At 40.8% G+C, this 55,669-nt stretch overlaps 9 protein-coding genes and 3 non-coding genes across 12 annotated transcripts; 6 read left to right on the plus strand and 6 right to left on the minus strand.

Annotated features, from left to right (window-relative positions):
- Positions 1–1,025: 1,025 nt before the first annotated feature.
- Positions 1,026–1,786, minus strand: ColSpa_11912 (cysteine dioxygenase; the record flags this gene model as incomplete). The annotated part of the gene is made up of 3 exons (XM_049278124.1): positions 1,026–1,147; positions 1,200–1,449; positions 1,514–1,786. 3 exons carry the CDS (start codon positions 1,784–1,786, stop codon positions 1,026–1,028), a joined length of 645 nt encoding a protein of 214 aa, XP_049134081.1.
- A 1,455-nt stretch (positions 1,787–3,241) lies between these two features.
- Positions 3,242–4,503, plus strand: ColSpa_11913 (sulfite oxidase; the record flags this gene model as incomplete). The annotated part of the gene is made up of 4 exons (XM_049278125.1): positions 3,242–3,467; positions 3,521–3,650; positions 3,704–4,298; positions 4,417–4,503. 4 exons carry the CDS (start codon positions 3,242–3,244, stop codon positions 4,501–4,503), a joined length of 1,038 nt encoding a protein of 345 aa, XP_049134082.1.
- Positions 4,504–10,505: 6,002 nt separating this feature from the next.
- On the plus strand, positions 10,506–10,620 carry ColSpa_rRNA_053. The gene has a single exon (XR_007414284.1). It is a non-coding gene; the product is annotated as a 5S ribosomal RNA (ribosomal RNA).
- A 4,408-nt stretch (positions 10,621–15,028) lies between these two features.
- On the minus strand, positions 15,029–15,144 carry ColSpa_rRNA_054. Its single transcript, XR_007414285.1, has one exon. It is a non-coding gene; the product is annotated as a 5S ribosomal RNA (ribosomal RNA).
- A 1,861-nt stretch (positions 15,145–17,005) lies between these two features.
- ColSpa_11914 (uncharacterized protein) lies at positions 17,006–17,626 on the minus strand (the record flags this gene model as incomplete). Its single annotated transcript, XM_049278126.1, has 1 exon — positions 17,006–17,626. One exon carries the CDS (start codon positions 17,624–17,626, stop codon positions 17,006–17,008), a length of 621 nt encoding a protein of 206 aa, XP_049134083.1.
- Positions 17,627–18,668: 1,042 nt separating this feature from the next.
- On the minus strand, positions 18,669–18,998 carry ColSpa_11915 (uncharacterized protein; the record flags this gene model as incomplete). The annotated part of the gene is made up of 1 exon (XM_049278127.1): positions 18,669–18,998. One exon carries the CDS (start codon positions 18,996–18,998, stop codon positions 18,669–18,671), a length of 330 nt encoding a protein of 109 aa, XP_049134084.1.
- A 2,475-nt stretch (positions 18,999–21,473) lies between these two features.
- On the plus strand, positions 21,474–21,665 carry ColSpa_11916 (uncharacterized protein; the record flags this gene model as incomplete). The annotated part of the gene is made up of 1 exon (XM_049278128.1): positions 21,474–21,665. The coding sequence occupies one exon, from the start codon at positions 21,474–21,476 to the stop codon at positions 21,663–21,665; it is 192 nt and encodes a 63-aa protein (XP_049134085.1).
- Positions 21,666–22,186: 521 nt separating this feature from the next.
- Positions 22,187–23,076, minus strand: ColSpa_11917 (uncharacterized protein; the record flags this gene model as incomplete). Its single annotated transcript, XM_049278129.1, has 2 exons — positions 22,187–22,798; positions 22,882–23,076. The coding sequence occupies 2 exons, from the start codon at positions 23,074–23,076 to the stop codon at positions 22,187–22,189; spliced, it is 807 nt and encodes a 268-aa protein (XP_049134086.1).
- Positions 23,077–23,891: 815 nt separating this feature from the next.
- ColSpa_rRNA_055 lies at positions 23,892–24,007 on the plus strand. Its single transcript, XR_007414286.1, has one exon. It is a non-coding gene; the product is annotated as a 5S ribosomal RNA (ribosomal RNA).
- A 2,869-nt stretch (positions 24,008–26,876) lies between these two features.
- ColSpa_11918 (endo-1,4-beta-xylanase 1) lies at positions 26,877–27,601 on the plus strand (the record flags this gene model as incomplete). Its single annotated transcript, XM_049278130.1, has 3 exons — positions 26,877–27,048; positions 27,078–27,129; positions 27,190–27,601. 3 exons carry the CDS (start codon positions 26,877–26,879, stop codon positions 27,599–27,601), a joined length of 636 nt encoding a protein of 211 aa, XP_049134087.1.
- A 4,192-nt stretch (positions 27,602–31,793) lies between these two features.
- On the plus strand, positions 31,794–32,548 carry ColSpa_11919 (uncharacterized protein; the record flags this gene model as incomplete). Its single annotated transcript, XM_049278131.1, has 3 exons — positions 31,794–32,075; positions 32,134–32,454; positions 32,516–32,548. The coding sequence occupies 3 exons, from the start codon at positions 31,794–31,796 to the stop codon at positions 32,546–32,548; spliced, it is 636 nt and encodes a 211-aa protein (XP_049134088.1).
- Positions 32,549–33,083: 535 nt separating this feature from the next.
- On the minus strand, positions 33,084–34,553 carry ColSpa_11920 (uncharacterized protein; the record flags this gene model as incomplete). Its single annotated transcript, XM_049278132.1, has 1 exon — positions 33,084–34,553. One exon carries the CDS (start codon positions 34,551–34,553, stop codon positions 33,084–33,086), a length of 1,470 nt encoding a protein of 489 aa, XP_049134089.1.
- Positions 34,554–55,669: the final 21,116 nt, after the last annotated feature.

The raw sequence follows: 55,669 nt of genomic DNA on the forward strand, positions 1-55,669 counted from the left end.
AGGCGTTAAGGTAATCACTTAGGGTAATCGGTCACTCCAGGTGCACTCGTGACGATACTAGGACCTTGGTGTTTGGTGTGGTTTGTGTGTCAACTGCCCACTTGCTAGCTTCCTTTATCCCACGCAGTTTCAGTAGGACCTAAGAGATTAATAAAAAAAACAGCTAAAATAAGCTTAGTAAAACTAGATCCTAAAAGTACTTATATAATAAGGCCTATTACTAACTAATAACTATATATAGTTAACTAGAGATAATAATAAAAAGTAAAAGTATTTAAAAGAAAATATACTTTAATAAAAATAAATAGATAATAATTCTAAATACCTTATAAAAGAATAAGTATAGCCTTTTAAAGTAAAAACTAATAAATAAAAGGTAAGTTATAAATAAGAATACTATTATAAATAGGCCTATTATAAATAACCTTCTTAGTTGTATTATATATTAAGGTATAGCTTTATTTAGCGTTACTGAACCGTGGAGGCTGTGCATAGCAGGGACTACGGGGGGGATCGGCGCTAGCGAGGGCCGTTAGGTGGGGGCCGGCGGGACCGGGCTGCCGAACCGTGGAGGCTGCGCACAGCAGGGACTGCAGGGGGATTCGGCCTGGTTAGCCTGTACAGCCCAGACGTTCATTTGGATCTGGTGCTGCCAGATATATCTCTTTTGTATGTAAATTGCTTCACTTAAGTAGCCTTCATCTAGACGTATATACGTCTATATAAAGGCTAGGGGGGTGTGTCGCACTAGGGTATCCCTGTGCGTGTAGGACTAGGTGCTCTAGACGGGTATATATAGGCCCATTAGTTGCCCTATTCCCCTTTTCTATTAGATGGACCGTTTTGACCCTGTATATCTGACCCCTATACGCGACAATTTTAATACACAAAAAACCTCTCTGTTACTCCTTTAGTTCCCTCTTAGCTTAGTCTCAATTATCGGCTAAGATGTTTGCAGGCTTGGACTATTGCTCAAGTTAACATGTATACACCTATAACCAAGCCGGACGTCTTGGCACAACTGTCTACTCCTTTGGCAATTGGCGGCCATACACTGAGTAGTAACAGTCATCTACATGGCTGCTCTTGCCAGTCTTCTTGTCAAAAATGTTACACCCCCTCTTGGCTACGTTGGGAGGAGTGTAGACTATGTCATAGGTTAGCTGAGTTGTTGCAGAGCAGGTTAATGGAAAACCTACGGTGAAGGGAGACAGCGAAGTCCCTGCCTCTGTTGCACATTCGATGGACACCAAGTTCGTCTGCCATATACGCTACTGCATTCTCTTTATATATTTTTTCAGATGTTGCTTTCATCAGTTGCTCTTTGTCACCCTCTGGGAAGGCGTATTGGATCTCAGTCAGGTTGCCCTTGAGTATCTTCATTAGGCAATGGGCGTTGCCGTGGTCGTGGATTGGACTGCCTTTGCCTGGCGTCCAGACAAGTACAAGCTGTGCGTGCTGTGTTAGCCTCAATATCCCCCGCAAAGTCGTGAATAGTGTCAAATCTGCTAACCAGGTTGCTTTTGCCGTTACCCTCGTCAACAAGATTGCGGGTGTATTCCATGCATTCGTCTGCAAACGCGAACTTCACCCATTCGATCTCCTGTGTGTTATACTCCTCCATCAGCTTCATTAGCTCCATGACGTTGACATCTGCTGAGTCTAGCCCTGATGATGGGCCAAGGACCTTCTTTAATCCTAACACAAGTTGGTCGAACCGGTTGCCGTTGTCCCCAAGGCTGCGCTTGAAGGGCGGGATGATCTTGGTCGGGAACAAGATGGCCATTGCTATGGATGCGATTATCCTGTGCTACTGCTCTAAAGGGCTGGTTTCTTGTTTTAGTTATGTAGGAACTCGATTATCTTGCCTCGGTAATAAACTTAACTTCGCCCGATCATCAGGCCTGGCTAGCATCACCTGATAAAAACTAGCGGACCTCCGGAACGTTTGATTACTACCGGTTCCGAATTATGTCAGTGTGTTATAGTGTCCGACATATCTTTGGTTCAAGGGACAGGGACCATCTGCCCATGTTACTAGAGCTGTGGGTGCCTAGCTCGGGGACTATATTGATGGTAGGCGCATGGGTCTTGAAACAAACGGTTCGCGTTGGTCGTCATAGTCACTGGATAGTTCGAATGGCCCCGACAACACCGCTGATAGGCAGCGTATAGCCCCGATCATTATCAAGCGCGACAAAAAGTGTGTGACGAGACGGGTGTCATTGAAGTTTGAAGGTTTAACATCCGTTTTAGCTGACATCGTTGTTCCGCCTTTTTGAGGCAATACTGCGCGAATATTGTACTAATCGAAAAAAACCAACGCGGTTGCCGTTTTTTCCGTTTCCTCGGTTGGACCCGATCTTGCCACTCAGTTAGTGCTTACCGGTAGCTGCGCATGTCTGCATTCAATTAAGCTCATACGAGTAGGGCACATCGCTGTCGAAGCCAAAATAACCGTGCATGAGGACAAAAGTTGGGACGTTTCAGGACCAAAGTTAGGATGAGGTATGACGGGCGTGTCAGCGACGTCAATCTGTCAGAGGAGAAGTATCAGGGTAGACCTCGGATCGGGGAGTTTTATTGAGGACTTCAACTACAAAAAGAGATGCGAATAAGAGAGCAGCTCCTATGAAGTCCGATGCCTCCTCGCAGGTATTAAGAAGAGGCTACAGCCAGAACTAAAACGTGGTTTTGAGCATCATTCTATTGTGCAGCCTGCCTTGTAGTTTTACCACTTATGTTATTCGTTCTGTCCTATATCATTCTGGAACCTACCTTAACGATATTTGCTTGACTCCTACGTCAGACTCTGCCCAAAACCATCGATTTTAGAGAAACCGTTATCGTCGCACAACAAATCTGACATCATTCAATATATTCTTGCTCTTAGACGCCCAGTTCCTCCCATACCAAATTTGTCACTTGCTGGGGCTTACAGTCTGTATCACAAACATTGAGATCCAAACTCTTAGAGACGGTACTCTTGGCAGCGACTGTTCTACACTCTTCAGATGGCTATCGTCAGTGACATAGCGACTCGTCATTCACTACCACAACATTTTGGAACAAGTCAAGCCCTCTCTGAGGATTCGACACTAGATGGAGAAGCACGCGATGCGCCTCGCAAAGAAGACATCGGTTGGAGGAAAATTGTCAGGAACTTTACGCCATCGTGAGTCGTACACCCTAATCTGTCCATTTCACCACTCAACATTCCTGTAGGTGGTTCGCAGTGATTATGGGCACGGGCATAGTCTCAGTCCTTCTCCACAGCCTTCCTTACAATACAACATGGATCTCACATGGATTCGCTATTGCCTTTTTTATCCTCAACGTTAGCCTATTTACCGTTTTTACTGCGATCACGGCTTTACGCTATGCAATGTACCCTGAGATGTGGAAGGCCATGATTGTACATCCTGCTGAGTCTATGTTTCTTGGCTGTTTTCCAATGGGATTTGCAAGTCAGTATTAATTGCTATAATTACTCAAAGCTGTTTGCTAAGAAGAGAAATAGCAATCATTAATATGATGATTTTTGTCTGTGCACCTGCCTGGGGTCAGTGGGTGGTTTACTGGGCTTGGGGTTTCTGGTGGTTAGATGCTGCTCTGTCCTTGACTTCATGCATGATAGTGCCAATGGTCATGTAAGTCATTCCTATCACTAAAGCACTAAGTGTTCTTCTAACATGTGGTAAAGGATTTTTCAACACCGTCAAGAGCTGCAGGCAATTACAGCTGGATACCTCCTCCCAATTGTCCCAGTAGTAGTTGCATCTTCGACCGGCGGCATCGTTGCAGAGGCTCTTGTAAACCCGGACCACGCCTTTGTCACGTTAATCGCGTCCTATATTCTCTGGGGTATCGGTATTTGCCTATCAGGTACTGTCCTTGCGCTGTACTTCCACCGCCTCATCATCCACGGCCTCCCAGCAAAGGCGAGCATCATCTCTGTTTTTATTCCTATTGGGCCCCTGGGACAAGGCGGTTTTGGTATACAGCAGCTGGGCAGAGCATCTCTCACAATACTCCCCCATACATCGTTTAATGTGAGGACTCCGGGCGCCACACACGGTGAGGAATTCCTCTACTTCACTGGACTTTTTCTAGCGCTCGTCATGTGGGGCTTTGGTCTGGTATGGCTGACCTTTGCGCTCATCAGTGTTGCCATGACGAAGAAGTTTCCCTTCAACATGACATGGTGGGGGCTCACATTCCCGCTTGGCGTGTTGGCGACTTGCACAGGCTTGCTGGCCCAGGACTTAGACAGTGTGTTCTTCAGAGTCATGACCATGGTTCGTGTCTCTCCTTGTTCGCTGCTTGTAAGGATTGCCTTGCTAACCAGCCTGCCAGATCTTTTCACTTTCAGTATGCTCTCTTTGGGTACTGGTTGCTGCCAAAACGGTACACCAGGCTATTTCTGGAAAAGTCTTTGTCTCCCCGTCCGTGAAGGACCTGGACAAAGAGAAAGAGCTGATGGAGCTACATGGGAGGGTTTAGGGTCCAAGATACCTAAAATCCGATATACGTCACCTCAACATGTTACCAGACCTGGAAATTGGATATCCAAATCTTGCATAAAGATCTTTCCGTCGCTGTTCTTTCTGTAATTTAAGGCCATGGCGCCGAGGGTTCCAGCCCTGCAACACTCCCAAGGGGTATGTAGTTTAGAGAGCCGTAAGCTGGAACTATATACTCTACAGCACATTGCTCTTCCTCACGTCCTCCAAATCTTGCCTGATGGCTACTATGCGTTATATCTGTCTCTGGTTCCCACTGGTCCCCAGTGTCATTGCTTTCTATGTAGTCTCTCGGGAGGGTACCATGACTGTCTAGAATTGCTGTCGTTACTCGACTCCGAGCAGAGTGGGCAGCTCTACCGGAAGAAGTGTTTCACGCCTAGGAAAGCCTCGAAGCTTCTTGAGTCGGTGGTTAGTCCCTTGAAGTACCACTCATGACATACCGTGGGTTCTATGGGGTCGAGCGCACCAAAAGTAAATACCGTAGGCCACTACCGCCTCTTTGCTAAGGTCGCTTGGCAATAGACTAGATGATCTAGTTCCTTTACCTCCTCATAGGAGCAAGCAAGCAGGACTTCGGTGTGGTCGAAGCGTTGATGATAATGTTAAGGATTACAGTGCTCCCATGGTTAAGCATTAGTTAGATAAGAGCGGTTTGGCAGCAGAAACCAGAAAGTCAAGGCTAACAGCGAGATTCCGAGCTTCCGCTACGAATTCGTCGCCTCCCGCGACAATTTTTGCTCCTGGCAAAAGTCTCTGGGCTCCCATTGAACACCAAACATGGAAGCTTTGCGAGGCATGGAAAAATAGTTGTGTGGCCAAGGCTCACAGTAAGACATCATCGAGCAGTTCCTCGCACAGGCTTTGCTGGTGGGCATAGGCGCCGCAGGTCTCACCAGTGAGATGTGGGTGATGAGGCGTGTGGGCAGAGTCGATGACTAGATGGAGAAGGAGCTTTTCTTCGAAATTAATGGTGAAGGTGAGGGTTAGATTGAGAATGAGAGTATGAGTGAGTGAGAAAATGTGCATTCAGATGAACGGTGTGGCTGGTGAGTGTCTGGACTCACTCACTCTCCACAATTCCAAGTCTCCTTCTTTTCCCCACCACAAGACCGTTCTGTATATTGTACATCTATGGGTCGTTCGTCCTCCCGCGACGGGTCCACGTTATGCTCTGAGTTTCCCATTTTGTCACAATCACTGCGCTCGCTCTTTTTCTCTCTCCTTTTCTTCATTCTTCGTCTTTCCTTACGCCCGATATCGCGGGTAAAGCTCATGTCGGCTGCGTTTCTGAATTGATGCCCCAGCCCTGTATGAGCCCAAGTGTGGACGCGGTTTACAAGTACGTTATCATCATCCAGTATCACCATCCATCAGTAAGTGAGGGTGTGTGAGAGAAAGCCAGGTAGAAAGATAGTGAGTAATATGGTGGCTGCTATTGCCTTACAGTCAAATCTAATACCCAAAAACAGGATCTCCACGTCTTCGGACCGAAAAATTTCTTGCAAGCCCTTTACTCAAACTCGCTGTGCCTCCGTCGAGTCGAATCCTTTGGATCTCCAAAATCACCAATCGTCGACCCTTTAGGCTAGCCAAACCAGCACATCCGAAGGATATGATTTCTATCACCGCTGTTTCCCAGAACCGGTACATCGCCCGGCGGTGCGTATTACAAGGCATCAACCTGTCACATGACCCCTGTCATGAGCGCTGCCGACTCGGAACTCGGGACTAAGCCTATTCTTGGCTGCCCCTCCTTCAGTTCTGTAACGTACCATCATCGCCGTATATGAAACCTTTGAACCCGAAGGTTTAAGGTAGCAGCGAAGGGTTGTGCGCATGGTTTCGTTTGATTAATGGACATGGTATCGACAAGCCCTTATGATCGATCAAGGTTGCCCACCTCTCTGGAATAGGTGCACCTGGTCTCCAATCTACATGTAGCGAAGGCTCTCCACAGCCATGACCGGCAAACGATGCATCTAGTAGCGCCACATCTGTGTCAGCTCCCATGAGTACGCAAAACAGCTCCAGCGAAGCTCCTCTGAGTGTCGTTGCGTCTCTGCCTACATCATCGACCCACGGCTTCTTTGCGACATCCGTTTAGGTCGCCAGCAACCTGTGCTGCTCTGCCCTGCTCGTGCGGCGTGATGGTCCATTGGGCGCTTAGCCCGCATTTGTGGCTCTCTCCCGGCGGCCGCGGGCATCCATCAGTGGCCCCTGCACCTCTTTCGCTTAGCCAGGTGTTCCCCACATCCCCGTAACCCGCTCGGTTCCTCACCTCGTTGTACGCACGCTTTTCCCTTGCATGCCGATCGACATGGCTCTCTGACTTGACATCCCACGTTGCATCGCGGACCCTCCTTGCGATCTTCACCCTCCGCCCTTTGAACGGCCTCATCGCATCCAGATTGAAGGCCTGCTGGTGTCCATAGAAGAGCTTCTCCCGGGTACACGGTGGAAAATTCCCCTGGTCGACCCTAATGAGCATTTCCAATCGGCTGGTGCCGGGCTCGCAGCGTTGACGTACAGGCATCTACGGGAGACAACCTGAGGAGGGTACCAATGCCTCCGGCAACATGTCTCTCCGGGATGAGTACTTGGGTTTTATCAAGCTCGAAAGTTAATGGGATGAGGTGCTCCTTCTACGGACGAGAGCCTTGACAACGACTAACCATTGGCCATGTTCTCATTCTCGACAGACGCATCAACTATTAAGGCATTACTTCCGACCACCTGGTTCCCGCTGATGATATCAACCCTAAAGTGCTGCAAAGCAATATCTCTGAGATTGATGACGACGACGGAGCAAGGGTTTGCCGTTCCGCGTAGACCCAAAGGACTACACAGAAAAGAAGGTCCTCGCGGTGCCAAGGTGCTGTCAGAAGCGGAAAGGCACACAAGACTGCAGGAGGGTGAACTATCATGTGTTGGAAAGGAAACAGTAGAAGTTGGAGAGCCAAAATTCCCAGAGATAGTATGGATGTTTATTGTCTATAATGGGAAAGGATAACGATTATGGCGAGTTCTTGTGTCTATAGTCTTCCGAAGAGACAGCAGTCTACGTTGAAACGAGTCTGCTGCAGCATTGGCCGATGCGGTCTTTGTCTGCCGCTTTCTTGTTCCCTTTTGTGGTCTAGATGCATGATTGCGGCAGTTCTCCTAAGGTTATGGAGATGTGAGATATGAGTATGAATGTGAAGGGCCTTAACTCTGGCTGTATAGTTCCTTCTACTATAATTATGAATGGTACAGTGTCATAAGAGACGCAAATGAAAGCCGACATCTGGGTGGCCGCTGGATATCGGCCAGATGGACTCTGGCGATGATTTTCTTATGGGCCTGCCCACGTGGTGCGGAATTTTGTATGCTGTATTGCATACGAGATGCACGTGCTGGATTTAAGAAGAACAGCGCAATTTCGGGCCAGTATATGCGATGCCTATAGTTGTGATAGATGAAAACAATAGTGCGGTACCACAAGACTGGGCCTGCTGGTATTGTAGGTCTATCTTCCTGTATTAAATGAAGAAGCTGGATGAGGAAACTAGATGTGGGGATGACATCGTTTGTCTCTGGCTCTCTAATCTAGCCTTACCAAGAGGGAACATCTAGGCTAGCTTAGGTAAGTTAGTGGAGAGAGGCATTTTACACGAAAGGAATACCGGCTCTTGTTTTCTGCAGCTAGCATAGATGAGCTACTAGTAGTGTGAAACAACCCCCTGCCGTGGATGCTATTTGAAGGTATAGCTTATTGCAATGGTTCTTCGTGATATGGTCACTTTCATATGATGAAACTCGTGCCATTTTTCTTACAATCGTCTTTCGGGATTATCTCTTCATAATATCAAACATCATACCACTTGTTAGAAGCCCCTTGTCTTCTAGTAACAATAGTAGACAGGATCGCTTAGGATCCTATGCAGCTGTCCTCACGTAGCGCTTCTTCGTCTAACCCTATTGTCTCTGCCATAATCTGGCGTAGGTGTGACAGAGAGAGGGCAAAGCCAGATAGTAAGAATCGTGACGAGTAGCTTTCTCCAGGGGGCACAGTTACTAGGAATTCCGTCACCTTACCCTGATAGCTAGACCAGGAGCTAAGCATAAGACGTCGACAAGCTCCACAAGCTCACACCCACGAGACCTCTATTGCCCGCAGGGCAACCTTGATCGCCACGCTATCTTGAGAAGCGTCTTCGTCTTTCGATTCAGATACCACGTCGTAGCCAGCCGCACCGATTAGGACAGTCAGAAAGTCTTTTGTTTGCGACAAGCATATACCAACGTTGTCGCTCTCAACAGAGCTTTCGCACAACCAGTTTCCTCCATCACCACCTGCGGACAAGAGGCCTTTCAGGCCAGGAAATTGCTTGATTACTTCAAAGAGACCATCTTTGCACTTGACCTGAACGCATGGCAAATGCGGAATCCACCGAACAAGATTGTGGCCTCTAATCCAATGCTCCAAGCGACAAGCCGCGCGAAGAAACACGGGTCTCGGAAGCCAGTCCCGCTCTCCCGCTCATCTTATGAACAATAAGGTTGAGGAAGACGGCAGTGCTTCAGGTAGTGTCAGCAATCCAAGCAAAGAGGACGGCGATCCCCCCGGCAGTACCGGTAATCCAAACAACAAGGACGATGCTAATTCGAGCGATCGGCAATCAATAGAAGTCAACGTCTCTCTCGTCCCCCCCTCCCTCCGACCGCCCTGTCCATCTTAGAGCTTCAGAGATGGAACACACCGAGGATATTGACGGTACGACATGGTTACGAAGTGCTGAGATTCTCCATTGCATAGAAAAGAGCGCACAGTCAAGCGAGGAACCCTTCTGGCTGGTGATCGACTCTCTAATTAGTGCGAGCAAGGCCCGGCTCAGCCAATCTAGATTCAAGGCACTTTTGGATTCGGGTGCCAGCCGTCTTCCTCTGCTCGTGAGGGGCATTCAATGGAATGGGTGTTGGCCATCCTGCGCCTCCGGGGGCGAGACAATATCGAGGTCAATCTTTACGAATTCCTGACGAGTAATAACGTGCAAGCCAAGGCCACAGAGCAACATCTTTATGATTTCTGCGGCTAGTAACTAGCAGTTTACTCACGTCTCCTCCCGATGCCAATGTTTTCGTAAAAGAGCGGATCAATAGTCTTGTGTCTGGTACTGCTTCTTGAACCAAAGACCGTGGGTGACCTCACATTCACTGCCCAAGGCATGTCTTCACTTTGAACTGACTTGTGCGCAGCTCCATCGGCCCCGGCGTCTCATCAAGGTGATCGGGTCGTTGCCGCCCAGCACGCATCTGGTTTTGGCGGGCAGTACACGATCGGTGGAGGGAGCCTCTCACAGAAAAACGTGAAGAATCTCTGCAATCTTCATGGCGCCTGGAGTATCGTAGGTGATATCCTCATACCATCGTCATTTTGGTATGGAGGCCGCTGATGCAATCCGTCTTTACATTCGAATAATTCCAGCCCACTCACCTCACAAGAGCAAAGTCAGAACAACGCAGACACAACACTCCTGGGTCAATGAGGCGAAGTCAAGCTCAAGACAACATGAAATTAGACGGTGGTTGAGGCGACAGCTTATACTCAATGCATGAGACCCTTGGCATCAAGCCCCAGACTGTATACGCACTGCGTATGGGAGGATGGTCAATCTCAACCTGTCGATTTGTCGAGACCTGCAGTACCTCTTGGTTTGCTTTTGTAGCCCACGCGCTCAGCCACCAACAGTGTTTAGCAAGAGACAGTTTAAGCATTAGTACCGGCACCCCTCAGTACTTAAGCGCTAGAAAATCAAACATACGGTCAAAATCACCGTCCAAGACCTTTCTGTGTCGGGCTTACCATGGTCCTCTTCGACCATTTCGAGGACCAATACCCACCATTTCAGGTGGGTGATGCATACACCATAAGGCTGCACTCCATCTAGAAGAGACAGGTGATGATCCTATATAATTATTCGATTAGCCCATTTCAATCACATACGACCATACCCACTGGAGAACTCGGGATCCCGTCCGCTCTCCCATAGATAAGCCAGTGAGGGCCGGATTAGTAGTTGGGTCGGTGACGACCAGCGAATACCTGGTGTTGTATGTGCTTTTGGCTCGTGTCCTTTTTGCTCGGGTAGGCGACGATTTTCTGCCGTCGTACACCGCAACTAGATCGAACCCTAAAAGACGACGGTCTTATCATCATTTTCGTTGTTATCCACGTTCTGACGCCTTCGGAAGACATTGTGTGAGATCCGGGAGGTAATCAAGGAAATGTTATTCGGATTCAGAAGTGGTGATGGGGGTTGAACTCAGTCATAAACTATACATGGACGAAGTTGAACACACTGGACCATGTCCTATCAGATGGTTCCATCCACCCCGCCAGACCATCGTCATGAGGACGGAGTACACCACAGGCTCCGGTGATGGCAAAAATCAAAGGCCATGAAAGACATGAGAGCAAGTTGGTTTGGTAAACGAGGTTCAGTGACGTTCCAGAATAGAAACCATACTTTCATTATCTAGGCTGAGTCCCGCCCTTTCACCCCCTCAACTGTGTTCTTCAGGGACGCCATCATTGACCCTTCCAGAGTGCAGTGAACTTGTCTAGAACCATGAGCCACCATGACATCCTCTTGGCCACCAGCACCTCAAACAACCTATCAGCCCTGTTCTCTAACTCGGCTGCATGCGCAGCCCGCCGTAATTCATGAGCTTTGATATATCCTCCAAGACTCGTCTGCACAAGTCTGTGGTCCCCATCCGTGACCACCTGCTTCTTATCGTTCAGTAGCCGGCGGCTGATGATAAATAGGTCCCGGATTTCGACAAGGACACCACATTCGTCGCAGGCGGGGAACATACGCTTCTCTATACCTATAAACTAACCTTTTTATTAGCCTTATTACTAACTATTGCCTTATATAGACTTAGTTCTTTAATAAATCTTTTTACTAGAATAACACTTATTTATTTATTGCTTAGGTATTTAGATTAGCTTAAGAAGAATAGGATAAGCAGTTTATTAACCTAGTTAGTTACATAAAGGTAGGTATTTTAATTATAGTATAAGAGGTTAAAGTAAATTAGTTTTCTTTATAAGAAATAATATAATAAGAAAATAAAGATATAGCTTTAATAGCTATATCTTTCACCTAGAGAAAAAACATCTCTCTATAAAAAATAACATAGTATATTTTTATAAAATATTACCTTTATTTATAATATAATAAAAATATTAGATTAAATATTAAATTAAAGAATCTCTTAGTTAAACTAGCCTTTTTATTTACTAGATCTAAACTTAATTAAGTATATTTAGTAAACAATAAACAATAACCTAATAAGGCTATACCTATAAGCATTTAACTTAAGGAGAAATAAGTTAGATATTAGAAAGGGGCAAGGTTTTACGTTTTTATTTTTCTTTTTATTGTTTACAGACACACTTACAGGCCTAATCAGACATAACTAAGCAGGACCCTTCTAAGTATAAAAGGGAACTCTAGTTATATACTATTATAAAAGGGAGGTATTAGTATCTTATTATTAAGCAGACAAATAAGCTTAATATCTTTAAATAAGTACTTAAATAAACATAAATAAATTTATTACTTTAATATTAAAATAAAACATATAATAAGTGACTATTGCTTTATTTCCTAAGGCCTAACTAGACCTCTAAGGTCTAAAAGGGTATCCTCCTCCTCCAGAGATCACAACACATATATGCGTACCACTTAGCAATAAGGGCAAATCTGAACAGACTGCAAGACGTGAAGGATACACCTTTTCTAGTTTGCTCATGGCCCTGATCAGGCTAAGGAGGACCTAGAAAAGGTAGTATCTCACGGTCTAGGCGTTGGGGTAGTCACCTGGGGTAATCGGTCACTCCAGGTGCACTCGTGACGATACTGGGACCTCGGTGTTTGGTGTGGTTTGTGTGTCAACTACCCACTTGCTGGCTTCCTTTATCCCACGCAGTTTCAATATTAGGAAATTCAAGGAGCAATTAACTGTGGCATAGGAAGCTATTTCTCAGGAGAAGATTTGGGCCTTAATTGAGTCACTGCTGCGGCGCCTTGAAGCAGTAATTTGGGCATAAGGTTAGTATACACGTTATTAAACAGAGAACTCAGGGCTTTATTTTAACTATAGTCATGCTATACAAATCTAGAATCTGATGGTTTTCTGGGCGATAGAAGTGGTGCAGCGAAAATGCAGGTGGCTGGGAAATATGCGGTGTCTTCAGACTAATGGGCCCCCACTGTAGATAACATGCAGACTGGCAACAATTGCCCGCAGGTTAATAGGTCTCGACCACGTGTATGTTGCGACAGAGAGAGAAATTGGCCTCCGTGATTCGGACAGGTCCGATCCTCTGTCATTTGCGCGTGGTAGCAAACCGCATATACCATCCAAATAAAAAGTGTATACGGCCAGGAAGATATCGACTTAATCCAACATCCTAGCATGCGCAGAGACACCTGTCGATATGCCCCTCTGCTTACCCCACCATCTCGGTGCTTAGCCACCTGGCATTCTTCCAACAGGGACAGACGCTCTTGAACTTTCTTATTCTAGGGGGCACGCGCAGGTGAGCTGAAAATGCTTGTACACGATGTGTTTACAGAAGACCGGTTTAAAAGCTCTGACTAGGCGCCTAGTTACTACAGATGTGGGCCTGAAAAAACTCCTGTACAAGTAGGTACGAAATTTTATCAGAAGATACAAGGGTCAGTCTCAATTTCATTTCTTTTCCAGAGGCATGTAGTTTCAATACTAAGTACTGATAGTGTTGGCGAGGTGACTCTGAACTTCACCCTGGCCAGAACTTTGAACCGGTCGTCTTTACAACCTACGAGAGAGATCGGCGCAGAGTATCTCACTGGCTCAAGGACATGAAAATATGTAGATGTACGTTGGCGTGTTTCAGGGAGGAGTCTCCTAGATTTGTGTGACTAGGTTGATTGGCTCAGGGCCTCTGTTTCGATCACCCGTCCGTCTTATCTTCTCGAGGGGGTTCATATATGTTTTTTGTCTGCGTCAACATACTGTTGTCATCCTGCTGGTCCAACGACAAGTGATCCGGAATGTCTGTCCCACAAAATGAAAGAAGGGGTTGTGTAGCCAGAATACCTCGAGCTCTCATGGAATGCTCTTTTAGTTGTTCGTTTTGGTTCTCGTCCGATGAACTGCTTCATGGTGACATTTTGGGGGTTGTCGTGTCTCCCTCCCGCTTTTCTATAGGCCAGGCCAGTTTAAAAAAAAGTGGAGTTGGTAATTGTTGAGGCAAGGGCAATTAGAGGCAACAGGAAAATGGCAAGGCACAGCCCGGTCAGCCACAACGAGGGGCATATTCCACTTCACCTTGCCGCTGGCCACAAAGTCAGAGTTCCCATCTCTATTCCCGCAACCAATAAGTATCGTCACCACTTTTGATGTGACCGTTGCTATGACTCGCACGAGTATCGGCACCTGTGAGACCAACAGTAACGGATTTGGAGGGCAGATGCACACTTTTGCGTCTGGCGTAATCAGGGGCAAAGCCAAAGTTAAGCCCTTTGCTTAATGTGGCTTCTAGTTAGACCTCGCCCCAGCCACAGTCAGCATGCTGCAGCGAGCGTGGTACATTATTGGCTTTGGCTCTAGAGACCATGGGTGTGTCTTCACAATAAGGTATCGAAACAATGTAAAGCCGTTTCAGATGATGCCACACTTAATGTGTGTCTATAGTCACAGTTGCCTTGACCAGCACGATGATATTAAGATCATAAAGATTTTTATATTTGGGAGTGTGACGCTCATGCTGGCAGATTCCTTTAACTTTTCTTGAATAATCCAAGATCAGCCCTACGCTCTTGTATTATCCAAGGCCGGTGGTTCGGTTTCATTCATTCGTAAGCTAAGACCTCTACATGTGGGTCTGCTTTATCAAACTACGAATGGACGAAAGAAAACCAAGAACACCAAAGAATCCTGGTGGGTAACAAATGGATATCCTACGTCGAAACACGGCCAAGCTGTCTCTCCTCTCTGCATAAGCGCAGCAGATGGCGCGAGAAATAAGTCGCATCCAAAGGCGATGAATAGACAACGGGCTGAACACTGGGCAATTTCTTTAAATGGAGACAATCCATCTCTCAAATCCATGCCGTACACCACTCTGGACGCCGCTAGTGCAAATCAAACACCAGACATTCCGCCCGAAGTTTGCACGGCCCACTGCGATTCTATTACCCTGAAAAGACAGTTTCTAAGGATGAGACGCTATGCCAGCGTGCCTGACTGGACGCCACAGTTCAAAATACCCTTTGTAGAGTCCTCGTCTCTAGGGGAGGCGGCGGCAACGCGCCGGGGTGCTGGAGCCATATCGAGGCCCAGAGATGTAGATGGACATGGTCAAAAAACCTCTCCTTTCATTTCCTTCCACCCGTCTGAGAACACCGAAGCTCCCAAGGAGGCAGTTTCATGGACATCCGTTGAGCTGGCAAAACAATGACACACAACATACAACACCAGGTATTCGCTGGTCGTCACCGACCCAACTACTAATCCGGCCCTCACTGGCTTATCTATGGGAGAGCGGACGGGATCCCGAGTTCTCCAGTGGGTATGGTCGTATGTGCTGAAACCTGGATCTGACAGAGACTATAAATTGAGCAGAAGTGGCTAAAGATGCTACCGGGGTTCCGGTTTTAGTTGTTAGGACATAACTAAGATCAAATTGTCATATCCCGGATCATGTCTCACTTTTAACTCTCCTCCTACTGTTGTCCCCGCTCCCGCATCAGAGGAAGTCATGGGTGCTTCCTGTGAAGACATACATCTGCTGTCTGGCTATCACCCTCGTCTGGCGGCACACGTACTAAGTACCTCGCACCATATCTTCTCGGCCATTGTCTTCCCTCTCAACAAACGATTTCCTGCATCTCACGGGTCCGGACCTGGAACTTAAAGAAGAGAGCTTCTGATGGCATGTCATTGAAAATGAAAGTTTCAAGCTTAACCAGGCTCCATTACAGATGCTAACGTAAATAAAAACAAAAAACTCTGGCCGGCAGTAATTTATACCTCTAATCTCACAGCAAAGAAAATTATTACTAAAGCGGTATAAAAAACTCGCCTAGTCTTTAATACGTTACCACCGAGCTCGAGGTCGTAACTCCCCCGGATGCGGAAGACAGTCGGGACCGCTAGGGGTACAGGCAGAGTAAGCTCCCTTCGACTTGACCCTGATCTGTTTCTATCTCCATGGGAACCCATTACAGAGGCTTACAGTGCTCTACCTAAGCAACGAGGGCATTCCAAACCACGGTGAGCTGTCCTTCCAACCCCAAGCACCCAGCACGATGGGCCAACCCAGGTCTTTGAAAACGGGATAAAAGTTGTGAGCTTTGAAACCCAGTTTGAGGGCCTCCTCGTACTAGTGTATCGTCTGCTTGAAAGGAATGAGTTCATCAGTCTGGGGTGAAGACACTAAGTAAAAATGTCAGTAGCTAGAAGGAGACTGAGATACTGCTCCATGGTAGGAGGTAAGGATCTTCCCATCTGCAGCCCGGGCATCAGACGTATCTGCGTATGTACTCGAAACGATCGACTTAACCTCCCGAATTGTTTTCTTGAACAAAGACGGGAAGTTCTAAGAGTTGAGGATCTTTCTAAGATGCAGAAGGATTTTTCTCAACGAACAGCGTTAAGTTTCCTTTATTGACTGCTAACCCAACCACCAACACCCTAGTACAATGTCGGTCCCCAATGGCAATGCTCTTAACGACTACAACAAACAGATGAAGAGAACTTAGACCAGATCGAGATCGAGATTCAGAACCAGAACCAGAACTAGAATGACGAAGAGGAAGGAGTTCAACGAGTCAATCCTCTTTGGTGACATTCAATTCCCTCTTTTGACAAGACAAGGCAAAAGGCTATCAGTCGGCTTCGACTGATACACCCCACTAAGCCTTCCTCATGCAGTCACAAGGAACCCCTCAGTTACGCCGCTCTTCGCTTCGACACTGGAACTACCCCAGGATTCGGGTCCCTCCATGGGGAATGACTCACCGACACGACCACTCCCACTAATCCCCAATAAGGAGTCGATCAAAAACATGACGCCTGGCTCCAAGGCTTTGCCTAACGCTGCACCGCAACTTGGGAAGGGATTATAATCTAGCATCTTATCGCAACTGGTAAATTTTTTGCTGTGTGCTTGGTGAACGGCTAGCTACCTATTTCTATTCCATTTCTACTCGAGACCTATCACAATCCCGATGACTCGTTTTACTAGAGTTCATATGCCCCACATAAACTCTGAAAGGCTGGATTTCGCGTCAATCTCACTGAGTGCCTTGATGACATCACAAGTAAGACACGTTCGCGCCAAGTGACGCTTCCCCTGTCTCCCGCAAAAGTGTTGGTCGACAAGGTCCATCATCACCTCCGCTGCGCAACGGCCAAGCACTAAATTGTGCTTCAGTAGGTTGCTATGGTACTGTGTACATGCCCATTTCGTCAACTCGCTCGTCGCGTCGTCTACCAAGCTTGCCAAGGGTTTCAAGGAACTTGCTGCATAGCATAAAAACCGCAAAAAAGTTGAATCGAGCAATGGGACGTGGGCCATCAGGCTCCAGAAGCACTCTGGCTTTGGACTTCTCCATGTGCTCGGAAGGGCTGGCTTTGGCTGTGGCTTCCTCGATCTTGCGGTATGTTTTATGCTCCGAACCTGACTTGTATGGAATACCATGAACTGCACCCTGGAACCAAGGGTCTCTGTCGTGATTAGTGAAGTGTTGGTCAAAGAGCAAGCAGTCAACCTCCATATCTTCTGGTAGCTGTGTAAATCCGACGGTCGGGCTGGATGTGCCTCTTTTATCGTGTGAAGTAGAGCCCTTATTGATCTTGCTGCGGTAGACGATACGGCGATATGTGGAGCAAAAGTTTCGATTGGGCAAGCTTCCACGAAAAACGGAGTCAAGAAACAGCTGACAGAGCTCATCAAAGATTGAAATCTTTGGCGTGTCAACGCCCGAGTGACGCATGGCGTTGTAGAGGTGAATGGTTGCTGAAATGCTGGCCCAGTCCGAGTTGACTCGGTAGCCGGACATGAACGGCTGTGTGAGCATTTCCAACATGTGGCTGCCCGCTATCCAGGGCGAGCGAGGTGTGGTAAATGTCGAACCTTTTCTCGCTGAGATACCCTCCAAGCCCCTGGTGGAACGATTGCAACGTGGTGTACCAGTGTCTGGCTATTTTGCAGTCTCGTACCATTGGTTTCATTACCCCCATGACAGGGAAGATGCTAGCCTGGATTTCGACGGCAAGGCGGAGCGCTTGTAGTCGACATTGACTGCGAACCAGCTCCGCGTCCGAAACTGGGAAAGCGTCCTCTGCCAGGAAAAACAAGTCAAGAGCTGACACAAGTCTTGCCGAGGCTAAAGGCACACTTTGAGAGAGAAAGTCTCTTGCAACGAAGAAAAAAGGCTCGCATATCGGCGTGAAACACCCACACTTCAGCGGCTTCATATCCTCCATTGTAAATGTGGACTTCTGGTTTAGCTACGTCCAAGGCTTTCGTGAACAAGTTGCGGACGAAGTCGGGTTGGGCAAACATGTTGATGCACACGTCGGCAAATCTTGGTGGCATACCCTGTGCAATGTTGTAGAAAGCGAAGTTGGCGAGCCATGCCGCGAACCAAAGCGGAATGATACCTTGAGCAGCATCTTGCCAATACTTTTTCAGGAGATAGTGCACTGTGTTGAGTTCCTAAGTCCTGATCAGCTGTTTCTCTCGACATTGACGAAAGTTGGTGGAAAGACTAACTGTGAGGAAGTGGGCTGCGTCAAACACTTCACGAAGCCAATCATCCTCGAGCCTGAAACTTGATGATACGGATGCGTTTGTAGGCCCATTTGCATCCAATGGCGAGAAATCCGGAGAGTTATGTTGCTTGTGATTGGTGCATGTGGGAGCGGCGTGGGTCTCTGTGCCGTCGTCGATGACCGGCAGGTATGTAAAAAGGTTAGGCACTCCGAGTCTGTCACAATATCGTCCGTCGTTTGAGCAGAATTCCCGCTCCTCCTTCAGCGGTTCCAAGATGGAAAGGGTCTCCTCAAGTCTATCTCTGTCAGTCGGCGTAAATCCTTTCGCTAGGCATGTGTCGATGAAACGGACCGGAGAACAAAAGGTTCATGACCATGATCAGCAGCACCGAGCTTCTGGTAGATGCTGAAGACGTTTTTGCGCTTCGTAATGGCATCCCTTAGAATGCCAATGACGGAACTCGGGACAGTCGATTTGGCCTGCTGGAGAACCTTGGCTGCCTTGAGAATGTCGCTGGTGGATTCGAATTTGCGGCCTCCAGCGGCTTGCGGTTCCTCAAGGTGGTACTGACACCAGAGCCATGTCAAGAGAGAGTTGGTTGACGCCTTGTAAGATTGGTACAACTTCGAGAGGGAGTCTGTGTCGATGGGAGTCATGTCGAAGGGCGCTGATGGTGAGGCTCCAGCCTGGGCGAAAGGAGGTGAAGAGGCAGGGAAGTAGAAGAAATAGAGAAAGGAGAGTAATATGCCACCAAACCTTCTGAAGACTGGCTGAAGCAATAGTGAAGTCTTGTTCAGCAAGTTCCGTTGTCTATCGGATTATTTCTCATAAACCGCCTTGAACAGGAAACTAAAACCAAGTGAAGGTGGCTTGACCTCACCTTGCTTGTCTCTGTCATTTCTGCCTGCATAGTCAGGCTCAAACTCGGCTCAAGGAAATACCACATTGCCCTTTGCCCCCTAGAAATAGTGTCAGGTTGCCCTAAAAAGAGCAAGATTTCAGATACAAGGTACTAAAGGTGTATCTCGTTTTGCATACAAGCTTTTGGCCACTCCACATCCCACTTCTTTGTATCAAGTCTCCCCATTACACCATAGTTCCAAAGACAATATTTGGATACATTGTGTCACATCATGACATGACTCAAGTCATTGGGCGCTTATTGACATTGATAACAGTCCTCATTAGTCACTAGTAGGTCTTATGTTGAAGGGGATCTTGACCTGGAAGAGAATCTTCAAGAGCTGTTGTCATCTGTCAATTCCAGCCACGTTCAAAGTTCCGATACCATATATCCCACTGTAATACACATCAACCACATTGGCGCAGATGCCTTCACTGAGCCCAGCGGCATTGTTAAGATGGAGATGGCCAGGACGGCGGAGAAGCGTAATTAGTATCACTGGGGCCGGAGGCCTGTTGTAGCTCCTTTAAACCGTGAAATGCGTCCGTTTCGCCGACCAAATGCCCCGGGGTGCCTTGACCCCGATTCAAATCGTCGCAGACCAAATGAGACAATGCCATACAGGACGAAAGTGGTGTAAAGTATAGAGCACAGCGTGCTCTGCCAATGCCACTAGGAGTGAGACAGGCTGTCGCCCTCCTCCATTACAGGCGCAGGACCCACGGATGTGACCAACTCTGACGCAAACGAAAGCACGAGTGCGAATGGAGAGTTGTGCCAGTACACGGCGGCGGCACAAACCGCTTCGAGACTGGAATGCCCGAAGCGCATCGCTGCGGGTGCCGAGGTTGCAGGTCCCGAAGGCCCTCGGGATCCATTTGCACTGCGGTGGGATTTGTTTGTGCTGCGATATTTGCGACATTTGCGACATTTGCTGATGGCCGCGCGTCGGGGTCTGCGGGCATGACCAGACGAGGGGGCAGCTGGTTTTGCCGCCGAAGGCTGCCAATGATGACGACACAGGGAGACGTTTGACACTCGGTGGACTGGGCGGGGGACGCTGAAGGAGAGCTATGATCGAGATGGGAGCTTCCCTCATGTTGGTCCGTCATTCTGGCTGCCACCACTTGCGTGGTGGAGTGGTGGTGTGGAGTGGCGTTGACTGAAGATGGGGGAGAATGTGATGAGCCGGCACGAGTGACGGAAGCAGATATACCGCGAGGCAGATTGCGTCCGTTGTCCGAGTCGACTTCCACGGCTGCTGCATAGCAGGCACTAGTAGCAGATTCTTTCTGAGCATTGCCCATGTGGCCGAGGCCGGTTTCCTGGATTTTGAGGTAGCCTAGAGCTAGGAACATGAGGTGCATGTTGAATGTGAAGGTCTGGGCGTTTGCATGATACCGGCCGTGAGAGCTGTAGGCAGACATCATCAGGTGTGAAATAGTCGGAGACAAAAGGGATAAGCACAGTCAGTGCAGACATCTGAAAGTTAATGTGAAGTCAAGTACAGTAAGGGGGCAGAAAAGGCAGTCGTGTCCCGGCACTCAAGGTAGGCAGGTAGGTACGGCATCCAGGTGTGGAAGATGCGCGCAGGAGGATGCAAATGACTTCACCCAGCACATAACTGCGATTCTGACTACCTCGCCTTAAGACAGGTACCTATGACGGAGACTGATATTGTTTACCTTTTGTTCTGCATTGGGTTACTTTACCAATCTCCCTCCTCTTGACATACATACCCTACGTTCTACACCCTGCAACTCACAACACCGAGCATGCAAACCATACAACCAAGTGTGAGGCAATATGGCTTCCCACGAAGGGCAGTCCTCCAGTCCTCCAGCTTCCCCTACTACTCAGGCCTCTCCTCCTACCATGCCAGAGACCATTCTGATGGAGCTCATGAATCGATTTCCTGCCAAGGAAGCCGGCGCTGCCACGGTGCGTGCCTGGGTGGCACAGCTCATCCAACGCCGCGACCTTTGCCTTCCGACTAATTTCCAGTTGGCCTGGACCGGGCTTCGAGCTCCACCACGAGAACCTGTCCCACAACCACGTCAAGGACGTTTTCAAGCTCTACGACTATGACGATCTCACCTCCTCATATCTTGCGCACGATCTCCTGGTCTGTCGGAAAGTAACACCCTGCCGCTGGTGCATTCCCTACCTACTCACCAGAGAAGGATCTCATGGCCACTGACCTCTTGTACCTGCCAGGGCAACGACGATGCCCGAGAAGATGCTTTGCAGAACGGGGCCCATGGCCCCCCGCCCCCGCGTATGCAGCACCGCAAGATACGGCCCCGCCAACAAAGGAGTTTCTCGGGACCAGGTTCTCCTTGCTTTCGCGGCTGCGTTCATCATCTTCACCATCTTGGCACTGTGGAAGGGCCGGGCATCATCAGGCGACGTCTTCTGAAGGCGATAACCCCGCCCGCTCGTTGGATCAAATTATGAAAGAGAGAGCATATGGAAATCTCGGATATTGTTCATCGGCTAGGAAAGGATAGCTGACAGTGGTTGATAAGCGTGTAAGAAGGACTGGATGGGCGTGTTCTACATCTCAAGAGACAGGCGGCAGGCAGCCTTGCGCGCTCTGGCCGCTCTAGAAGTGACTACCTAGCTAACGCAATTTCAGGCGGCTACTGTGAAGCTATGCTTCCGTTGACTTCAAACCTGCAACTCATCAGAGGGCCATCATCGCCCGGAGTGGTTTCATTGAGCTACCCCAAGTCTTTAACGACACCTGACCAAGAGCATACAGACGGCTCCCAAGTTGAACAAGTCAAACAAGGGTTCTTCGTAAGGCCATTACACCCGGCAAATCTAGAAGTGCTGAACATGGCCCGCAACGGGAGCGTGGACGAGATTGGCTATACTGAGTCGCGGATGGTAGGCACTAATGTTGGTCTATTCCTTGGACACATCTCGCACCCATCTTTATCCTCCCAAAGCCATGCCGAGGTAGGTTATAGCCTCTCGTAACTCCTTGATGGCGAGGCTGCGCGGATCAGTACCAGCCATCGTGCCCGTGACCCTTGCATTAGCCAAGTCAGTAGCAACTGTCATGTTGTTGGCTCCATGATGTAATTGTTGCGAATTGGGTTCTACTGGCGCACAACCGTCGTGGAAGGGGATGCGCACGTTGACGGTTGAATCGATGGCGGCCTTGCCAGTCAATGGACCACACGTGCCGCAAAGAATGGCGAAGCACTTGCAGAGTTTGGGCGATGCCTGCATGACGAACCGCCAAACATGCTTCTCCTTCCTTTCCTTGGCAATCATGGCCATCATGGCCTTGTGGTCTCTGGTATAGCCTTGGCCCTGCGCCCGTAGGTCCGCTATCCGTACGACGTCCAGACGTCCGAAGCACCAGCGCAGCTCGTTCGCCGCCCATTGAATGCCCCCTAGGATATGTCCCCGCTTGGGGTTGTCGCGGGAAAGATCGGACAGGGCCGTCAAGTCGTCGCAGAGGGCGTGGAGGGTTGGCCTGAGCTTCGCTAGAACCTCGTAAATCGCATCGACTCCGTCGCTATGTTCGCCTAAGATCACCTGCGTGCGTGGCTACCACGTCAGACTGGGAGACTTGGTGGGGATGGGGTTAGGAGGCGATTGGAAACGTGCTCGCTACTGACCCATGCCTTGCCCTCAACCTCCATCTTGTAGTATGAATCGGCCCATCCTCTTGCCGATGGAACCTTTCGCGTGCGCGTCGCAGCTTCGGTGTTGATCTCGTTGGCTCTAGGATCGTCGAATGAGAACGGTATAGCATCGCAATGGTAGAGCCGCGAGCGCTTGGCGGTGCCTTGTGCTACGTAACATGAATTCATCGCATCGGGAGGGGTTGCTGCGCAAAGACGAAGAGCGAGACGGGAGGTACACGCCAGAGGGCAAGCAGTTCCGGTATTCTAATTGCGGCGTCTTCACGTTGAAGTTGCCACTTTGCCATACATAATGCCCTCAAGTTAGCCATAAGCTGCGCCGTTGGCCGTTGGTTGGTTGGTTGGTTGGTTGGTTCGACGGGAAGTTGTTTGCTTCCTATTTTGCAGCTTTTCCGAGCCTAACGGTACGAGGGCAAACATGGCGAATGAAGAACAGCCGCGGTTCGGCCTCTAGTTCCGGTAACGACCGCGCGAACCTGAGATGGGTGCATCGCGGCGTGAGAATTGATGCATCGTGTGGAAGCGTGCTAGGGGGAGATGAAGCGTCGTTAAATAAGGTCGCCAATAGAGGCGGGATTGGCGCTAGGTAAGAATCGCTAGCAGTGGTCCCGCCACGGGCTTACACAGCCACGTGACGCCGCTGACTGCGCAACCGCGCCAAGCTGGGGCGAAAAAGTACCGCGTGCATTCCCCTGGATGTTAGTCAGAGAGGCCCTCATCTGCAACCTTTTCCCGGCTCTTCATCTCTGCGGCGCAAGTTCCAACTCCACCTCGCCCCTAACACCACGGATATTACTAAGAGCCTACTTGAGCTCCTTAGATTCATTTGCAATGGGACTCAACGTAAGCATCAGACTTGTCTACACACCAAAGCCTCAGATAATGTGCCGCATATCTGCCGCCCGATTTCTATGGGGGAAAGAGAAAGAATCAAAACCCGTCGACTGTCCATTATATCCAAAATAATTGTCTGGAATTGGCACATACGACCATACCCACTGGAGAACTCGGGATCCCGTCCGCTCTCCCATAGATAAGCCAGTGAGGGCCGGATTAGTAGTTGGGTCGGTGACGACCAGCGAATACCTGGTGTTGTATGTTTTTTGCTGCCTTCAGATTCTGTCTTTTTGTGTTCTTTGGGACAAGCACACCCAACCGCCAGGAAATCGCGAAGCGAGTGTCGTTCGGAAAAAATTGGTTGTTCCAAGATAGCGAGTTAGAGAACTCTTGACGACGCGCCACGCGACCGAGGGCGTCGATCTAGAGGCCAAGATGGTTGACTAGTGCATCTGCATCAGCGACTGGAAAATCGAGCTCGCCGCTCGCAATGCCGTCAGGGCTCAGCCGGTGCAACGGGCCGCCGTCGCATTGTATATGATGTCCTCATACCGTCGTCGCTTTGCTGTAAGGGCCGCTGATGCAATCCGTCCTTGTACTCGAGAATTTCTAGCTCACTTATTTCATGAGAGCAAAATCGGAATCAACGCAGACATAACACTCCTGAGTCAATGAGATGTGAAGTCAAGCTCAAGACAATAGGAAATTAGATGGTGGTTAAGACAACAGCGTAAACTTGATACAAAAGCTCAATAAGTCGCCTAACATCGCAGTTGAGTATGACAGAAGACAGCCAATCTTCGCATGTTTAGTAAAGAGCAGACAGTTTAGTCAGAATGGCTGCCCGAGATGACAAACAGAACCGAAATCTGGATCAGTGAGGATTTTGGCTAGAGGACGGTTGATGTTGTTGGACTAATTATGTGTCCCTGAAGCCAGGCTCACTTCAGTCGGCGCGGGGTCAGGTTCTGCAAAGTTCTTTCTCACAGAACAAGTCACCATATGACATACCTGCAGCTGTGCGGGACTTCTTGAACTTGTTTATCAAATTCATCTGCGACGATAGCCATATCCCTCAATCTAGACGTAACTATCTATCCCTAACATGCACCTAAGATGACTTGATAGAATTACAGGATAGTTGAAACTGCTACAGATGAATCCTGCGCATCTGATTACCCTAGTGAAGCTGAAAGCTGTATGGTAGTGGCATCTGGGCCCAGTCGATAGTTAATCGAAATAGTTGGGTGTTTTGCGCAGCCTTGTTTTGGGGTGATTGCAAATTGATTACGTTGTATTATACTAGTACTGGTGGTATGTATTACTGATTGATTGATTTTTATTCAAGTTCGACCGCTGATATTCCGCAGCTTTGCCCGGAAAGCGGAGTGGAGCCAATAGGCAAAGCGTCAACGTTGAATCGCAAAGCCCTACTTCGTCCAGCTGTCCATGAATTTTCAACTTTGCTATATATTTATTCTATGGTTAACACCCTCAATGGTCTTATATTGTAATTACTGGTGGAACTCTTGTTGCAAATTACTATCAATTTGACTGGTCATCTCATAAGCTAATGGCCCTTGGGCACAATACCAAAATTTCTGCCTTTCGCTCCGATCATCCAATGTGTCACCTTCACAGGCTGACCAAACACGCAACCGGCCGGGTCGCCCAAAAGATCCTCCCAGTTCCGGCTTCTTTGCCCCGCTTACAACCAAGCGCATGGTGGTGCTGGTTGGAAATGTCCCGGCAAGGGCAGTTTCGGACGTCCTGGAGCCGCTCATCTGAGGGTTGTTTTACTTTAGTCAAGGTAATGCTTATTCTAACTAAGCTTACTGTGATTGGGACGACACTTAGTCCAACACAGACCTGCCGCCGTCTACAGTTTGTATTGTTTCCTTCGTTTTTTTCAATCCATTGCATGTGTCACTCTTGGGTCGTATGTTAGATAGCAATAAATTGACTCAGTGGCAGATGATAAAGGGTTCGTTATTAACTCAAAAGAAGTAATGCGCGCCTTATTTTAAACATGTTTTTCGAAGTGCCTACAGTCGTTCTTCATGCCTGAGATGTCTGCCGTCCTATCCGATTTCTAAATTGTCTGCCGTAGCACCTGATACTGCAGGTATTATCCTTGCACCCGAGAGGTTCGGGTGCCATGTTAATGATGTGAAGACAATCTACCATCTCTACTCAACCAGGTGGACTTCCACTTTTTTCTACGGTAACGAGAAGGGGCAAAGCGTTGTGCTAAATAAGGGATAGTGTATCGGCAGAACCAGGGCAGTCTCGTACGTAAGTCGCCAACATGACTGACCGCCCTCTAAACTTCGCTTAGCGTCAGAATAAATGGAAGTCCCCTTGGTTGAGTAAATACGGGTACCTACTGCAATGTTTTGAGTGGGGCTGGACAGCGGCATGAAAATTCCGAGAGCCGATTGCCTGATTAGTGAATCTGGTCAGTAGACCAGACCTGGCTATTTACGCGTTTCTCTCCATACTTGAATCACAGCCCGATTCCTCTCGAGAGCGATGTAGACTATATGCTGACGACTTCGTTATAGCGGATTCAGACGATTTTAGGTGCAGCGGGCTGGACGCAGGCATTAGCTTCGAGGACGTCAAAGACCACGCCCACGGGTTATCAGTACCTACCCTGGTCCATTTAGATTGTTCTACCGGTAGTGCTTGTTGCATGTCAGCGTGCATTTAGTCGCGTGGGGTGACCGGCATACACACTATAATACAGGCTCGGCGAAAGCTTGTTCTAATGCTTCCCTCGTTCGCGGGACTGCTCCACAGTGACCTTCGATAGATCGTCGCAGGGACATAGGTGGAACCCGCGGCAAGGGATTGAAGGTTGCCATGGAAAATCAATCCACAAACTGCTAGATCACTAACGTAAGATTTTGTCGAGCCTGAGCCATGTTCTTGCATGCTGCGATTACACCGATGTCACCCTTGCCTGCGGAACAGGACATCAGTAGGACCTTTTGTAAGATGGTTATAAAAGCTAGTGTTTGTCTCTCATGTTTACTCATGCAGTCGACATCGCAATTCATTCGTTTCTTCCATCCTTTAAACCATAAAGTCACTCCTTGCCAGCTCTTTCTAGCGCCAAAACCGAAACCATGGTTGCGTTCACTTACTTGGCCTTGGCCGCCTCGGTCATCACCAGCGTCTTTGCGTCTCCCATCGCTAGCCCTGACGCACCTGATTTCGAGCTGAGCTCCTCCAACCTTGCCCGTCGCCAGGACTACACCCAGAACTACAAGACAAGCGGCAGCATCAACTTCAGCCCTCGTCAAAGGGATACACTGTGCAGTTCTCAGGTGCCCAGGACTTTGTAGTTGGCAAAGGCTGGAACACAGGTTCCAAGAGCAGGTAAGACCTTAGTACCAGATTCCATAACCCTCTCTGTCTTACCTTATTGACCATGCACAGATCTGTTACCTTCTCTGGCTCAACTTCGGCCAAGAGTGGCACCGTTCTAGTTTCACTGTACGGCTGGGCTACCGGCCCGTTGGTGGAGTACTACGTACAGGAGTACAGCAACGGACAGGGTGCTGCGCAGGGGCAGAAGATGGGATCGTTCACAAGCGACGGATCCGAGTACGACATCTACAAGCACACGCAGGTCAACCAGCCCTCTATCCAGGGCACAACTACCTTCACGCAGTACATTTCCGTGCGCAAGAGCGGTCGCCCTAACGGCGGTACTATCACCTTCGCCAACCACGTTGCTGCTTGGGAGAAGCACGGCATGAACCTTGGCACCATGAAGTATCAGACCATTTCCACTGAGGGCTGGGGCAACGCTGCCGGATCGTCCAAGTACACCGTCTCGGGCAAATAAGAGGTCCTCGCTGGCTGGTTCTGAAGGTTTCAGGTACCGACAATCGGGCATTGACCTTCGAAACGCGGACATCTCGTAGGTTTACTCTTGTGGGCTAGGGAGGGAGTTTTTGGTTTTACTATATCTTTTTCTTCTCTTTTCTCACCCCCAAGCGGGTCACTCCACTGTTTTTACTCATCATAAGCTTCTGGCAAAGCCGGGAATCGCACATACGTAACACATCACATCCAAATGATCGATTTTATCGCATCTGCCCTTTTCGTGTTCCGATTGCGGTGGTATCAGTTGTGGTCTCAGGGCAGAGGTAAGCCGGATGAGCGAAGCAAAAGCGTATAGGTCTAACCCCGGTAGCAATAGAAGGACACGAACGACAAACGGTGTATGAGAGCATCTTGCTTTCTCTCCCAATTGTGACGGTTGCAGGGAGGAACCGTGTCTTGCCATGCCTGTGTTTCCTTCGTCGTTGGTTTCGTATTGTGTCAAGAACCCCTAAGAAGAATAAAAAGGCGAGAGGATGGTAAAATTGAATGGAGCAGGGCTAATTCTCAGCTTGGTATCTGAAAACGAAGAAGCCAACGTGATGACGTATGCATCGCGGACAACCTGTTGAGTAAGCTAAGATCTTATGAGGGTATGATGTGTGTAGTCTTGCTGGGAGAAACGTTGAGATTGAGATCTCGGTAGTTGGGTTCAGTTCGGGCCGGAACGTACAACGAGAGAGAGCTGAGTTTCAAGACTTCCTCTGGTTGCAGCACCTGTTGCAAAACGAGGTGGGGAACAGGGCGTCAGGCTGAGGTTGAGACATATTCAAAGCCGGAATCGTGATCTTGGTCATCTTGACGGTGATGCTCGATCGCTCGGACGAGTCGGATGGGGCAAGGAGACATGGCGGCGCTCTTGTTGAGCATTGGTCGAGCTTCGGTTTTAGTAGGAGGTGTGCCCAGCCCGGCCTTCCCGGCCAATTGGGGATAGCGTTGCGGATCGGCGAGGCGATTGCGGGACCCAGAGCCGAGAGCTGCGGCGGCTGGAATGGTTTCCCGATTCCTTTCGGTCGGGACAGGGCGTGGGATTCAGTTGACACTTTGAAACCTAAATAGTGTGGCTGCGGTAGCTCGGCGGCCGGCAGGGGCGTACTTGCCGAGAAACGGTCTGGTTACCTGGCCGTTGGGTAATTCAATGTTTTTCTCGACAATGACAGTATCTTGGACCGACCGCACGCCTCAAGGTTCTTTCCTCCCCGCTGAAGAACAGAGAGGCCCAAAGTAGGCATGACGTAAGATTGGTAAGATTGGAGACGTCTCGTCGTTGGGGAGGAAGCAACGGTCCCTCCCCACAAACTCACCCATACCACATTCGAACGTTATTACTAATCAGACATGTCACAACCAGGTGGAAATCAATTTATCTCGTCTTTTCTTTTGAGCATTCCACGAAACGTGTATTTTTACACGTACGGTGACTTGATTAGAGCTCAAGAAAAGGGTTTGCTGCGTTGTATTGAGCGGCAGAAATTGTACCTGTCACCCTTATCCCCTCCTGTCGTCTTCTCTCACAGCATCCTCCGCTAACGAGTAGTCGTGGCAACATCCAAAGTTCAAGCTGATTACCATGGCGATAGCCAAGCAGGAACCTCGCTACTTTCGAGACCCTCATCCAAAACGTTTCTCAACACTCCACTTACAATTAGTTGCCGACCACGACGGTGGTCAATGGTACCCCTACGTTGCTAATGACGGGTGAGGGACAGCAAAGCCGGCAGGCCGGGATATTGTCCGGTTGCCGGGGGCGTCAAGGGAATTATCATGATTGGTATCACTCTCTACAGCCCCAAAGTGTCATTAACTAAGTGTTGTGACTTCTGTGTTTTCGAATATTACGGGAACCTCGTGGCCTTCATACGTCGTAATAACACACACGTCTAACTCGCCGCCGTCACACTCTGTCCTGTCTGCTGAAACTGTCGTACCATATCCTTATACGTCTCTATGATTTCTTCATCACTGGTCCCTATAGAATAGAACACTTGCGCATAGCGTGTGAGCCGGGTCCGCACCGTTCTCCAGCAGCAATCTCACAAGATCCTAGTCCATGGAGTTCTTGGCATGTGATAATGCTGTGGCCTCATGCAGTCGGACGGGCATCTTTACCAATGGAATAACTAGGGACCATCTATTCCTTTTCATCAGCATATAATTTCGTGACAAACCAATGATACGTGACATATTGAGTCGGAAACCAAGTGCACTTGGAGTGAAGGATACTTACATTTTGACCGCCCTGTTGATATCCCCACCAAGCTCAATTTAATGTTGAGCCATGACGAACCGGTTGGAGAGAGTGGGATACTCCAAGTCAGGTGTTTCTTTGCAAAGCTACTTTAGGTATTCTCCATCCATCACCTTGACAGCCGCCGGATGAGGCCATCGCCGGACGAGGCTGTGCAAAGGAATACCGTATTCTAGTTTGGCTCCGCGCGATACTAGTAGAGTCACGGCATTCGTGGCGCCGAGATTGACCGCCATCGTCAAAACATGCCCCTGGAGCCTCTGAACAGGCTGTTCGAAGATGCTGAAGTAGGGATTGCGCCATACATCTCTTCCTATGGTTAGATCTGCTCCGGCGTCCAGGAGAAATCGCAGGATATCCATATCCAGGATGCACCGTGGATAATGCAGCGCAACCTCCTGGCACGGGAGATAGTAGGGCGGCCGTGCTTTACCTCTCTGCAAGGGGCCGAGCAGCTGGTTCGGGTGCCATGCAGAGTCAACGAGAACTCTCAAGAGGTTGAGAAGCTCGGAACTCCCGCTAGTGAAGATGCTTTGCGACACCGAGTCAGACTTTACCCAAATGTTGGTACTGTCATAGAGGTCTTCCTCAGGAAGGCTGTAGGTTCTGGCAGGCCTCCTACAGGGCGTAGGAAAGATCGGCGGGTGTCGGAGTAAACTGGTCGACGAATGTACGAATGCAGTCCAGGTCGCCTTCCGCGCAGGACCTGTAAAATGACCTTGAAGCATCGTCGTCGTGGTAGCCAGGCGCATCGTCACCCTGCATTACATACAGAGGACTGGGCAGCTGAGGCGGTAAAGGCGGTAAGTGTTGATACATGAGCTCGACCTGCTGAAGCCTCTTGCGTACTCCTGCGATCTCGTTCGCGGCGCGCTCCTCTTCCAGGTCCTTCATGGCCTGCACCCAGGCTGACGGATGGGGCACCTGAGTGAATTGGGAGGGCTGCGGTCGGTGGTCGGACATGGTGTTGTACCGACTGAGTTCGCTAGTTTCGGTGAGTGAGATGGAGAATGAGTCTGGAGTTCCGGGCAGCTGACAGTTTGTAGTACGTAAAATGACTTATTTCTGAGAAGTTGCGGAGCGTAGGCTACGTTGACTCGAAAGCGCAAAAGGGGCAGCGGATGACCTCGGGCTCTTATCATTTCGACTGCCAACCAATGCCAAAAGATAAGTACATGCGGAGTAAGGTAGTGCAGAGTTTCGGGGTTCTTTGGCTTTTTTCGGTCCAATCACATAATACATCCTTGCACAAAGCGGATTTATTCTTGGCTCTCGAGTGGCCTTACGTGAGGCACAACATCTATTTTTGGCGAAATCTTAAGACTGAGGTTGGAGTTGCTGCTCTACCAGGACTTGGCTGAGTCTTCATTGCGGCACCAACGAGCGGGGGCGGAAGCCGGCGTCTAACGCCAGCAATCGGGGGCCCGGGGCCGCGGCGAGCGCGGGGCCGCGGCGAGCGGGGGGCCAGCGGCCAACAGAAACAGCGCCCCGTCTATCAAGTGTTTTTGATAGTGGAACAAATGTACCTGACGTGCTGAATAATCCGCTGATGTTATCTTAGGCTTTCATTAGACTACACCGCGCACTTAGGTTGCCTGGGTATGCTGTACAATCATAGATTGTGAAGCTATACCCCGTGTATCATGTGAGGACCACGACTACAAAAGACATCGAGGTTTCGGCCCCAGCTGAATCCAGCCTCGCAAATAATGGAGGTCAACTTCTGAACCAGCTTGGCAGCTCATATCTCTTATCTGCCATGCCAGTATGCCAAAGGCCTCACGCTGGGGGCCATCTTTTCTCCTGCTCAAGGCAGAATCATGGGTTGAGGATATTGGAGGCGTAGACCCCAGCATTTGCACAACCGCGGACACGTGCGGCTACCTTAATTGCAAATCTGAACAAGATGAGGCTTGCGCCGATGGCATATGCAAGTGCGTGGAGAAGACGTGCTCAAACGTTGATTCCTGCGGGTTCCTCGTTCTCTGATACCCAGGAAAAGTCTTGCAGCGACGGCAGATGCAGATGCAAAGACAAACTAGCGCCGGCGCCGACGTTCATATCCGGCCTTTGCAACACTCACATCAGGATATACGGCAGCGAAAAGCGCTTTTCTGCTAGTATAGTCGCATACGACGGCTCGGGGACAGAGCTTTACAGGAATTCTGATCTCAACACGGAACACTCGGTAAGCAAACTGTCAAGTAGGTTGCTCAGAGAGACACTAATCGAGTTGTGATACATAGTGGGGTGACACCATTACACTGGACACCGGCAAGCTTCCTTACCTACTCAAGTACGAGTTCCTCGATAAGTGGCTCGGCAACGCGCAGAAGCGCGATCGACCTCCACCGGGCTCGATCAGACCCGATCCCCTCAGATATCAGACCTACAGCGTCAGGATCACGGCGGGTGACATGGTTTGGAGCGCCATGGACGACGACAAAACTAGACAGATGGTGCCGAGGTGTGAGGTTGGCAACTGCGACACTCATGGCACTTGGGAACCGGGCGAGACTTTCAACGATTTCATTAAAGCCAGTCTAGGCCACGGTGAAAAGGTTCCAGTAAGTACCATTCGTGCTTCTGATTTCCGTTCATTGGGTATTGACTTATGCGCGCGTACAGACAAGGGACATGGATTGTCGATGGCGGTGTTGATTATCTGTCACATCAACCCCGTGGTACAAACCTCGATCTGTCCTTTGAGAGGTAGAAAAGTGGTTATCTTAGAAACTATTTACGAGACGAGAAGTAGTCTCTCGAATAGGTTGCTGAATATCGTGAGTCGTGTGAGAAGTGGCTAACTTAGCCACCTGCGCCACTATCTCGTCTTGGAACTAAAGTTCACAACGGCGCAACATGGGCCTGCTCGGCCAAACTGCAGCTCCTTCCTACCGAGGATGAACAGCACGTCTCATATAGGAATAGAGCACGTCTAGAAGACTTACCCGTCTTTCCTTTTCCCTCACTTCATTGTTCTTACCTGCATCCTCCAGCCAGCTTGAGGCTACCAAATACAGCCAAACCGTCAAGATTATCAACCTAGAAACTTGGCGCGAAAGCTCGTTCACGCAAGACGCAGTAAATGCAACGGATCCGGAGTGGAAACCAAAACATGTGAAGCCTCTCAAGAAAATTGATACTTCTCTATCAATTCTCAAGTATCATACAGATACCTTAGCAGGAGCAGTACTTAGCTTTGAAGCGCCTTGCGCATCTTTGTCTTCACTTGAGCTATTTGGGCTGCAACCTGGTCGTTGACATATCCCTTCACGGTTTCCGCCATGTTCTCCTCGAGCCAGTTCCCCATGTAATCTTTCATCCTATCTCCCATGTAATCCTTCATCCAGTCCTCCATCTCATCGTGAATGTCTGGCATCTGTTTCCCAAGCTTCTCGCACTCGTCGTCAAGCTCGCCAGTATGGATAAGTAAAGACTCGGCAGTCTCCTCGGTTTCAACTTGACGCTTCTCCAAGTCACCGAAGTTTTCCTCCAGCTCATCATGCCGGCTCTCGAGCTCTTTGTTCCGCCTCTGAAGTGCCTTGATATCCTCTTGTAGCTGTTCGATTTGTTGGCGCTGCCACTCAAGCAGGAACTTCAATCTGCTTTCGGAGCAGTCCACATCTGCAAGTTGATATGGCGACGTTTCTTCTGGGCATTGGGCATTTCTTATAGACGCTATGGTTGTGCAACCGGTGGCACATGATTGTTTTCTTTTGGATGTTGGGGGCAAGTCAACGTCTTCGCTTCCGCAATGCCGCACGCGTTTGATAGCTCTCAACACGCTGTGCTGCCTTTTGGTGTCGTCATACTCCGGCGGGGCACAGTCGTCCCGGGGACTTTCGCCGGAGATGGCTGTAGCGTCTGACCTGGCCCTTGGCTGCTGTCCTTCGCTCAGGCATTCGTCATACTGTGGGGGTGAATCTTGGTAACGCGGGGGAGTGTCATCAAAGGCAACAGTGGTAGCGCAAGACTCAGTCGTGTCTACTGTGGCAGAGATTTTGTGGTCCTTATCTGGCAGGGGGCTACCATTTTGGTCCTCGGGTATGAACACAGTGCCACCTTTCCCATGATACAGCCTGCGCAGATTCACCATGCGGTCATACGCCCGGCGCTGCGCCAATGGCAGGGTCGGAAACTGCTCAACAGCCTGGGCGAAAGTTCGAAACAGCGTCATCGGTGCGACGTTGTGCGGCATGTATAGGGAAAACAACGAAGCGGTCGCGAGGGAAGTGGCGGAGCTAAAGGTGCGCCGTGCCGGGCCGTTGGGAGCCTCATCGAGAGTAAAACCGGTCGGCACGACAAGCTGGGCATAAATTCCGTTATGCAACTGGAACTGGATGCGGGTTACGAAACGCATGCCGCCCAGTTGCTGACGGACTTGTTCGAGGCAAGGCGGGCTTTGATTCCTCGTGTCGCTTGTGTCGCAAATCGTGTTGTGCAGCGAAGCGATACGGTCAGCCGTAATCTGCAGATAGATAATGGTTGTGGTGGAGGCGCCGTCGGCGATGGGGACACTAAGGCGGAAGAGAACCGATGCTGACGGTTTATACAGGGCTTGAAATTTCAAGGGCTGGTCGACAAATCTGAGTTGTCGTCCATCTTCATCTTCACGCACGACAAAAACGTCGTGGACAAAGCGCTTTTCCTCGCAGGATGACATGTCGTATTCGTTTTTATTCAACGTTCTAGATGTGCACATAGATGACGTAGCGGATAGGCACCAGGAGGGTTGATACTTACCGTGATCATGGCGTTGTCCCGTTCTCTCTTTTGCTGGGAGCCCGTCGCAGGCTTATCGTAGACAAAACGGGTTCCAGCGTCATCCCGACCCTACTCGGGGTGCATTGGGGGCTCTTGCGCGAGCAGTAGAATGACCAGGGCGACGGGTGACAGATCCAAGCGTGAATCCGCGAAGGTAACGCGTTGGATGAGTTCCGACGGGATTCCAGTCCTACTCACGCAAAGAGTCGGGCAAGCAGCCAGGAGCAGTTGTATGTCGGGGTAACGAGGGACGGGTCTATCCAGTGTGAGCGCGCGCGTAAGACGAGGACGGAAAGAGAAGGGATCCGGGACGCTGATGAGGATGGAGAATGAAAACAATATGGCAGATGGAGTTCGAATTGACGGGGCTGGCTAGCGGGCTCGTTTCGGCAGAATGTTATTCCGTGACCGGGTCCATGCCGTCCGCGACCCACTTATCGGGACGTGCGCGACTTTAGAGTCTTTTAGAGGATTGGTCAGACCTGGACATTCCACATCTGAGTAGTGCATCAACAACACTTGTTTGATTCCAATTGCAATGGGGAATGAAGGAACAATGGCCATGAAACCTTGCCCTGTTTCTTACCACCTAGCTACTGATTATAGCTTATTCTCCCACCGTACACCCCGACGCCGTTTTCCCACCTCTCTCAGGGCTTGGCGCGTGCTCAACTGGAACCAATACGGAGCAGCCTTATTCTTAAGACCCAACAAGCATAACATGACCAGGGTCGCCCCACAGCGCCCAGCGGTTACAAGACAAGTCATATGCGAGAACGCACGGTATTATGTCAGTCCCCTCCCGGACCGGAAGAACTAGGGAAAGTCACGTGAAGATAAGGAAGGATCAATAAACGATAAGCGGCCCACAGTCCAGGACCAACATACCAACAAGCAACACTGAAGTCTTTGAAATCAGAGTACCCACTGTTAGCAGCTGTTAAGACCATAGAGGGCTACGGCCCACCACACTATCATTTCTCATCATCAGCCCACGCAAGCTGAATCCCACTATCATGGCCGTCTCCCTAGATGTCGGGCTAACTATCACAGTCCACAGGGACGCTAATACTTTTTGACGGTTAGGATAAGTCCAAAAACCAACTATAAAGGTCAGAGTAGTTAAGTAAGTTAGCTACTAGGATAATACTAAGCTTAAAGATAAGATTAATAAGCTTTTAAATCTTGTCTAAGACTTCTTATAATAGGACGCTAAAAGAGAATAATTCTTAAAAAACTACTTAAAAAAGATTAAATCCTTAGAAAGAGAGCTTTAAGAGGAGAAGTAGTAGTTAGACTAGTATTAATAGGGTCTAGTAAGGTCTATATATATTGTTAATATAGGACCTAGTAAGTCTACCCTGAGTCTCTAAGGGTATCCTTTATATATAGCCTAGAACTAGTTAACTTTAGTTTATTTTTATATAGTAGTAATAAGTTAATTATTAAATAGAAAATAAAATAAACTAAAGTTAATAAAATAAGCTATAAAATAAGCCTAAAACCAAATAACTTTAAAAGACTTATATATTTTTATATATTTATTACTTAATAACTTATTTTATAATAAAAGGGCTTATAATATATATGTTTTTATTTAAGAAAAGCTAAGTCCTTAAGCTTAAGAAGCTTTTAAGGGAATTAATTATATAAAGATAAAATTAGTACTTTTGCTTTTATTAGTAAATAATATAAAAGCTTTATTAGAGAACAGAGAATAGATTACTACTTTTCTTTAGGTATAAATAGTTAAGTAGTATAATACCTAGATCTAAGCCTATATTATAAATATCTCTTATACTAGGTACTATTTAATAACTAATATTAAGCTAAAGATTATAACTAAAAAGCTTCTTAAAGAGATATAGATTATAATAAAACTTAAGCTTAAAAAAGTATACTTTTTTAAAAAAGATAAAGTTAAAAAGCTAAGTATAGTAATAGCCTAGTTTAAAGTAAATACTATAAAGTAACTACTAAGACGTTTTTGTCTAATAAAAGCTAATGTTTTTATAAACCTGTAGTTTCTAAGAGAAAAGAGGTCTTTTTAATGTTACTGCTATAACAGCTTTTATAGTAAATAAACATATAACGTACATGCATAGCAAGTGGCCCATCATAGCAAGTGGCCCACCTCTACCTACCCTCTAGCTATTTATATAAGTCAATCAAGCAGTATTATACAAAATTAATTAAAACTACTTATTATCCTCTTCTTTAGAGGTCTCTTATATTACCTAATATATTTGTATATTATGTCTAGTCTTTCTGCAATTACTATATTACTAACCGCGTAATTCACCCCCCTTTATACAAGCCCCCTCTTGACGCGTATTTTCGCCTTTAGCATTAATAACCCTTTTCTTTACCTAGATTACTTTTGCTTTAGCTATATTAAGGGACCCTCTAAGACGTAGTTAGGTTTTTTTAGCCCTTTAACGTTTACTTAGTATCTTATTTACTATATAAAGCCTATAATACTTAACTTTAATAAGAGCTAATTTACATATTAACTTACTAATACCTTTAGCTTATAAGTTAACTACTTTATATAAATAAGTTAATAAACTATATTAATAACTAATAATCCTTTTTTTAAGTAATATAAAGCTTTATATAATATTATATACTATAGTTGGTATCTTTAGGTCCTAAGAGCCTTAGCTGCTTAGGCATAAGTTAGATAGTATTAGCGTCTTTAGCTTAAAATCTAAGCAAAAAATAACTATTTCTAGGTTAAAAGGGACAAGGCTAGCTTATTTAAAGCCAGCTTATATATTTTTTTTATTTATTAAAGTAAAAAAAGTTACTTTAAAAGTAAAAAAAAAGTTATTTTTAATAATATATATAATTTATATTTATATTATTTTCTTAAGCTCTTTATTATATAACGCCTTTAATAAACTAAAATAGTTAATATTAAGAGGCTAAAGCTTATATAATAAATAAAAAAATATATAAAAAGTAATAATATTATATTTTTTATAATAATTATTAAACTTAGTAAACTTATAACTATTATAGCTATTAAAGATTAAAAGGTACTTAATACTCTTTATATAAGACTTTATATACTTTTTAAAATATTATAACTAATTTAAGCTAATCTTATTTATAGTCTATTTATTTTTACTAAGGTAAATATACTATTAAGGTAAGAATTAGCTATTAGTATACTATAAAAAGAGGTAATATTTACCTTTAATAATAACGTATAGAGGTAGTACCTAGCTATCTGTATATATACTTTAAATAACAAAAACCTATTCGTAATTACTAGGCTACTTTATACAAGGCCTTCTATAGCAATCAAAGGTTATAACAACTTTTGTATATAATAGTATTCTTATTAAAAAGCCTATCTTATTAAAATTATAGATATTATTATTATAGATTCTATATTTTATAATTATATTTCATATAAAAGTAAACTAGGCCTATATAATTATAAGATCCTTAGCTAATACCCTCTAATAATTAATTCTATATTAAAAACATATCTTTAGTTATAATTAGCGTTATATAAAGTTCTTTACCTATCAAGGTCTAACACACATCACATTATATTTATTAAAAAGGTAATTAGCTATATCTTATATATTATTAAGTCATAATAGAAATCCTTAATTAATTAGGTTAATAACTTATTTAAGAATCATTATTTCTTCTAGCTTAGTTATTTTTATTAATTTTATATAAGTCTTATAATATAATAATTATTTAGTGTATTAGTATTAAAGTATTATTCTTAAGATATTATAAATAAAAGCTATTTTTTGTATAGATGGTTTTAAGTCTTTTTTAATAGCTTTAATTACAAAAATAATATAACTTTTATTTAAAAAAGAACTTATTATTATATATAAAGAAATATTAATATAAAGTTAAAGTTTAAGGAGAAAAGAGGAAGTAGGCTACTTGCTATAATAGGCTACTTACTATGCATATACATTACTAGAAGAAAAAGATATTTTAAGTATAGCTTTCTCTTCTATATAACTAACTTACATTAGGTACCTTATAGTAATACTAAGAGCTATAATAGCTATAACTACCCCTTTAAATACTTATTATATAATAGCTTTTACTTTACCTTTAATATAACTTACTTTATTAAACTTAAAGTAATAAAGGGTATAGTTTAAAGAAGAAATAAAGTATAGCTATAGGTTATTTAAGCTAAGAGAGAGAAATTATAGAGAATTATAACTTAGTAATTATATTAATATTCTTATAAAGAAGAATAAGTAATAGACTATACTTTAATAAATAAGATATAGTAAAAGTAGATAGTCTTTTAGGATACTATAAATTATATAAGTAAACATAACTAGATAACTATTTATATATAAAATAGTACTAAATTTAGCTTATATAGCTTATGTTAATATACTACTACTATAAGAGCCTACTATCTACTAAGAAGAGAAAAGGCTTATAAGATATTACTTAGGTTTTAAGATTTTTACTCTAGTAGATAACTAGGTTAAAAATAAACCTAAGGTACTTATTTACCTCTATAGAAGAATAGGACTATAAGGCATATAAATACACTTACTACCTAGCTTATCTATAGATCTACTCTTTCTATAACTCCTAGTAAGAATATAGAAAGTCCTTATAGTTATTAACGTTTATAACTCTTTTTATAGCTTACTATAACTTAGTTAAGTAGTTAAGGATATTATAGTAGCTTAATAACTAAAACCTAAGAATTAAGTACTAATTATAAAAGATTTTAACTTATACTATTAGACCTAATAGCTTAATGCTATAGGCTCTTTTAATACTAATAACCTAGTAGAATAAGCTAAAGCTACTAGCCTTGTCTTACTATTATTAATAGGTAAAGCTATATATAAAGATATTAACACGTTAGACCTATACTAGGCGTCTAGTAACCTTTATAAGGTATCTATTAGTATAAAAATATTCTTATATATAATATCTAATTATAAATCTCTACTTACCTAGGTTCTCTTAGCCTTAACTAATATACTTAACCTAATTATAAAAAAGTTTTAGCTTAACATAATAAATAAGAAGCTTTTTCTTAATGTTCTTAAGTAAAATATATAACCTTTATATTATACTATAAGTAATATAAGAGATCTATAAATATTAGACCTTTTAGTATAATAGCTTATAGATTATCTTAGAGAAGCGCTTATAGCTTCTACAAAGCGTACACTTAGCAAAGGACTAGGGAAGCTATACTAGAACAAAACTTATATATATAAACACTAAGCTTATATAACTAAAAGAAGAACTATTATAAGATTTTATGCTTTAAGAATAAACTATTAATAAGAGTAAAAGAAAAAGAATATCCTTAAACAGGATTTTCTTTATAAGCTTTATTATTCTAAGAATATTTATTAAAAAAAAAGATTATTATAGCCTTTATAAGTAAAAATATATTTAAAATAGTTAAGTAGTATAAAGCTATAAAATCCTTTTAGACCTTACTATTCTAAGATAAAAACAACTTATTTACTCTTATTTTATAACTAAAAAAGAAGCATAACTTATTTACTTATATTTTTCTTAGAAATACTACTATTTCTATAGATATATTAGCAGAAATCTTAATACTTTACTTATAAGCTAAACTTTTTTTCTTATAGATTATAAAAAGTAAGATATATACTTTAGTTTTCTTTATAAAAAGTATTACCCTTAGGTCTAATAGAATCATAATAGCTATTCTTAAGACTATATAGCTAATTATTAAGGATATTATCTTTTTGCTTTATAGTAGATATATATATAAAGGCTAATATCCTACTAGTTTTAAAGAAGTAATCCTAGTTATCTTACTTAAGCTAAGCAAAAGAGATAAAGCGCTTCTATACTTTTATAGACTAATTATACTTTTATTTATACTTAAAAAAAGCTTAGAGAGACTTGTTATAAGAAGGCTTGCTTAGATTATAGTTAAGTACTAGATATTATATAACTAATAGTTTAGTGCTCTTTTTTTTTACTTGTGTAGTAATTTTACTAGTACTACTATCTATAATATTAAGTATACTTAATAAAAGGGTCTTATTACCTTTATGCTTATACTTAACATAAAAGAGGCTTTTAATACTATATTATTAAGGTAGCTAGTCTATTACTTTTATTAATAAGAATAACTAGAGAACCTTATTAAATAGGTTTTAAGCTTTATTATTAAGAGAAAAGTAAGAATTAAGTTAAACAAAGAGATAAGAGATGTCTTTAACCTTAAGTATAGGTTACTATAAGGCTTACTTATATCTCTTATCCTTTTTATGTTTTATATTAAACCTTTATTTAAGCTAAGTACTGTGTGTCCTAGAAGGAAGTGGTCTTAGTTTAGTTATACTAATAATATTATTATCTTAGTATTTTTAACTTCTCTAGAAAATAATTATACTTTATTAGCTAAAGAATAGTAAGAAGCCTTAGAATAAGGTATATTAAAGGGTATTACGTTTAATCTTAATAAGTTAAAACTTATTTATTTTACTAAGAGATATAAAAATAAAAACCTACTAATATTTATTATAATATTAAATAAGTAGTAGTATATAGTTTATATTATTAACTAAGGTTCTTTTCTGTAATAACTTTGTTAAATAGATTCTCTCTTCCTAAGAGAACCTGTTTATATAATTGTACTCGGGTTAAAGTTAAGGTAAACCAAAGATGTATTTTCTGTAATTATCTTTCTAACTACAAGACTTAGCTTTTATACATAAGATATATAATCTTATATATCCCTAAGTTAGTTTAGCATAAATATACTTTTAATCCCCTTAGTAGTTAACCAAGAGCCAAATATCTAGTCTATGCCCTCTACTATAATGTGTATCCCTAAGTCGTACATATCGTACAACTAGCTAGTGCTGTTATTCTAATACTTACAACTTTTTCTTTTATAACTATATAACTCCCTATAGTGTCTAATTAGGTTACACTAATTATAACATTAATAACCTCATCATATAACTTTATAGGTTAAGCCACTTGCATTATATAATAAATCACTAATATTAAAACTCTAGGCAACTATTTATTCTCTTTTTACCTAGTTAAGTAAACAAGTCATATATTAGTAAAGTTTCTTCTTTCCTCATTAACTTTACTTCTACTCCTATTATTAATATACCTTCTTTTCTTTATATAATAACCTTAAGTATTTAAAACCCTTTTTATTTATTTTTCTTTTCTTTTTTTCTTTTCTTTTTTACTTTTTATATATATTATTTTCTTATATAATTAATTAACAATAATTTTCCCCTTTTTCCTTAATTAACTTTAATAATAACTACTTATATATAAGATTTCCTCTTATACATTTTCTCTTACTAATTTATTAATAGTACCTTACACAATTAATCTATTATATTTCTTACTACCCTTAGTAGTTTAATCTTTAACAATATCAGTATATATACTAATACGTCTAGTAGTTATTAGCTTTATCTTTTAACTAGTAATACTAATAATTACGCTCTTCTATTAGCTTTAGCTATTAATATACATTACTTTTATCCTTACATTGTTTTTGTATATTAACCTTAACTATAGGATAAGGAGCGTCTTATTATTAATATACTATTATATAATATCAAGATCTGTGTCACTAGTAACACTTCTATCTAGCAGTTTATTACTAACATTATTTACTACTAAGGCTATTTCCTTATAGTCTTAGTTTAGTCTTATAGTTATATAGCTATTACCTATAGTAATAAATGCATAACTACTAACTCTCCGCGCTTCTACCAGTACACCTACATTCCCACCTTTCAAGGTAACACCTACACTAAGTATATCTAGTAGTTACACAGCGCTTACTACACCTACTATAATCAAGATGTTAATTTATCTAACAACCTAGGCAATAATAATAACAATAATAACAACAGTAGCCCTAGTAACTACAAAGCTCCTAATATCACTAGTACTTATAAGCCTTATACACCTAGCAACAAGCTTAACAAGAACATTAACAAAGGCAATTACTTTCTTAGTACTTTTACTAGCCTTATAATTATTAACAAAAAGTAATTACACAACTTTTTTTCCTTAAAATCTTATATAATAATCAAATAAATTACATAATATAGTAATTTAGGAAAGTTATAGATATAGTAAAAGTATAATTTAATATTAAGATTAGAATTAGTAATAATTAAGTATATTAAATATCTTTTTAAGGTTATATTTTATTTTTAGATAATTAATAATATATAGTAATAAAATTATATGAATTAATTATTAAGTATTTTCTTCTAATCTTTTAATATATACCTTAATTTAAATCCTTAATATGTTTATTATAATTAATTATCTAAGTACTAAGTTTAGTGATTTCTTAGTAAAGGCGTTAATAAAATTATCTTTTTTATTAATCCATCTTACTTCTAAGATCTCTTTCTTTTTATATAACTTATATAGACTTATAATATTAATCATAAGCCTTTTTTTATTTATTATATTTAGTTATATAAAGTACTTATATAGAGATTATAAGTCTAAATAGATAATAACTAGAATCCTTAAAAGTTATAATATATAAAAGATCTTAGTAAGTGTTATACTAAGAGATATCTTACTATTAAATCTTATAGTTATCCTATATAATTTACTTATAAGTATACTTTATATAACTCTTTTATACTTTATTAAACTCTAGTATATAATGTTTCTTTTAATCTAGAAGTTTATTGTTATATAAGCTATTTCCTTAGCTAGTATAATAATAAATCTAAGTTATAATAATAGATCTAAGTTATTTATAAATAATTTATCCATAAAGATATACATCTTTACATAATAAAAATCAGGAGGAATATATATAAAACCTTATATAAAGTTATTAATTTACTACTAAAGTTATACATTTAAAGCTTTAATATCCTTCTTATCAGGTTCCTTAGTTTAAGCTACAGTTAATAGGTTATACAATACCTCTAGTTAATAAATAGATATAAGGTATACTCCTCTTACTTTTTAGGAAATATACTACTAATATGCATTATATATATTAGGATTAACAAGTTTTAAGTACTTTACTTAGCCTTTTTAAGTAAAAGTAATATAATTATTATACAATTAAATCCTTCTCCTATTAAAATCAATTTCACTATTAAGCAATAAAGTAGTCTTTAGTTTTACATAAAGTCCTTTCTTTCTTAGCTCTTCTTCTTCTCTCTAAAAAAAAAACAGGTATAGTAAAGCTAAGTGTATTATCTATCTATATAGCTATAATCCTAAAGGTATCTAGTCCTTCTATTATATACAATAAACATAAATTATATATTAACTCTGTTATCTTTAGATCTTTCTTATAATACTTAGAATAGGTTTTGTACTAGTATAGGCTTAACTCTACTAGGCTATATAGTAGTTTTAAGATATAAAGAAGTATATTCTTAGAGTATTTGTCTTCTAACTCCTTAAGTAGTTATATAATAATTATCCTAGTTAGATAATCGTCTAACTATATATATACTTAAATTATGTCTCTAAGTTCCCTTTTACATTTGTAGTCTTATATAAGGGTAGGTCTAATTACAAGTATAAGCCTTTAGCTTATCTATTAAATAGTAGGTACCTAGGTTAAGAGTTCTTCTTTCTTTTAGTCCTTATACCTTTATATAACAAGTCTTAACTTCTTATATAGCTTAGATAATAAGTTCTTAATCTCTTATATTATTTATATCTTATAAATATAAAAGTAATTATACTCTTTTAGATTATATAGTATAAAAATAAAAACTCCTTAGTTAATAAGGTTATTTATCTCTATTTAATCTAACTCTTTATATAGAACACCTAGTATTATAATTATATTATTAAGCTATAACTTTTCTATTAACTCCTTATAATCTTTTTCTTTCTAAAATAGAAATACTTAATTAGTATATAGTAATTATTATATAACCCTTCTCTAGCCTTTTTTTAGTCTTCTTCTTTTATTTAGCTGTTTCTAAAGAATAAGTTATATAATATCTAAATCTAACTATACTATGTCTTAATAGTATAGTTTAATATGTGTTACATAAAACTATGTAGGACTATTAACTATCTTAACTATTACTATATAGCTTTTTATAGCCTGGACTTTATATAGTCTAGTCTATCCCTTATTTTCTCTCTATACTAGAACCTTACTCTGGATCAGTAGTAATAATATACTCTAGAGGTTAAGGCTATTTCTGGTATTAATTACACAATTAATCTCTACTTCTATACAAATACTCTAAAGCATTTTTATTGCCTTTTAGATTACTTCTACCCTTTAAGTAATTTCAGGTAATAAAAGTAAATCCTTATTAATCCTTAGATATATCTTAAAGACAAGTAATATAAATATAATACTATATAGACTAGCTATATTATTTAATACCTTCACAGCTATCTAGAGAATAGTTTCCTTGTCTATATTATACCTAAGCTTAATATACAAGATATTATACATACACCTTAAAAGAGCATAAGCTCTTTCTATCTTACCTACTACCTAGTAGACTTCTACTAACATTTCTTTGTACAATATACTTATAATATTAGTATAGTTCTTGAATTCTACTAATATAAAGTTTATACTTAGGTTATATATAATATAATCTAATAGACTAATATATATACTAATCTAGCATTTACAAAGTGTATTCTATATATCTTATATAAATAAGGACTTTAAAAAGGTGACTCCTTAGAAGCTTGTCTTTATATTAATAACATATAAGGCGTTTTTATCTCTTAGTTATATAATATCTATAATTGTCTTATAATTAAAGTAGCTTTTATTTTTAAGTATAAACTTAAACTTCTTTAGTGCTAAGTTATATAATTAATAATAATAACAAAACTTCTAGACCTTTTCTAAAATATTAATATTAATATTATAATACTTAGCCTTCTTTAAGAAGTAGTAAAGATAGTTTATATAAGAATATCTAAATTATCTATAAAGCCTTTAAAGTTATTCTTTTATAAAGAATATACTAGCCTCTATATAACTAAGGTTAAAGAATAAGTAACTTTATTTCTGTATAACTAGAATAGGTTTTCTATCTTACTATATAATTACGTTATTAATATTGTTAAAATATATACCTAACCTGTCTATATTATATAATGAAAACAGAAACAGAGTAAAAGCATTAAGGATATAATATATAACCTTTCCAAGCTAATTCTCTATTTTTATAGTACTAACTAATATGATTAAGTTACTTACTTTAAATTACATGTTTACTAATCCTAGTCCCTAGGATATTACTATATAAGGGTTCTTTTGTAAATATATAAGGACTTAAGGTTTCTTTATAGTAAAGAACTTTACTGCTTTTATATCCTATAGTTCCCCTTAATATAATAAGATATAAGGATTATATAATAAGAATTAATAAGCCTTTAATATCTTTAGTAATAAAAAGATATTTTTTTTATTATATAATAAAAGAATAAAAAAGACATTAAGAAAGCTAATATTTCTTTATCTCTTATAAATTCTCTTTCTTTATTACATAATTTGTCCACTAGGTTTTCTCCTTTAAAGTCAAGAAGATATAAGGTAAAGTCTTTTTATAGTTCTTATTTAAGTATACTATATACCTAAAAGTATTAGTCTTTTATATAATTATATTCTTTATTTAAATAATTTATAGACTAATAACCTTCTTTTTTATATATAAAACATCTCTTTTTAAATATTATATAATTAAACCTAGGTTATAATAAAGGTTAACCTTTCCAAGGTTATTAAGAAGATCCTTTGTTATCTAATAGTCTATTATATAATAGTTATAAGTAACTCTTATTATTAAAGTATCTTTTATTTACAAAGTTAATGTTATATAATATAGACTTCTTATCTAAAGTAACTTATAGTAATACTCTTAGGCTAGAAAAGAATTACTTATATATATAATATGCTTTAAGATTACTTAGAGCAGTTTCTAGCTCTAGTATACCTTTATACGCTTAAGTAACTTATATATAAAGTATAATCTCCCCCTGAAAACCTAGGCTAAGTACCTACTATACAAAAGGTATCTTATCTAAGAGTATCTCTAATATATCTATTAGATTCTTATCTAAGTTATCTTATCTAACTTATACAAAGAATAGACTTATCTAATTTGTTTAATAAAGAATATAGTTAATGTTAATGTTAAAGTATATTTTTAACATATTATATATTTTATCTTATCTCCTTATTAGTCTAATATAATAGAGATAAAACTCTTTTATATAATTAACTAAGATATCAGGAAATATTGTATAATATTAGTCTTTAGTAATCCTAAGGCATTAACAAAAACTAATAAAGACCTTTGCCTTATTATACAAGATATTATATAGCTTACCTATATAATTCCTGTTCTTTTTCTATCCCTTCTAAAAGATTAAGATTATAGTTAGCTTATATAATCTATTTTAGATTATTTGTTTTAATAATAGGTTATAAATATTATTTTTTTGATATAAAGGTGTTGTATGACCTTGGATTTATAGAAAACTCTTAACCTCTTATGTAAATCTTGTTCTAGGAGGTATGTTTCTTAAAGCTAATTATAACTGCTTTTATATAATTAATGTTTAAGTTATCTATGTATTATATAAGGGCTTAATTAGCTCTGTTATTAGTTTAGTTATGTTCTAGGGTAAAGTTAATTCAAGGTTTTAAATAGGTATTTAAGTTATTATAATTATATAACTTAGTGTAAGTACTATATAAGTAAAAAGCTATTCTTCTTACTTATTAAACTTCCTTTTAATCTCCTTAATGAATTTAACTAGCTATTAATTTATATTTCTTATTAGTAGTAATTAGAATCCTTTTAGCTTAATAAGTTATATAAACTTTATCCTAAATATATAATAGACTTTTTTTTATTAAAAGGTAAACTATTTATTAAAATCTTTATATAATAATATTATTAGGTTTTTTTTTAATTACTTAAAATAAAGTATTTTTATATTAATATATATAATATATATAGTTATTTCTTTTTTAGATAATACCTATATAATATTAACTAGATTTCCTTAGCATCTAGGATTTATAGTCTTCTTCTATATATATAGTAAGACTTTACTTTTTACACTTATTTCTTTATATATTAGTAGGTATCTATTAATATTATTATATTAGCTTTAATAATTGTTTTCTAGATCCTCTTAGAAAGCTATGTTATATTTAGTAGTTATTTTATATTATATAACATTAAAATTAGTTTATTTAGTATTATAGTATATACTTTATACTTTATATATAGTATAATAAAGATTCTTATTTAGTTTAGCTTAGTAAATAATAATAAGAATCTATTTTATATAATAGTAAAATAAAAGTTATTTTTATTTTATTTACTTAGTTTAGCTTAGTAGGTAATAATAGGTAAGATTAAGGCTTCTTAGTATAAGAGACTTTCTAGTATAACCTTTTAGGTATCCCTAAGGATTTCTTACTTTATATAAAGTATAAGATTACCTAGTAACCTAGCTATAAAGCCTAAGTCTTATCTCTTTACTTTTATTAATCTATAATTATATAAAGCAATTATATAGATTACTAAATAACTACTAATCAATATTAAATAGATTTTTTTTTCCTAAGAGAACCTGTTTATATAATTATACTTAGGTTAGTTAAAGTGAACTAAAGATATATTTTCTGTGATTATCTTCCTAACTATAAGACTTAGCTTTCATATATAAGATATATGATCTTATATGTCCTTAAGTTAGTTTAGTATGAATATACTTTTGATCCCCTTAATGGTTAACCGAGAGCCGAATATCTAGTCTGTGCCCTCTGCCATGATGTGTGTCCCTGAGTTGTGCGTGTCGTACAACTAGCTGGTGCTGTTATTCTAATAAACTTAGTATTTACTTTAACTAAAAGCTCTTATTTAAGAACTATGTAAAAGACCTTTATATTAAAGTATACTAGGTAGTTAATAGACTATAAGGACTAAAGAACACCGTCTAAGGCATATTAGTATACCTCTTTTATTATACTATTACCTCTTGTATATTACCTATTTAGTATTACACATTAGAGGTATAGTGGCTTAGTAAGAACTAGGTTAAGAATAGATATACTATGTTAAATAAGGTTAATAGTCTGCTTTACTAACTTAACACTATGTAAGCTAAGGCTATTAGATCTATACTCTTAGTGTATAAAATAACGCTTATACTGATCTTATAGTATAAAACTGTTTTACTACTAGTAGAAGTAATATTAGACGTGAAGCTCTATAAAGCCTTTATAAGGGTCTATTACCTTAATAAATAATATTCCCTTTAGAAGAGGCTTAGAGATAAGCTAAGACCAGACTCTAGGCTATAATAAATAATATAGCTTATAGATAATAATACTAAATATATAGACTTACTAGAACTACTACTTTAAGAGTACTTAGTAAACTAGTTTAAAGTCCTTTAAAAAGTTAAATATAACTTTAAAAAGACTAAAAAAGAACTAGCTTTTAAATTTATAAATAAACTAAAAAAGTTCTTAAAGCAGGATATTATTATCTATACTAATAGTTCTTAAATAATAAATAGAAGTAAAACCTTTATTAAGGCTAGTTAGGTAGGATACTAGGTTATATAATAGATCTTCTAGGGATCTAAACTGCTTAGCTATTAAACAAAGGTCTTTAATATAGAGGTATAAGCTACTTTTTAAGGCTTATTAGAAGCTATAAAGTCTTTTATAGCGTAGATAGTAGACAATGTTTATATTTACCTTAATAACCTTGTAGTTATAGCTAGGCTTATTGCTTAGAGCATAGAAAGTAGCTAGACTAGATTTAAGGCCTTTAATAAGTTATTTTATTTTTAAAAACAAAAAAAATAAATAAGCTAGATAATACTTAGTAAAATATATATATAGTAGTGCTTTAGATATATAAGAATACTAGGAAACAAGGAAATAGACTCTTTAGCTAAGAAGGCCTGTAAATAAACCCTAGAATTATATCTATAGCCTATATTAGTATACTTAAAATAGTAGTCTAAAGTGGTTACTTTTTAAACTTTTAATAGAAGATAGCTATTACTTTACCCTTAGCAGTATACTAACCTTAGGATAATCCCTTATCCTAAGCCCTCTAAGCTTTACTTTCTTTAATACCTGTTAAGAAGGCTATATATATCAAGATCATATTATAAAGACTTTATAGTATATTATAAGAGGTTTATTTATAAAGATATACTACTTAACTATAGTTATAGTAAACATAAAACCTTAGTATATTTTTATTTTTATAAGTATAGCCAGAAAGTTACCTTAGCCTATCTTTGCTGATATATAGTAAAAATAAGTATAGATTTTCTGCTAGGTTCTATGTAGAGAGCCTCTTTTTTATGTAAATGGATAAAAGTAACTAATTTCTTTTCTAAAATCTACCCAACTTATTGAACAGGAACATTAAGTGAAGACGACAGCCTGTAAAATAGTATAGATTAGCATAGACCATGTCGGCATTGCCCAGCACATCCCTTTTTACTCTGGACGTTAAATATATCATCATCATCATCATCACCAACATACCAAGGATCGGTCCTCACCAAGGACTGACTTCAGGACATCGGTCCCAATACAGCCACGATAGGATATAAAGACATTCATTCCAAGTAGATAGAAACCTTCCATAGCTCTTCAGCAATCAAATTCGTGATTCACTCTCTTATAAGCGACTCTTGGATTATCCTTCTGTTGTGAAGCTATAAGCTACTTACGCCTCGAGGTGCCTGACTAATCACCAGACACCAATAGACCAGTTAAATTACTAATAAGACCTCTTTACTGTTATTGAGTATCGACCTCAGCTACCTGTTAGCAGAAAACACCACTGTCGGATATCTGACCGCAAGACTTATTCAGCTTTGCCAACAGTCTTCATTCCTGCTGTAAGACGCTTTGCTTGTTTTGGCTCGGCGGCTGCTTTGGTGGGCACTCTTTGGGGTCATTAGCAAGCACCTCTGCACAAGATTGTTTTATCGAGTGCACTCTCGGTGATGATGCTATTGGTTGGCCAGCGGCGCACTTGGGGGCAGGCCAGATGGCGGTCGCTGTCCTGTACGTAACATACAGTGCGTGGTGTCCGGGTTTTCCTTACCTCGCCGATGTACAGTGAGCCGCATTTGTTCTCCTCATTCAGCTCCTACCAGCCCGTATGATGGAGGGACTACGAGTTCCACTTCATCTCACAGGCATCTTAGCACCCACGTCATATAAGACGTACATCTCACACAATTAGCACACTCATGCCATACCTATGTGGGCTGGGGTGTTTGTTTGGTCAGAAAAGGATTTCACTGCATATTGGGGGACGTGGACACCGACCGGCCATCTTTCTACTCATCGTTGTTGGTGCTGGCTGCGTAGCTGATTAGACGAGTGTGACCATTGCTTGCCTAGGCCCGCCATGCATACCTGCATCTCTGACTTTGTTTGTTTTTTTGTAGTATTTAACGCCGGTGACGTCCCTGTCAAGGGCAAAGGGTGCCCAGGTGGTCTAGTCTACATACATTCTCTTCGTCTGCTGCCACAGCCGAGATTATGCATGCCCCTATCCTAGTAGGACGGATGTAATCGTAGTCCTCACTCTTGGTCCAGTACACCGAGTCTGCTGTCAAGATTTTGGCTCCTTTTGTCGCCGGGCCCGATCCTCTGCGGCATATCTTCTCGGCCGTGGTAAAGAGATGGCCTTGGGGTAAGGTACGGGTGACAGAGAGGTCTCCAGGAAAGACTCAAACAATAATACAGCTTCGTCCAGCGCTATAAGAAGCTATAGACGCATCACATTGACATGTGAAGTAAACCTAACCCTCGTCCTCGGTAGGCGACCCTTCTGGACACCACAGGCAACAACAACAATTACGACGACTGTTGGCTTCCTGAGTACAGAGAATCCGCATCCCACAGACAAGCTCCTTAATGATGACTAGGTCAGTGTTGAGAAACCGGCTTTGGGCTGTTGAGTGGCACGATTACGATGGCAGGGCGAGAACGGGGACAGGAGCCAGCTAAGGCTAACAGCAATACACAAACGTCGCTGGTAAGTAGGCGGGCTGAGCTGAGTTTCGAGCTTGAGCCGCCACGTCAATTTGTGAATCTCCTTGGAATTTCCCCGCCGCTTGTATGAGTAACACAACTGCGAAACCATCAAAAACCTCGCATCCATGTTCGGGCCGTATTGTCTTGCCATTCTCTAACTGTTGTAGAGTTACCACTTAGGGTGGAAAAGACATAAGGAAAACGGCTTAGATTTCTATGTACAGGATTACTTTGTCTAAAACAAATAAATATATATCCTACGTAGTGGATCTGCATAAAGGGACCAGACTAATAGTTAATCTAGGCCTAGCGCAAATCTTATAAGGCTATGTAATGCGCGTGAAGGCATTATAATACACCCCCTTAGGCAAATTAATAGATTTTAACTATTATATATTTAATAATAGTTATATATAAAAGAATTACTTTAAAAAAATAAATAAAGATATAAATATTTACTTTTAAAATAATAAATATAAAAAAAACAGTTATATAATATTATATTTAGTTATTAATAATAAAAAACTACTTTTTTTTATTACTTTTAAATAATTTAATTAAATTAATAGCTTTTAATTAATTAATTAATTATTAAATTAAATATTTTTTTTAATAATATTATTTTCTTTTAGCTTAATAAAAAGGCCTTTTTTTTTTTTTTATAATAATAATAATTATATATTTAAGATATTATTATTTTTATTATATATATATTTATTTATTTATATTATAAGCTTTTTATATAATACTAATATTTAAAAATAAATACCTTTAAAATCTAATAAAAAGGCTACTATATATACTTATATTACTATAATATATATAACTTAACTTAAAAATATAATAAAGTATATAAAAGTAATAGAAAAAGTAATAGCTTTTTTAATTCTTTTAGTAACTAGCTTATAGTTTCTTTTTCTCTTATATATTTATTTTTTATTTAAGTCCTTTATATCTTAAGTAGTACTAATATATAAAAATAGATTTCTCTTATCAAAGGCTATAATAGCAAAGAAGTTAATACTAAAGAGAATAGCTTATAGCTTTTTCTTTTAGCTAACCTCCTTATAAGTACTATAAGTAAAAATAAGAATAATTTAAAGTTACTGAAACTGCGTGAGATAAAGAAAGCCAGCAAGTAGGCAGTTAACACACAAACCACACCAAACACCAAGGTCCCAGTATCGTCACAAGTGCACCTAGAGTGACCGATTACCCCAAGTGACTACCCTAACGCCTAGACCGTGAGATACTACTCTTTTCAGGTCCTTCTTGGCCTGATCAAGGCCATAAGCAAACCAGAAAAGTGTATCCTTCACGTCTTACAGTCTATTCAGATTTGCCCTTGTTGCTAAGTAGTACATATATGTGTGTTGTGATCTCTGGAGGAGGAGGATACCCTCCTAGACCTTAGAGGTCTAGTTAGGCCTAAGGAAATAAAGCAATAGTCACTTATTACACGTCTTGTTTAGATATTAAAGTGATGAATTTGTTTGTGTCTGTCTAAGTGCTTGTCTAAAGATGTCAAGCTTCTCTCCCTCTTAGTCATAAGATCTTAATCTCTGTGATAGTATCTGACTAGAGCCCCCTTTTGTACTTAGAAGGGTCCTGCTTAGTCACGTCTAATTAGGCCTGTGATTGTGTCTGCAGGCTAATAAAAGGAAAAATGAAAACGCGAAACCCTGCCCCTTTCTATTACTTTTCTCCTTTAACGCTTAAGCCTACTTTAATATAGTCCTAAAGGCCTTTTACAATTAGTAGTTAACTAGTATATTATATTCTTTTTATTTAACTTAAACCTTTTACTAATTCTATTAAATAAAGATAACTACTTTTAGGTTTATACTAAAAAAAGAAATAAAAAAAGAAAAAAAGGATAAAGAAAAAAAGGAAAAGGTATATGCTAAGACCTTAGAGCTTACTCTCTAAAGAGACTTTAAGTACTTATAGTATATTTAAAGTATATTATATAATAACTCTTTAGGTTAATATATACTAGTAAATAGTAGCTAGACCTTTAAGTACTAGTACTATACGTTTAGTAAGACCCCTTATATTATAATTATTAAGGGTTCTAAGCTTTACTATTTAGCCTAAGAGTTCTTAGTTATAAAGTATAGTAATATAGCTCTAAGTATATATTTTTATATATAATATTTATTTATTTAATTTTAATTATTTTTATAAGTCCTTAGCTAAATAATTAGTATATTATAAAGCTATATTATATTTAAGTAGACCTTTCCTTAAAGGGATATTTAGTATAGTATATAAAAGTATAGTAAGGTAATATTAGTATTACCTAGTAAAAATACACTAATTAGTTTAGCTTTATCTAGTAGTCTTACCTTTAGTATAACTATTATTATTATAAATAAGGGTTAAGTAAATATTATTTAAGCTATAATTAATAGCCTTATTAGTTAGTTAATACTTATATTAATTATACCTATATATTAGCTTCTTATAGACTAGTACATAGTACTTCTAAGAGGTTAGTAGTACTGAAAAAACTTTTTTCTTAGGCTTTTACTAAGAATAAAGGCCTATAAGCTATAAATAGTAATTTTAAATAGCTTATAGGTATTTTTCTTCTACTAATACCTCTTTTTTAGTATATATAATCTTTATTTATATATCTTATAAGTTAAAGAGCACTTTAAAGTACTTAAACTTTACTTTAATAAGGTTTTTAGTAAGATTATCTACTAGTATATTATTTATTAGTATATATATAATATTAAATAAATATTTACTATATTCTTATTAAAGCTATATATTCTAAATATTAATATACTATAAATAAATTAAAATTTAGTTACTTTTAACGTACATGCATAGTAAGTGGCCTATTATAGCAAGTGGCCTACTTTCTTCTTTCTCCTTAAACTTTAACTTTATATTAATATTCCTCTATGTACAATAATAAGTTCTTTTTTAAACAAAAGTCGTATTATTTTTGCAATTAAAGCTATTAAAAAAGACCTAAAACTATCTATACAAAAAGTAGCCTTTATTTATAACATCCTAAGAACAACACTTTAACATTAACGTACTAGACAATTACTACACCACAAGACTTATACAAAATCAATAAAGATAACTAAGCTAGAAGAAACAGTGATTCTTAAACAAGTTATTAACCTAATTAATCAAAGATTTCTACTATAACTTAACAACATATAAGATATAGCTAATTACCTCCTTAATAAATATAATGTAATACGTATTAGACCTTAATAAACAAAGAACTTTATATAACGCTAACTATAACTAAAGACACGTTTTCAACATAAAATTAATTATTAGAAGGCATTAACTAAGGATCCTACAATTATACAGGCCTAGTTTACCCTTATACAAAACATAATCACAAAATACAAAATCCATAATAATAATATCTATAATTTTAATAAAACAAGCTTCTTAATAGGAATACTATTACACACAAAGGTTATTACAACTTCTAACTATAAAAAAAGGCCTTATACAAAGCAGCCTAGTAATTACAAATAGGTTTCTGTTATTTAGGGTATATATACAGATAGCTAGGCGTTACCTCTATACATTATTATTAAAAGCAAATATTACCTCTTCTCTTAATATACTAATAACTAATTCCTACCCTAATAACGCATCTACTTTAGTAAAAATAGATAAACTACAAACAAGATTAGCCTAGATTAGCTATAGTATTTTAAAAAGTACATAAAGTCTTATACAAAGAGTATTAAGCAGCTCTTAATCCTTAATAGCTATAATAGCTATAAGTCTACTAAGTTTAACAATTACTATAAAGAATATAATATTATTACTTTTTATATACCTTCTTATTTATTATATAAGCTTTAGCCTCTTAATATTAACTATTTTAGTCTATTAAAGGCGTTATATAGCAAAAAAATTAAGAAAATAATACAAATATAAATTACATATATTACTAAAAATAA

Source organism: Colletotrichum spaethianum (assembly GCF_022836535.1).
Source record: "Colletotrichum spaethianum MAFF 239500 DNA, contig53, whole genome shotgun sequence".
Lineage (NCBI taxonomy): Eukaryota > Fungi > Ascomycota > Sordariomycetes > Glomerellales > Glomerellaceae > Colletotrichum > Colletotrichum spaethianum.